The sequence below is a fragment of the Coffea arabica genome, chromosome 2e (genome assembly GCF_036785885.1).
Source record: "Coffea arabica cultivar ET-39 chromosome 2e, Coffea Arabica ET-39 HiFi, whole genome shotgun sequence".
In the NCBI taxonomy this organism is placed as follows: Eukaryota; Viridiplantae; Streptophyta; class Magnoliopsida; order Gentianales; family Rubiaceae; genus Coffea; species Coffea arabica.
Genome location: NC_092313.1, coordinates 41,875,775 through 41,947,863, shown reverse-complemented (window position 1 = coordinate 41,947,863; position 72,089 = coordinate 41,875,775). Strand labels below are relative to the sequence as shown.

General features: G+C 37.2%; 1 protein-coding gene and 3 long non-coding RNA genes across 4 annotated transcripts; all 4 read left to right on the top strand.

Annotated features, from left to right (window-relative positions):
* Positions 1 to 15,135: 15,135 nt before the first annotated feature.
* On the top strand, positions 15,136 to 15,767 carry LOC113729535 (histone H3.2-like). The gene has a single exon (XM_027253822.2). It carries the CDS (start codon positions 15,183 to 15,185, stop codon positions 15,591 to 15,593), a length of 411 nt encoding a protein of 136 aa, XP_027109623.2. The 5' UTR covers positions 15,136 to 15,182; the 3' UTR covers positions 15,594 to 15,767.
* A 20,140-nt stretch (positions 15,768 to 35,907) lies between these two features.
* Positions 35,908 to 38,545, top strand: LOC140037286 (uncharacterized). The gene is made up of 3 exons (XR_011841209.1): positions 35,908 to 36,088; positions 37,633 to 37,692; positions 38,423 to 38,545. It is a non-coding gene; the product is annotated as an uncharacterized lncRNA (long non-coding RNA).
* A 1,691-nt stretch (positions 38,546 to 40,236) lies between these two features.
* LOC140037285 (uncharacterized) lies at positions 40,237 to 42,874 on the top strand. Its single transcript, XR_011841208.1, has 3 exons — positions 40,237 to 40,417; positions 41,962 to 42,021; positions 42,752 to 42,874. It is a non-coding gene; the product is annotated as an uncharacterized lncRNA (long non-coding RNA).
* A 1,691-nt stretch (positions 42,875 to 44,565) lies between these two features.
* LOC140037284 (uncharacterized) lies at positions 44,566 to 47,203 on the top strand. The gene is made up of 3 exons (XR_011841207.1): positions 44,566 to 44,746; positions 46,291 to 46,350; positions 47,081 to 47,203. It is a non-coding gene; the product is annotated as an uncharacterized lncRNA (long non-coding RNA).
* The last annotated feature ends 24,886 nt before the right edge of the window (positions 47,204 to 72,089 follow it).

Below are 72,089 nucleotides of genomic sequence, written 5' to 3'. Positions count from 1 at the left end.
TCACAGAGTACCAATTTAAGTGCATTTAATTTCAAAACAAAATGAGACATCTCCATGATGTACTCTCTGATATTACCTTTACCACTATATATCATTGAAACTAAACGTGTCAACAACATATTAATTTTAGTCTTTTCTTTCTTGACTAACCTTTTTTTCAATTTTCTGACGGAACTCTTTAGCGGTAACTGTCTTTTCTGACATTGTTCCTCTGAATGCTTCTGGAACGACCTTTTTAATGATCATCAGGCATAAACGATTTGATCTCTCCCACATTTCTTTATCCCTCTTTTCATCAGAGGTACTCTGATCTATAAAAGATGAGGGAGGATCATCCGTTAACGTAAGGTCGAGATACATTACTCTAAAAACTTTCAAGAGATTTTCTTTCCAGAACTTGAAATTTGTGCCATTCAGCATAGGAATATTATTGATGTTGGTAGTAATATTTGTAAGATCATTTGCAATTCAACAAAAAATATAAAATAATTAAAACAAACTAACATAGACCAAAATAATAATAAATTCAAATGATGGTAACCCATCTCAAGATACCGATGTTTCATTAATATTTTGTCTTTGGACAAAATATTAACTTCTAAGTGATATCTTGGCACAGTAATAAATACTGACAATAATAACATGTCAAAAAATAAATTTTCCTTTGAACCAATTTATAATTCACATGTAACAAATCGAATAATTATCACGTGTTTATTACCACAAATGCACATGCAATTTTGTTAAACATTGACCTTCCTTTAGGCCAATTAATATTCGCAAAATTACAAGTATCTAACTAGTTATATTCTAAAATAAATTAATTTCCACAATAGAGATCACTTTGGTGGCATATTATTTCAATTAATTTATTTCAAAATATATATAATCATATCAATATTCAAATTTAAAATTACACAAATTACACAAAAATTTTGATCGAAGTTAACTTTGGTCAACTTTGGTCAAAACATAGTCAAATCTGGTCAAACCAATCAAATCTCATCATGATACCAGTCAATTGGATCAAGACTTATTGGACCAAAGTCCATATCCATAATTTGACCCAAATTTATCATTTAAACCCAAAATTTTCTTAAAGTCCATAATGCCTTTTAAGACTATATATTTAATGGACCAATCTTGTGGATTTTATAAGATTTAAATATCTTATTTAATTTTATTAGAGTTCACTTAAATTAGAGAAATCCTAATTTTCTTAACATATTAATAAATTACATATCATGCAGGTCCTACCAAATATTTTGTTAATCAAAACTCTTGAATGAATAAACTAACAAAACAAACTAAGAAAAGGACGAACAACTTTCTGCAACCAGAAATCAAGTTAATTTATACCATGGAAAGTATGTGGGTCCCACATAATTATGACCTGTGCCAACATATCAAGAGTTTCACAAAATTCAACAATCAATCAAGACAAGCACGTGATCTTGGAATCATGTGTATTTGAACCATATGCTAACTAATCGTAACAAACAAAGCAAATATGTGTACTTGATTGTGCATCATGCTTATTGATTTCGGCAAACTCATGGATTCATATATAACCAAAAGCAATGAATTGGATAGTGTAAATTTACCAAAAATATAAGCAAACAAATTACATTAAAATCACAATTCAAGATTGTCAACCGCCGCACAATCAAAATAAAAATAATTCTAGTGAAAAAAAACTTGAAAAACTATGAATTATTTAAAACCAAATTATTTTCTAATAATCAACCATATCCTGCTCTGATACCACTTGTTGGGGTGGTTGTTTCAATTTAACTTTTGGTGAAAACCAACACCTAGTAAATCCAAAATCTTTATGGCGATCATTAAGAAATAAATTAACAATAAAATTGGAGAAGCGTACCTGGATTTATATTGACAAACTAGTACTTGAATCCCTAGAGATTTTGGGGTGGCCTTCCAGGTCAATACGTATTTACTAATTCTTGAGAGAGTCCTTTAATTTCTCTCTGGTATCTTTCTTGACGATGGGATATCAGAAAAAAACTATTTTGTGGTACTAGAAAATACGACAATAAGAACTCGTGTGATTTGGAGATCATAACCTAATTTATAGATAACATTCCTGTTACCTTTTGGATTCCAATTTCAACCCATTATAGAAATAGAAATTACCCTTAAGTTTCTACATAATAAAGGCCCACATCCTATTAGATAAATTAAAATTCAAAACATAATTGATCACTTTAATTGGACTTAACCTTATTTGACAGTTTACAACACATAATTATTCACATATAAGTCCAACGTTATATTAAGGATCCAACAAGCATCACTACCAATTGCTGCTAGCAATTGTCGAGGAAAAGTCCTTTTTTATGTGGCATCCATGAGCCCCAACGATTGGCCTACATGCAGTTAGAAAACTATCCTTCAAAGGTCCTAGACAGCAATAGAATCTGAGAAACCTTAGATTTTCCTCATGTTCAGAAGGAGTAAACTCTATTTCTCCAATTCTAATGCATATTCTCGTTTTATAGCATATTGCTTGTCAAAGGACCCCTGTATCAATTGTGATGCTTTTACCCTAGCTCTATATGCCTTGGACTCGGTAATTTTAGCATGATATTCTTCATCAGTTATTTGCCTCAATGCACCAAGGGGCATCTTTGGGTTACTCTTTATTCTATCCACATACCTGTTAGCCACCCAATCTGCACTCATCCAGTTATTTTTTCATACATGCGCGCAGCAGAATGTTCGAGCTTCATCCTCTTCACAACTAGATCTGTAGAACCCACAGACTTTTGAATAGCAACATATAAAAACCACTTACGCGGATTCCACACTTTGCCCTTAGTTTCTTATGCTCATTTTTGTATAAGCTAATAGGCTTCCGGTGCAAATAGAATAGTTTTTCACTGCAGCTTAAATTCAGGTGCATCTGTAAATCTTTGCCCTTAGTTTCTTATGCTCATTTTTGTATAAGCTAATAGGCTTCCCGGTGCAAATAGAATAGTTTTTCACTGCAGCTTAAATTCAGGTGCATCTGTAAATCTTTGCCCTCACCTTGAGTTCTAGGTCTTTGCATTCATTGTCAGGTTTATAATCTGTATATGTAACATCTACATGTGGATTATTTTCATCATCATCCGAGGAACCAATATTGCTATTCAAGCCCTCACTAATATTATCCTCATCAAACAGACTCAAGAATTCCCCTTCTCCAACATCTCCACCATTTTCACTATCTCCATTCCTTTTCTTTTTCCCCACATTTGTCTCTTGATTATCTAGACTTTCATTTATGGATTGATCTTCCACAAATACATCAAAAAGGTAATCATCATAGCCATATTCACCATAATTAGCAAACGTAGCACCATCATAATTATTGTCACCTGTGCTTGCATTATCTTCTACATTCTTATAACTACCTTTGACCTTGCTCCTTTTGACCAAATTTTCCAACAATTGTTGCCTCCCCATGCAACTCTCTAGTGTTAATCTGTTCATTTTCTCTAACAGTCTCTTTTTTACTTTGTTTGGGATCATTCTTAACCACAACATTATTCTCCCTAACAATTCCTCCAGTCCTGTCCAATAAGTCTATCAAGCATCCATCCTGTTCATGTGATCTATTAGACTCTGAGTTATAGTTTTGTACAACCGGGGAATTAGAATCACAGTAAATTTCCATCAACTTATGTGTCATTACATACTTACAAAACAAGCTCACATCACGGCCCCCCCTCAGTTCTTTCAAACCTGTATTTAAATCCCTTCCGGGTTCTAGATAGTAGTAGAAAAACGTTTCCCTGTGAGCCAAATCCTTAAGCATTTCTCCTATTTCTTCCACTGACATCTTATCAATATCACACTGGTCAACATAATCAATCTTCCCACCTACATAAGCCATTTTTTTTCCACAACGAAAGTGATCACCATGATGCAATTTTATACTAAAATTATCATCCTCAATAACTGCATAAGGAAATAATGCAATATACACATATAAGTTGTCTATAGCAGTAATACAATTTACAAATTGCAATATACATATACCCGTTTACAACTTTCCATATCAACTAGTATTTGGTAACATTAGAAAAAAAAAAACAAAAAAAAACAAGTGGTCCCTTTGTCTTCCCGGTGCAAGACAAACCCCACTAGACTATTAAAAAGTTAAAACACTAAAATCAAATAAAAGATGCATATCAGTTGCATCTACAATTCGTCACAAAATGGTCCTATTGTTTACAAGCAAACAAGATTCTTAATAGGCACATTTCATAGCTCTATTGTCAACCTTTTTTCTTTTCTCTCTAATCACCCAAGACATTTTCCATATTTTGCAGAGATTTAGATGGGAAACTCGATAAAACTCTTTTATGGTTTGAAATTGGGACTTCTAGGTTTGATTATCTGAAGTTTGAAGAGGAATTTAGTGGGAGTCGATTTGAATGAGAAATAAGTTCATCTAATACAAATAAGGGTTTTAGTCTATTGTGGGGATGAGTGAGACGAAATATCTTTTTTGTCCCTATAAAGTACACTTGACTCTCACTTGACTACAATTCTGTCTAACTTAACCAGACAATTTGACAGAATCCAATTGTTTAGTCGGCAGGTTGACGCAAAAAAAAAAAGTTTTATGGTTTCAATGAGAATCTTTAAAAGTTTAGTGGGCTCTAGTGCACTTTACCCTAATATAAATGTATCGGAATCAAGGGCTTAAGATGGAGAAAGGAAATATATCGTGGTCGGAATTTTGTGATCTACTGTTTAAGAGATTTTGCAGAAAAAAGAATCTAGGATGTGGTGGAAGAATTCAACAAATTGCAGTAGAAGAGCAGTTTGGAGTATTATTAGGAGAAATTTGAAGACCTCCAAGCGCTCACACTAATAAGAAATTCTCAACTCATTTTTGTTTCGAGTTTCATTGGTGGTTTAAAGGATGAAATTAAATGTATGCTTAAGAAGTTGCAAATTGAGAAGCTAAACATTTCAGGGTCCAATTACAAGAATAGTCACTCAAAGTATAAAGCAAGAATTTGAAGGGTAACAGTAAAACTCCATAGATAAAAGTTTGGATAATTCAGAAATCAAGGTCCTAGAGCATTCCTATAAGATTCCTATTCCTAAAGCCTTCAAGGATGCGAGCGACGCATCAAAGATGACCAAGAAAATTTTCTCACAAGGAATCCAATTCATAAAAAAAATTATGGCCCATTTTCAAGTGTGGAGAAAAATATGGAATAGGGCACCAGTGTAAAGTAGAAATATCTAAATCTTATGCTTTCTTAAGTAGATGAGGATGCCGAATTCGTGGACACCTTGGGCGAACAAGATGAAAAGACAGGAAATCCTGGCGAGTAGATAGAATTGTCATTACATGCTTTATCTGAGGATTTGAGAAGAAAAACCATCACATTGCAGGAGGACATTGGTGGAATTCCATTTCATATTCTAGTGGACATGGGCAGTTCGGATTCCTGTATCAGTCATCATTTGGTAAGAGGACTTGAACTATCTTATATATGTAATAACTAAATGTATCAAAATGAATGAGTCGGACGAATTTGGGCAAGTCATAATTGAATAATGGATGTAATTGAGTCAACTAATTTACATCTATTTAATAAATATGTCAAAATGAGTCACCCACTATAACCATTTAATAAATGAGTATGGTTATACTCAATTACCTATTTATGACTCATTTAAAATTTTATTATTTATTTATTTTTTTGCATGTTGTTTGATAAGAAATAATGACATTTTATTATTATTAGACTGGTAGAAAATTCAAATTTATCTGCTTAACATCCATTAAAAATTGAGTTTAAATGTATAATTAATTTTAAATTGATATCAATAAGTGAGTCGAATAAAAATTTATTTAGATTCATTCAAAATTCATTGCATACCCAAGTCTACTTATTAGTGGGCAGGTCAATGTAATTGAATTGTGACCGGCACCTCTAGTAGTAACCAACACATTGACTATGATAGATCCAGTGTCACAGGCTATGTTAAATGTCCTAAAATATTATGGTCTACTAATCACTATAGATTTAGCTTTGATATGAGGATTGCGGAGTTGGTCGGTTGGGATGTTATATTGAGTGTGGACTCAATGACTTATTATAGTCCTATCGCTTTTGACTGTCAAACGCTCAATATAATTCTCTACGGTGAATTAAGAAAAATTATATTACAAGGGCTGAGACGAATTTAATAAGAGAATTCATTCAGTACAAAAAAGGTTGTTATGCTATGCAGCAGGAAGAAAAACATCATCAGGAGGATCACCCTGTGGAATTGGTTCCATAAATCAATCAATTTAAAGGATTTTTACCTAAGAATAGTTTGGGGCACGCTATTGCTTTGAAGTCAGAAGCACATTAAACCATACAGGTATCCTCACTCTCAAAAATCAGAAAAAATAATAAAAAAAGAGCAAGTAATAGGGATGCTTGCTAGATGAATTATCAGGTATAGCAACAGTCCTTTTGCATCTCTTGCGTTACAAGTTAAAGAAGAAAGATGGATCGTAGTGCTTTTGTGTGGATTACAGATACTAAATCAATTAACTATCAAAGATGAGTATCCTATTCCAAATAAAAGAAGTACTGAATGAATTATGTGGAGCTAAGTTTTTAATAATGCTGGATTTTAGAACAGGATACCACCAGCCAATAGTCAAGCCTCAAGATATTCATAAAACTACATTTCAAACTCATGAAGGATATTATGATTTTTTGGTTATGCCTTTTAGTTTGACCAATGCTCCAGCCACTTTTCATTCATTAATGAATCAAGTTTTGAGTCTTATCTATGAACATTTGTTTTGATATTCTTTGACGATGTTCTAGTTCTACACTGCAACAACGTCTAGAATATTTGGACATTGTCTGAAAGTTTTACAAGATAATCATTGTATGCAAAGCAAAGTAAGTGCTATTTTGCTCAAACATAAATTAAATATTTGGGACATATTATCTCAGCAAAAGGGGCGAGTATGAATGAGATAAAAATAGAGGATGTTATTAATTGCCCTATACTTCATTCTGTTAAGTCCTTAAAGAGGATTTCTGGGCCTCACAGGCTACTACAGAAGATTCTTAAGCATCATGGATCAATTTGTAAACCATTGACTGATCAGTTACAAAAGAATAGTTTTTTTAAGCTAAAAAGGAGGATAGTTTTATAAGGAATGAAACTGCACAACAGGCCTGTGAGAAAATTAAAGCTTGTCATGTGTACTGCTCTAATTCTGAGGTTGGCTGACTTCAATAAAACATTTGTTGTTGAAAATGATGCTAGCAATAATATAAGGGCAGTGTTGCAACAGGAATCTTAACCTATTGCTTACCTTAGCGTAGGCTTGCCTATCAAGAATCTAGCATTATCCGTGTAAGAGAAGGAATTGCTGGCCGTGGTGTTAGCTGCTACAAAGTGGAGATACTACTTAGTAGGTAACCATTTCCATATTAAGACTAATTACTAGTCTCTGAAATTTTTGCGGGAACAAAAGTTAAACTACTCCCCTGCAACACAATTTGTTGACAAAATTACTGGGCTTGGATTACGAAATACAAGTGGTTAAAAAGAGATATGAGAATAAAGCTACAAATTCTTTGTCCAGAAAAAATGCTAACAGAATCAGAGGAAATGCAAGAAAATTCATTATTTGCAGTCACTTCTATGAAGTTTAGATGGACGAGTTGTATATTCTTCTTTTATTGGAGGATACTCTTGAAATACTCTTCACTTGGAGGTTCCCCAAGTGAGCCGGGGGAATCTGATGGGGACTGAACCACCATCAGACCAGACGGGTGCACCACACACCCATATGGATTTAGAACAAACCTTATATTGAGGCACATTGATGGGAGGCAAGGTTTGAACCCTTGACCCCCCACTCCACAATTAATGTGGTGGCCAACTCCTCTAAAGGAAGTTGGTTACTCTTGAAATACTTTACATAAGCTAAATCAGTATTTCACTCCGAAGGCATGAGACAATCTAGTTATTTACGGTGATACTTGTCAAAGATATAAAGAAGAGCATGTACCATATCCAAGGTTGTTGAAACTAATGCCGGTTCTCGAAAAAGTTTCGGAACATTTGACTATGGATTTCATAGAAAAGTTGCCCTATATGGGTATGTTCCATCCTATTTGCCCTTAGGACCTTATGAGGATTCAATCATACCTACCGCAACTGATATAATGCAGGAGAGAACAAGGATAATACATAGTATTAAAGAGCAGCTCTCAAAAGCTAGACAGAGAACGAAATTCTTTGTTGATAAACATAGGATAGAAAGATCATTTACAATTGGAGATGTGGTGTTTCTCAAAATGTAGCCTTTTTAGCAACAATCAGTATCAATCCGGAAGAATCTAAAGTTGTCAAAAAAGTATTATGGACTTCTTGAAGTTTTGGAGAAAGTAAAGCCAGTGGCATGTAAACTTAAGTTGCATGTAGGAGATTTATTACATCTATCATTTCATGTTTTACTTCCCAAAAAAATGTTGATTTGGGAAAAAATTTTCTGCTACTTCCCCTTAATATGGTACTTAAGATCAATCCATAATGGAACCCAAATCAATTCTTTAAATGACGGTAATCCACCGAGATTCTCAGCTACTGATTAAATATGTCGTAAAATGGTATCACGTTGATGCTAGTAATGCCTCTTGGGAAGACCTTCTTTTACCAGTAACCAGTTTCTCATTTCCAGCCTTGAGGACAATGCTTGTGTTAAGGAAGAGGCAATTGTCTATTCTTGTAGTTGTAATCAGTTAATTGGATGATGTTAGAAAGTAGTTATAGTTAGAAACAGAGACAGTTAGTTTGTTACATAACTGATCAATATCTCATTGTTATATGCAAGAAGCCGATGTACACAATCTTAAGCAAATGAATGAATAACAATTTTGTTTCTCACTTTCTCTCTCAATTTCTTCCATATTTTCTCTCAGTTCCTTCTTCTTATTCTCTGTCACTCTCAGACCAGTTCTCAGTTAACCAATTCTGCACTTATTCTTAATCGAAGAAATGCCATAGTCTTGGATCTTGACAGTTTTATGTGTGAGGGATCAGTGTGAGCTGCAACCTTGAACATTGATTAGGAAGGCTCCGTGGGTTGTTTTGGTGATGATTGAGTCATCAATGGTGGTGATTAGGTTATAGTATTAGTGTATTGTGGCGTGTAGGGCAGTAAAGTCAGTGTCACAAAATATAAAACTCACCAACCTTGTGTGCATGAGAAAGAGAGTACATGTTTGCGCAACGGATCTTCTGTACCAAACCCTGTCTCACATCTTGTCCCACTCCTTAGGATCCCGCCAAGTGTCCCTTAATAAACCAAACCCTCAAACAACCCAACTCGGACCATATTAATCGATTAATCGGACAGAAAACTTAAACCCATTCAATCTTTATAACCAAACCGATTAAAATAAAAACTCTTTAACCAAAATCACAATTTATCAACAAAAAAAACCCTAAAACCCAAACAACCTCTGTCCTCTCTTCATCGTCTTCACCAACTTTCTAGGACCAGTTTCCTCGCACTGATTTGTGTTCCATACCATAAATACCTCCAACAGTCATCATTCAGTTAAATACTATCATTATTTGTTGCAGGGAGATAGGGGGAGAGAGGGGCTATGCGTATTTTTCTTTTTAAATGACGTCCTAATTGAAGAAAAAAGATACAATGGCGAAGCAGTAGCAGCAGCAATGGAATGCCTGTCGTAATGGTAGTGGGGGAGCGATTGATAATAGCAGTTGTATCAGGTTACACAGGAGCAATGGCAATAGCAATAGCAATGGCAATGGCAAGAGTTTCTCCCTTTTCTTCCCCTCCTCATGTCTACCAAATTGGTTCAAATGTATACAGACAACAACAACATAGAGATCGCCCGCCGGTTGTTTGACAAATTGTCTGAACCAAACGTGTTCGCTTGGACTGCTATCATTTCGTTCTACTCGCGAAATGGGACTTTTAACGAGTGCATATTCACTTACAAAGAAATGAAATTCAAGGGCGTGTTGCCTGATAATTCAAGGGCTTTGCCTATTCGGTATTTTCTCAAATGGAATCGAGGGATTTGGTATCATGGAATACAATGATTCGAGCCTTTGGAATACAATATCGCTTGAGTGAATCAAGATCTCAACCTAACAAGCAAAATGATTCCATGAGGGTAACCTAACAATTATGCAATGTAGTTAGATGTAGTGGTATCATTAATTATGTGGTCCTGGCTTTTCTTCAAGGTGCGTAATTGCAAATGTAATCGATAGTTAAGCCCTTCAAAAACCGAAGTTAAAGTCATTGTCTTGTAACATTAGATCATCTTTTACATGAATTTTCACTATTCTACTAAAATTCAACAACGTTCCTCTTTTGTATTTCAATTCAAAAGGAAAATTCAACAGAAAATCTAGGCAACCGTTTATCAGTATATTTAAACACATAAGTTTGCATAGAAATCACACAAAATGTAGAAATACCGAACGAACAGATACTTCAAAAAAGTGTGGAATATGGATGCACAGGAAAATCATAGACCAAACAGATAGTACACATATTGCCTTCAGATTTGCTAAACTATGAAGAGAGCAATAACAATTTCTAACGTTTCCTTTTTGTATGTTTGTTGCAGCCGGAATTATTGATTGGGTTCTTTGCAGAATTTATAAGAAGAAAAATTTTGGAAAAGCCCTTGATATCAAAGCTGAAGATCAAAGTACCGAGACTGGGACAACGGCTGATGCGGCTAGTTGTGAACCACAGCAAATACAGTTGTCGAAATTCCCAAGGATTTGCTCGCTATCTCATCTATGGGATACGGAGTGCATGGGCACAATTTCACAGCTATTCGGAGACAATTCTTATAATGCAGTCTGCGATAATCAAAACATAGTTAACAGCAATGGAAATCATGTTTCAAGACAATTAGGAGAAGTCCTACATCAGTTCCAGGGAAATCATGTTTCAAGACAATTAGGAGAAGTCCCACAACTATTTACGTGTGCTTTCGTGAAACATACTACTAAAGCATAAAAGCCAAAAACTAAAGCATAGAAGCATATTACTCACAATGGGGCAACTTATGGTGGGCGTCAGTTGTAAATTGCGCAACGGATCATCAAGTTATCTGTTTGAATGGTGAAGATGATGAAGAGAGGACAGAGGTTGTTTGGGTTTTAGGATTTTTTTTGTTGATAAATTGTGATTTTGGTTAAAGAGTTTTTATTTTAATTGGTTTGGTTATAGAGATTGAATGGGTTTAAGTTTTCTGTCCGATTAATCGATTAATATGGTCCGAATTGGGTTGTTTAAGGGTTTGGTTTATTAAGGGACACTTGGCGGGATCCTAAGGAGTGGGACAGGATGTGAGACAGGGTTTGGTACAGAAGATCCGTTGCGCTTTTGCTCTCCCCCTTTCCTCTTCTCTCTCCCCCATCTCCCTCCCGCACCACCCACTACTACAAAAATAGTCTTTAGTGACACACCTATTATGACACTTTTAGCAAAATGTCATAATACAATCTTAATATGACATGCAATAGGAATGGTCATTAAAAAGGAAAAGAAGACACCATAACGACATCGTAATGCTAGAAACAGATTGAAAAAAAAAATAGAAAATGCTGAAACAAAATGGCACTCCACTAAGGCGCTTTTTTTTTCCGGAAAATTTGTAAGCCCCTCTCCAGAACTTACCTGACCTCAAGATCTACTCTTTCCTCCCCCAACTTTTTCTCTCCGAACATAACCAATCATCCCAATTGAGCTAGAGAACCAATCATGCATCATCATACACAACATCCATTCTCATGCTTTTGCACCTTGTCTCATCGTACTGTTTTTCACCTCTCTAAGTAACTCTTAGATCCGTGGTTTGATTGCGAAGAGGAATTAGGGCATTCGAACCTAGTGATAATTAGGACATTTGAAGATAGAGGAAGGCAAGATTGTGGTGGCAGACAAACGGTTAGTCTGCATTTGGTTTTTGAAAGTTATTTGCTTTTTGTGCCTAATTTTTCCATCTCTTGATTCAATTTTCTGTTGAGTTTTCCTTGCAAAATTAGGTTAGAAATTTAGGTTTGTAAGGCTAACACCCTGATATTAAGTGGGTTATTCTGTTTTTCATGAGTTTGGACTGATTTCAAGCATTTAGTGTTATATTTTTCTGGCCAAAAACATGAAGTCTAATAATATTTGCTATGTGTTTGCTGTTTTGCCAGAAAGAAACTTTCAAAATATAGCTGCCCCATTTGAATAGTTGTTTAACCAGTTTTAATGCTGCTGGTTGAACTTGAAGATGCTTAAATTATGTGCTCCTAAACAGGGCAACATTGGGTGATACTTAAGTTGTTGGTAATTACCAAGTTCTTGGATTCGGATTCGGATTGTGATAAGAAACCAAATAGAGTTTAAGAAACTTTATTAGTCTAGTTTAAGCATCTTATTTTCAGCTTTGTTCATTCTTCATTTGATGTTTCTTGGAATTTGGTTTATTTGTTCTTCCTTGTAATTGGATTTTGGGGTTTTGTTAGGAAGATAGACAGTTATCAAGAGACTAATAAAGTGCAGTAACATACTTAAGAAAAAGAAAGAATTATTCTGCAAAATTCTGAAAAAAAAAGTTAAAGTTCCTAATGGTTATTCAGCCACAATTTCAAAGTCTGTGCACTTGAAACCTCCTAAACTATCTAGACTTAAGAGCCATGACAATCACATTTTAATTCAACAACTATTACCATAACGCTACAGAAAACTTCTTCCAAAATCGGTGCGGTCTCCCTTGATAAAGTTGTCCAACTACTTTAGAGATTTGTGTTCTAAAACATTTTGTCCTAGAGAACTTGTTCAAATGAAAAGTGAAATTACCATTGTGCTATGCCAGTTGGAGCGTGTATTTCTACCATCTTTATTTGTTGTAATGGTTCATTTGACCATTCATTTAGCAACTGAGGCAAGAATAATTGGTCCAGTATACTATCATTGGATGTATCCAATTGAAAGGTAATTATCATAAGTTTAAAATTTCATCTTTTTTTTTCTTAATGTGATTAGTCTTATTATAACATATTATTTTGTAATTATCTCATGTACCTATGCACCTTGAAGAATTATGTTTGAAATAGAAGTCGGACTGATAGTTAGAATGCAAAAGAGTACCTAATTAATGAGTGTAAATCACTGAAATTTGGGTTGGTTTGTAGTATTATGTAATGAATTTCTGTTTAGGAGTTGCTCTCTTGTGTATGATTTTCAGAAACTTTATAAAATTGATACTTTCAAGGTTGGGGATGAAGTTACAATAAGGAGCATGATTGATCCAAACAGAATTTTGGCTGTTGGAGAGGTTAGAAGTTTGGATCCTACGGCTAAAGTTGGTGACACATCTTTGGGGTCACGTTGGTGTGAAGTTCATGTGAATGTGCCTGTGGAGAGTAATGAGGAGTTGATGAGGCCATACCGTAATTTTCGAAAGATTAGAGATGCAATTGGAGTGGCTATTGTTTGGCCAATAAATCTAGTACTCTTTTGTCATACCTTTACTATTTGTCTAATGTAGTTATTATTTGTTTTCTAATGTTAAAACTGTAAAACAAGACTTGTGTGAATTGTAATTTGTCTTGTTTGGTTTACAACACTTGTAGGTGAGTATTGAAGAAAATTAAAGCAACATTGGGTCAAGTGGCAGTTTTTTGAAGGCATCTTCCTTGCTTGGTAGTTGAGTTGCTGTCCTGTGCGTCCTTTATATGTACACGACTGATTTAAAACCATCTAAATTAGTATGTAATTTGTAGAGACTTTTGGTGTGGATTGTTTAAATGATGTACTTTTGCTCAAGTTTGGATGATTGTATTGCTTCTGTTATATTATTGTACTAGCTATGTTACAATCCTTCAAAATTTAGGATCTGAGATGCTTGTGCAGCAGGATGAAATGTGGTTTCTAACGTTAGATGATATGCAACAGGAAGTTGGAACACTTTAATTTGGATGCTATACTGACAAGTAGAAAATGTCATAAAAGCCTGATCTAGTTACTCTTCAAAAGTGTCATAATATTTCTATCTACTTATACTAAAAAAGCGTCGTGATATGTTATTGTACCCCAGCATTTCTTGTCATTTGAAAGTGTCATAATAGGCATAGATAATGACATTTAATAATGTCATAATAATGATAAATTGGGACACTTAAAACTATCATAAACCTATTGTGACGCTAGAATGGATGGCGCTTTCAGTAGAGCATCATTATAGCCTAAACGTCATGACATAGATCTATAATGACGCTTTTGAATGTCATAAAAGGACATTTTTGTAGTAGTGACCCTTCTTGTCCCCTGTTGCACGATTTGGTAGCATGACTAGATAGTGCGAGGGAGAGGAGGTAGGGAGAAGAGGGGGAGACAGAAAAAACCAAAAAAAAAATGTTGTTGTTGCTGACGTCAATTACTAGCAGAGGTTTTAATGTTGGCGGCAAGTAATTGCCGGCAACTGACGATAGGAAGGGAGTAAGATCAATAGTGAAGTGAGGGAAAAGAAGAGGAGAGGAAAAAAAAGGAAAATGAAAGAAAATGAAAAAAAAAAGAAAAAAGTTTTACATCTTAAATTTTTTTTTTCAAATTTTATGATAAATATATAAAAAAAAATTCATTTGCCGAATGAGCCCTTGCCAAACGGGCCACTTGGAATTTCCAGAGAAACATATGATTACGTCCAATTTTCTAACAAAAAGGGCAAATTGAACTAAGTTCTAAATTCAAAAAAAAAAAAAAAAAAAAGTTCTCCTGAACTCACCACCCGGAGAACCCAAGACCAAAGACCAAAAAGCAAGCCAGAATAATGGATGACGTGTTGACTCGTTATTTGTTGCTTGGTACTTCACTCGGATCGCTATCTATTACCTAACATTCTCTTCAAATCTCACAGTTCATTTCAATTCCAATCTAACGGTCCATATTTTCCCATTTCATTTCCAAAAATTTCAAAACCCACCGCCAAAAAAATTCGCTAGTCTCCCTCTCCAGTCTCCGCCACCATATAAAGCTCCCAAACCCGGTCCTCATTTTCACAACACTAATCTCATTTGTCTTCTTCCAGATCTACGCACACACTCACGGGTAACTAATTTCTATCTGTTTTCCACTCGCATCAATGGCGCGTACCAAGCAGACTGCTAGGAAGTCCACCGGAGGAAAGGCCCCAAGGAAGCAGCTAGCCACCAAGGCGGCAAGGAAATCAGCTCCGGCAACTGGAGGAGTGAAGAAACCCCATTGTTTCCGTCCAGGAACGGTGGCGCTGAGAGAAATCAGGAAGTGCCAGAAGAGTACCGAGCTGTTGATCCGCAAGCTCCCATTTCAGAGGCTGGTGAGGGAAATTGCTCAGGATTTCAAGACTGATCTCAGTTTCCAGAGCAGTGCTGTGGCAGCGTTGCAGGAGGCTGCGGAGGCGTACCTTGTTGAACTGTTTGAGGACACAAATCTGTGCGCCATTCACGCCAAGAGGGTCACAATTATGCCCAAGGATATCCAGCTTGCTAGGAGGATTAGGGGTGAGAGGGCTTAGGGTTTAGAAGTACTACCAAAATTTTTAATGATATTGTGTTTTAGGGTTTGTTGCTAGTTTGGGTAGGGATGGTAGGGTTAGGCGTGTAAATTTGGATGGGTAATCTATGATGGTGGTGTATTCAGTTGTTTCAATTTCAATCAATGAAAGTTTATTTTTCTGTCTCTTTCCTAATTATGGATTTTATTTTCAATAATTTTTGGCTTGTTGTACGAATCACTCCGTAAAATTTTAATTAGATTTCTTTGCTGATGTATTTTGCGTTTAATGAGGTAGAAATGGATTTTGATGAAGAAGCTTACTTCACCCTCCATATTGTTTGCTCTAAATCATTGGCCAAACTTAGAGTTGAATGCAACTATTGTTGTGGATTTATTTTCTAATGCTGTTGGGGCAATTTGATTCAGTTTTTTTTGGTATTAAATATACCGTGTTCAGACATTGTTATCATATAGACTTCCCAATTAACAGAAAGTCGAAGCTCCAGAAGTATCACTACTGTCATCCTATTCTGTTGCTGATCTCTTTAACATGTGTTTTCCCTGCGTAGAATAATGTGGTGTGGGTTAATGGATCTTGAAGGTGAAGCTCCACTACATCCTTTCGGCTTGTGCTCTGTTGCTTATTGTGTTTTCTGGCCATGGTTTCTAGAATCCCTTCTTGTGGTTCTGTATTTGTGTCGTGTGTTCTGCTAAATGTGAGCTATGTGGGTTATGTCCATTAACTATAATTTCACTGCACTAGTTGACACTTCTGTGTTATTGTTAATTGTTGCTAGCTTTTGACTTGTAGATCCCTAGTTCCATGAAGGAATTGCCTGGGATGTTGTTGACGAGTTAACCATTTGATTCGCAGGAGTAGGGAACTTAGATGCATTGGCTTACTGATGCAAGTAATGAGTTGTCTGAAGGAAGGGAAAAATTATATATCCTTGAATTTTTCTTCCATTGCATTGTCTCATCCCAGCAACATAGTGACAAACATACACGAATTCATTCCAGCAAGATAGTGGAAAACGTACATGAAGTAGGAATGCGAAGAGTTATTCCATGGATCTCTTAAACGTTTTCCTAAAATTCATCCTCCAGGTCTCCCTCTCTCCCTTTTTTTGGTTTTTATTAAATTTAAAGGAAAAAAATATTTTGTTGTCATTTTTTCTTTCCAAAGAAACAAATAAAAAAAATTATCAAAAATTTCTAAATTTCACAATAACTTGAACAGAAATTTAGTGTTTATAACCATTTAGTAACTTGTTGTTACCCCTTAAACCTTTTCATTTAATGGTAGTGCTAAAATAAAGGTAGGATTTTCATTGCTAGTGATTTTAGATTAAGGTTTTAAACCCCATACCCAATGATGTTAAATTCACCAAGTCCCTTGACAAGGACTTAATCAACAAATATCCTTAATTGTTGTAGTTTTCATATATAACAAACACAACGTCATTCTTTTAATAAAATTTTTCTAAGTCACTTAAGTCTTAGATTTAACATGTCTAGATTTACCATTACACCTTATTCAAGACTCTAGATATAGTAGTTACAAATTATAAATAAATAGATCAAAGGTGTAGGGTGTGGCCACAAACCCTAAACCACTTTGCCTTTTTACACTTGCAGTAGCCAAGATTTTGATTTCAACAATTAGTATCTTATGATCTCAACATACTCTTGACTGAATTTAGAACAAATGTAACTACTAGCATTTGTAGTACCTAAATTCACTTGAGAGTAATACAAATACATATTTCTCATGCTATTATTTTGACAATTGCCTTACATAGACATGCATAAATATTGAATAATTATCATCAAGGTAATAAAATTTCTATTGCCACATTTGAACAGTTCTTTTCTTAGACTGACTTTTGACATAAAATATCATGACCTGTATTCACATGTCACAAACTGCCATGTCACAAGAAAAAGAAGATTCATTTAATAACCATGTTAAATATGACATAATCTTGCTCAACAGATGCACTATTTTTTGACAATATTAGCTACTCATTGTCTCTTGAACTAGTATTTGTATCTAGCAAATTTCCTTTTCCTTGGACCTTCCAACAAGACTATTGTTGTTGTTTTTCTTCTTCTCCATGTAGTTCATCATAGGATCAGTATTAACCTCCCTTTTAGAGAACTCAAGCATTTTCTTTTATACAAAAATGCTTTAAAACATGATGCAATCCAAGGTTCAAGTCCAAGTTTAGAGATTATTTCTCTTGTTCGTGTCAAGTTGAAGTTGGATTGCTCATGCGACAACGCCTTCATACTTAAGCTATTCAAATGGAAGAAAGTTAAGGAAAGATTGCCGGATGAAGTTTGAAGACAAGCTGGTCATTGGAACCTTAGTTAAACACTAGCTAATATCAGATTGATCCAAGCTCATGAATGCAAGCTCATGAATGCCCTACCAATCAACGAAGATCCATGATCGAGTTTCTTAGTGAGATCCGTGAGCTTAACATAAGTTAGGGTTTGTTCGAATTATTTTAGCTTGTTTATTAGTTAGTTTTTTTAGTTCGTGTGATTAGTTCATGCTGAGCGAGTGTGTCCGAGTAGTGTTAGTTAATGTTTAGTTGTTTCTTAAGTGCATTACTAAGAGTTAATTTGTCACAAATCCTAATATTAGTAGGATTTGCAGAAACAGCTAGCAGTAAGGAAATAAAAGGCTGCCTAGTGTTTTTCCAAGATTCATTCGGTTTTGGTCTTGTAAACATCTATATAAGGACCTTTTGTCTTGCGTTAATAACACCAGTAGAATTTTCCAGAAATTGAGAGAGAGTTTTCTCTAAACTTCCTTGAAGCAACCTTTGAGTATCTTAGAATTTGTTCTAAGTATTTGTTTGGCTTATCAAACAAGAACCACACTTATTTGTCGTGCTTTCTATCATATAACTAAAGTTCTATCTATCGGTTGTTATGGGTTGAGATTTCATCTTAGTTCATATCATAGAGGGTTATAGGGTTTCAATTTTTCCTCAATTTATCAAACTTTGTTATGTTGTCTAGATTCGGGCTTGTGGGATACGAGTTGTGAGACCCCGAAAATTCACTTGTCTTTATAACCCTTATGTGAACTCACTTGCCTATGATTCTTGGTTGCTTTAATGGTTGAATTTGAGCCAAGGAAATGAATTTTGTTAAGAAAAGTTTCATATTCTCAAGTTGTTAGAAAATCTTGAAATTTTCGCAGGAGTATCTGCGCAGTTTTGGGAAATTGGCTATAACTTCGTACAGGAAAGTCGGAATTGTGTTCTGTTTGTTGTATTTAAAACTAGACTCATAGGGCTTCCTACTGTATCAAATTCAGAGTTTGATTCAATCCCTAGAAATTCCAGAAAATTGGTAAAATTGGCTGAAAATTCCATCCTGCACAAGTTACAATAGGAATGTTGTAGTAGCTTATGGCTCAATTTGGACCAACTTATGAACAAAATCTCTTTGAGGTGTCTTCCAAAGATTCTTAGTATTTGAAGTCTAGTTTTTAACAAGCCAAGTTTTACGAATTTTTTATATTTATAACTCAAGTTATGATTTTTCTAAAGGAAGGGCATAAGTTAGGGTTTTTGTGCATACTAGGGTTTTGGTGTGCATTTTGGTAGTGTGATTGTGAGGACTTGTAAAATCCCTCATATTTTCTTAAAAATTTCCTTTTATTTGGAATCCATTATTTTACAATAGCTTTACTACTCATTCACTTCCTCAATAGTTACAAGTAATCATAGAACCAAGGGTTTTCCCTTTACTTTCATCGTTAAGGTAAACTAGGGTTTTTACGTCTTTAGCAGTGTGAGTAATCGGTGCGGGGTATGCACTAGAATTGGTGATTAAGAGTGAGTTTTAGATAAGAAAAAGTGTGTGATTAGAAGTAATAATAATAAGTTAGTGAATTATAAGTTAAAACCCTAGTATGTGCGAAATAAGGAAAAACGGTGTGAACCGAAGTGTACCGTTTGTTACCGAGTGAGTACACCACTTGAACATTTCTTTATTACATTAATCTCCTTGTTATTAATTGACCAAAATGAGACCTAAATATCTTCTTAATGTAGCCGAAATTTTGGACTAAAAACAAGAGAGAAAAGAAAAAAATTGACTTCCAATCAAAAGATGACGCTTGTCTAATTTTGACCCAAATGAATTCCTATCATCTTAATCTTCTTGAAGCTTCATTTCAGCCACCATTTCTGCACATTCCAGCCGTGAGGGTGAGAGAGAAAAGAGGGAAGAAACCATTCAATTTCCATCTTGATTTTTAGCTTGATTTGAGTGAAAATCCAAAATCTAAACCGATTAAACTCTCCCTTTAGTTCTTAAGAAGCTTTGTGTGGTGTAACTTTGGAGGGAAAGGTTGTGATTCTCTCTTGCAAGAAGCTTTCGTGAGGTATTATGGTTTCCCATCCTTTTCTTGCATTTAATCTTGTTAAAGTTTAGTTAGAAGCTCTTAATCTTGCCTTATGACGGTAAATTTGTTAGTTTGGAATGAGATGTTGGAGTATGCAGCTAGGGTTTACATTTTCAGCCTTGATTATGGTTATTTATCTAGTAATGGATGTTATAGAGTTAGTAATTGTTGGTTTTGATGATTGAATGCTTATTGGATATGAAATTCTAGAGGAAAAGTTCAAATTCCAGAAATTGAAACTAACCTGTTTAGCTTCTGACCTATTTAATTCGTCCATGTTAGAGACCTAATTAGGCTTAGATGAAAACATGAAAGTTGTATAAAATGATGTTATATATCTACCTGTAAAATTTCAGCTTAATCGGAGCACTATATCATGTGAAATGATAGAAATACCCCTGACTGCCAAATGCCCTGTTTTGTGGACAGTTTTCTATCTTCTCGGTGATTGCACATTTTGATATTGAAAACGCACAAATTGGTTGTTTATGTCTTCATAAGACTTGTATTTCTCTGTCTTAACTTCGGAACTATTTGTCTTTAAACTTGATTTCCAGTTGCCTTATTACGACTTGTGCTGTAATTGGATTATTTTGAGCCTAGTTGACGGGCTATTGTGGTAGCATTGCCTATGTATGACATTGGGGCTGATTTGAGAAAAATAATGAAGCTATAAATGGCTGGAAAATAGGTAAACACAAGGGGCATGCCGCCAAATTTTCATTAGAGGTATAAACCAGTCTTTGGAGTTTTGGTTCTGTAATCGGTAAATTTGACCTAGATCCATTGAAAACCGGATTGAGTTGTCTTCATGAAAGTTGTAACCCTTTGTCTTAGTTTCGAGACGCTACCTAGTACAACTTGATCCGATAACCACAGTGCTAGTTATGGTCAAAACCGTGTAACCCGTTTTCATACCATTTTCATTTCCGCGCACGCGCACATGCATTTCTTGGCCGTTTTTGCCGTTTTGGCCGTTTTAGTCCTTATATCCATTTGTGATGGTTGTTTGACTGATGGTTGAGTATAATCTTCTGTCACAGGCAGTGACGAACAGGACGGAGTTGGTGGACCCGTATAAAGTGCCTTGATTTACGTGCTAACTATTTTGAGTGAGTAATTGGGTTTATTTATGTGATAAATTGTCAAGGTGACTTGTATATGTTAAATGGGTACTTAGGCGAGGGTGTACTTTATCTCACTCGATCTAAGCTCATCCTTTGTTTTGATTTAATATGTAAGAATACATACCTTGTGTTGAGTATCACCCTTTTGCTGTGTGCTGTTGGGGTGATTACATGACTTGAGTTGAACCCCTTGTACTGTGTGCTGTTGGGGTGAGTACTTTGTTGAGGGATATCATCTATTGAGAGATTGGATATCTCAGGGTTTGGTTCCAACCCGATTCCAAGGGTAGACAGACTATTCGAACCAGCCGGAGCTTGGTCGAAGTTAGTTCTATGCTAATCTTGGGATTTCGTTCTTTGTTAAAGTTTTGTTTAAAGCTAAGTGATTTATTTTGCTCGAGCTGCTCTGTGCTATTGACTGGCCAGCGGGGATTGATAAGGTGAACGGGAAAAGTAAGTGGAGTCAACGGACCACGAGTATTTTGGTTGACAGAGTGTCAACAGGCATTCAAGCTCGGGGAATTGAACTGGCTTTGAAGCCACCCGTATCCTACCATTGTGATGTTACATTTCTGTCTATTGATATGAAATATCTTGGTTTACATGTTTATTTGGATGTGATTTTACGTTTTTAGCCCCCTGATTATTCACTAAGCATATAACTTACCCAATTCCATTTGTTTTCCTTAGCAGGGGGTACGAGCGAGGCGTGAGACTTGTACAGAGTAGTCTAGTACTCGACTAGGGTTGATTGGTCTTGGATTGTAAACACGTTAATGTATTTGGGCGTGTATAAGCCTTGTAACTGGATCTGAGCATCAATGTATATATTAAGTTTGAACTTGTTGTGTTACTTATTTGCTATGAATGTAAGTTATTTTCTCGAGTTTCGAGTGAGTGAGTCCTGGCGAGAGTTGGGCAGGCGATCTGCTAAACCCTTTGGTACGCCCTAGGGGGAGGTAGGGTCGTCACAAATGGTATCAGAGCCACTTCGCGTGGTCTCTGCGCGGAGTGAGTTTGGGCCAAGTGGTGTTATGGACTTGATTTCGTGAATGGGTGTAAAGGATTAAGTACTCTTTTGAGCATAAGTTACGGATCATGAAACGTTTTAGGTTTAAACCTTTATCGTGGTACTTTGGGGACAATAGTTAGGTATGTCAGGTAGGAATCTCTAATATGGGGATTTACTCTTGGGACCGGCCGGCTCGAGTTGTGAATTGTCTTATTATGGATTCTTGTACTTGGGTACCAAATAGTGAAGAGCGCTAGAATAAGGGTCTGTATCTTGATTGCACTTGAGGTGAGTTTTGATGGCAAAGGTTAAGGTGTGGACGATTCTAACATTTGACCTAGTCATTGGACTGATCAAGGGGATTGGATCTCGGAGTGTTATCATGGACGAATCTAGCAATCGTCTGGCTAGGGTTTCTATAGAGGGTGTCCAGGTTGTAGAGTACGTCGAGAAATTTGCACGGAAGATTTGTTTCCTTCTCCTATGACTGTGAGGACTTGATAAGTATTTATTTCCTTGTTAAACTTCCCTAGCATATTAGCGTAACTTTTACGTGGTAAGATTTTCTCTCTAGGTAAACTTGTTGTAGTACTATCAGTAAGAGAAAGTCACCTGAGAGTTGGAGGAAAGTTCTATAGCATCAAGTTTTGTGCGAGCAAAGATTAGAATTTCGAGGACGAAATTATTTTAAGGGGGAGAAAGTGTGAGGCCCCGAAAATTCACTTGTCTTTATAACCCTTATATGAACTCACTTGCCTTTGATTCTTGGTTGCTTTAATGGTTGAATTTGAGCCAAGGAAGAAAATTTTGTTAAGAAAAGTTTCATATTCTCAAGTTGTTAGAAAATCTTGAAATTTTCGCAGGAGGCTCTGCGCAGCTTTGGGAAATTGGCTATAACTTCGTACAGGAAAGTCGGAATTGAGTTCCGTTTGTTGTATTTAAAACTAGACTCATAGGGATTCCTACTGTATCAAATTCAAAGTTTGATTCAATCCCTAGAAATTCCAGAAAATTGGTAAAGTTGGCTGAAAATTCTATCCTGCACAAGTTACAATAGGAATGTTGTAGTAGCTTATGGCTCAATTTGGACCAACTTATGAACTAAATCTCTTTGAGGTGTCTTCGAAAGATTCTTAGTATTTGAAGTCTAGTTTTTAACAAGCCAAGTTGTACGAATTTTTTATATTTATAACTCAAGTTATGATTTTTCTAAAGGAAGGGCATAAGTTAGGGTTTTTGTGCATACTAGGGTTTTGGTGTGTGTTTTTGTGTGCATTTTGGTAGTGTGATTGTGAGGACTTGTAAAATCCCTCATATTTTCTTAAAAATTTCCTTTTATTTGGAATCCATTATTTTACAATAGCTTTACTACTCATTCACTTCCTCAATAGTTACAAGTAATCATAGAACCAAGGGTTTTCCCTTTACTTTCATCGTTAAGGTAAACTAGGGTTTTTACGTCTTTAGCAGTGTGAGTAATCGGTGCGGGGTATGCACTAGAATTGGTGATTAAGAGTGAGTTTTAGATAATAAAAAGTGTGTGATTTGAAGTAATAATAATAAGTTAGTGAATTATAAGTTAAAACCCTAGTATGTGCGAAATAAGGAAAAACGGTGTGAACCGAAGTGTACCGTTTGTTACCGAGTGAGTACACCACTTGAACATTTCTTTATTATATTAATCTCCTTGTTATTAATTGACCAAAATTAGACCTAAATATCTTCTTAATGTAGCCGAAATTTTGGACTAAAAACAAGAGAGAAAAGAAAAAAATTGACTTCCAATCAAAAGGTGACGCTTGTCTAATTTTGACCCAAATGAATTCCTATCATCTTAACCTTCTTGAAGCTTCATTTCAGCCACCATTTCTGCACATTCCAGCCGTGAGGGTGAGAGAGAAAAGAGGGAAGAAACCATTCAATTTCCATCTTGATTTTTAGCTTGATTTGAGTGAAAATCCAAAATCTAAACCGATTAAACTCTCCCTTTAGTTCTTAAGAAGCTTTGTGTGGTGAAACTTTGGAGGGAAAGGTTGTGATTCTCTCTTGCAAGAAGCTTTGGTGAGGTATTATGGTTTCCTATCCTTTTCTTGCATTTAATCTTGTTAAAGTTTAGTTAGAAGCTCTTAATCTTGCCTTATGACGGTAAATTTGTTAGTTTGGAATGAGATGTTGGAGTATGCAGCTAGGGTTTACATTTTCAGCCTTGATTATGGTTATTTATCTAGTAATGGATGTTATAGAGTTAGTAATTGTTGGTTTTGATGATTGAATGCTTATTGGATATGAAATTCTAGAGGAAAAGTTCAAATTCCAGAAATTGAAACTAACCTGTTTAGCTTCTGACCTATTTAATTCGTCCATGTTAGAGACCTAATTAGGCTTAGATGAAAACATGAAAGTTGTAGAAAATGATGTTATATATCTACCTGCAAAATTTCAGCTTAATCGGAGCACTGTACCATGTGAAATGATAGAAATACCCCTGACTGCCAAATGCCCTGTTTTGTGGACAGTTTTCTATCTTCTCGGTGATTGCACATTTTGATATTGAAAACGCACAAATTGGTTGTTTATGTCTTCATAAGACTTGTATTTCTCTGTCTTAACTTCGAAACTATTTGACTTTAAACTTGATTCCCAGTTGCCTTATTACGACTTGTGCTGTAATTGGATTATTTTGAGCCTAGTTGAAGGGCTATTGTGGTAGCATTGCCTATGTATGACATTGGGGCTGATTTGAGAAAAATAATGAAGCTATAAATGGCTGGAAAATAGGTAAACACAAGGGGCATGCCGCCAAATTTTCATTAGAGGTATAAACCAGTCTTTGGAGTTTTGGTTCTGTAATCGGTAAATTTGACCTAGATCCATTGAAAACCGGATTGAGTTGTCTTCATGAAAGTTGTAACCCTTTGTCTGAGCTTCGAGACGCTACCTAGTACAGCTTGATCCGATAACCACAGTGCTAGTTATGGTCAAAACCGTGTAACCCGTTTTCATACCATTTTCATTTCCGCGCACGCGCACATGCATTTCTTGGCCGTTTTTGCCGTTTTGGCCGTTTTATTCCTGATATCCATTTGTGATGGTTGTTTGACTGATGGTTGAGTATAATCTTCTGTCACAGGCAGTGACGAACAGGACGGAGTCGGTGGACCCGTATAAAGTGCCTTGATTTACGTGCTAACTATTTTGAGTGAGTAATTGGGTTTATTTATGTGATAAATTGTCAAGGTGACTTGTATATGTTAAATGGGTACTTAGGCGAGGGTGTACTTTATCTCACTCGATCTAAGCTCATCCTTTGTTTTTGTAAGGCCCAAAGACAACCTAAGAGGGGGGGTGAATTAGGTTGATTAAAATCTTAATCAAATTTATGCAATTTTTCTTTAATAAAAATTTACCTTCTTTTCTAGTAATGATCAACCAAGTAGATTAGAAGAAGAGAGCAATGTTGATTAGAAAAACAAGTATAGATAAGCAATGAGAATTTTATTAAACAAAAAGAATAAGATAGAATATCAAACCGATTGTCTACCAAGCTTTCCTCAAACTTGAAGACCAATCACTAGGTTGAGCAACTTCTCTTTGATGAAAGATGATCAACTAGATGTACAATGGAGGGAGCACTTCCTCCTTGCCCTAAGCCTCACTTAGTCAAGCTAAGAAGTTTTACAATCACTCAGATAACCCTCAACAAAGCTACACTAATAAAACTTTCAACCACAAGAGAAATGCTTACAAGAAATTCACACCACTTGGAGAACAAATCTTGTCTTGGAGACTATTTTCAAGCTAAAATATCTCTTGAGATCTTGTAAACAAAGTGTGCAAAAGTTCCTTCTTGGTTCAGAACAGTTTGTTTTTAAAGGGGACCAAAAATGGGCTTCATTAATGCTTCCAACGGATAGAAGGCAGATGAAGAGTCAGCTAGCCGTTGGGGCTGTCGGACGTCCGACGACCAAATCATCGTCCGAACCTATCGTCCGAAAACAGCCAAGTTGTAGTTCGGACGTCCGATGCGTTTTTATCGTCCGACAGCATCAGCGTCCGATCGTCGTCAGAGAGTTGGCAAGTCTTCTTGGAATTTTTCGGATGTCCGACGCGGTTGATGTGCGTCCGAGGCGTCCGTCCGATCCTTCCGGACGTCCGACGCTTCCTTATGAGCGTCCGACAGAGCTTCCTTCTTGATGTTCTTTATCCTTTCGGACGTCCGACAGATTCCTTCGGACGTCCGACATGAGTGTCCTGTTTTTGCTTCTTCTTTTGGTTGATTTTCATTTCTTGACATATTCGTACCTGATTCTTTGATAGGCAAAAAACACTTATATTTGAAAAGAGTTAGATAAACATTTCAAAGTACTTTGTGATCATCAAAACCAAGAATAACATTCTTCCCCTTTTTGATGATGACAAAACAATGGTTTGAAATGAGATTTGATGATTGCAATATAAGCTCCCCCTTTCTCAATTGACAAAAACTCCCCCTTATTTAGTGGATCATAGAGCAAAAATTTGAAAAACTCCCCCTCACTTGGCTACCCTACCGAATTAATCAATTATCCAAAAACATAACAATTAAGCAGCCAACATCCAACATTTTACCAATTCAATCCATCAAGCCAATTCAATTTCAATTAAATCATCAATCAATCCAATCCAGTCCTCTCCCCCTTTTTGTCATCACAAAAGGCCAATCAATCACATATATCACGGAGAACCAATAACAAAAACATTCATCACATCCACACATTCATCATTCAAAATACTTAAACATCCATCCACATATCCATAACCATTACAGCCATAATCATCCATCAAAAAGTACTAAACGAACACAACATAAACATAAGCATTATATCTACATATCCATTGTTGAACACCACAAACACTAGAAACACATGAAATAGTCAAACAAAATGCAAATGACCCTATGTGATCCTAAATGGTGAACTAGGTGGATCCAGGTGTCCTTCGAAAAAGCTGATATTGGGAGAGGTCCTCCTCTTCAGTTTCTTCATCATCTTCATCAGCTTCTTCAACTGGTGCCTTGCCTTTATCTGATGTGGAAGGGCCATGAGGAGTCACGGGAGTTGATGAGCTCGGGTCTGGAATTGATGAACTTGGATCAGTGGGGCGTGACTCTTTGCCATGGGAAACTTCCTCAACCACAGGTGGGGAAAAAAGAAGGTTCTTTTTGTCTAGGTAGGCTGTTTGTTGCTCAGAGGACATGGTGAGCATTAGACCATGTTCCAGAAGAAGAACATGCTGTTTGAGTTCACGAAGGAGCTCAATCACTTCATCATTGGAGAAGGAAGATGCCTTAGTGGCAGACTTCCTGGGATGAATGGGAGTGAGTGCAACAGATGAAGGAGTGTGTAGTGGATCATGTGCAGCCTTAGACCTAGGTTCACTAGATGATGCCCCCTTATAAGCCCATAGATTATCCTTAAAGACAAGATTTTTCCTTTCAAAATATCCTTTGGTAAAGGTATAAGAAGATGCTTCTTTGGGACAAACACCTAGAATTGGTACTTTGTAAAACTCAAAAATCTTTTGAAGAAATTTTCCATAAGATAATTTTCTGCGAGAATCAGTGGCATAGCGAAGTAAAAACTTGCACATGACAAAACCAAATCAATACGAATCTTTTCTCGAAAACAGTAAAAGAGATACAACTCCATTTTGTTTGCATCTGTTCTATGGCCATCAGTAGGCACAAGCAGGTTTGAAATGATTGAAAAGGTAATTAGATTCACAGGGGCAAGATCATTCAGTTTAGCATCAGCAGGGGCAGAAAAACTTCTTTTAAAATAAGTCAACATCTTAGCCCCATCAAAATGATTATCAGCAGTAGGATGCTCTTCATAGGAAAAGAAATTTGCAATTTTACTCTTGCATCCAGATTCAATAGTAGTTTTTAAAATATCATTCACAATTTCAGAATCAAAGACTAAGTCTACCCCATTAACCCTGGACATAATCTCAGTTTGATCAGTGCATTTCCTAAGATTGGCAAAGAATTGAAACAGCATTTCAGGATAATAGACATTAGGCATAGAAATGAGATGTGACCATTTCTGGAAAGCAAACAGACTCAGAATGGATTCTAAACCTATTTGGCGAAATTCAGAAGAATTTACGGTGCGTTGAGGGATGACACCTTTCTGGGATATCCAGGAGTGTTTGTCTTTTGCAGCATCATCAAAGAATGTAGGGACTGTGGGTGATTTTGGAGGCGGTTGAGATGAGGTTCCCTGTCCAGATTCAGGCTGAGGGGTGGGTTGTGGTGTAGGCTGTGACATTTGACCTTTTACAGCTCCCCTCTTGACGCGTTTGGATGATCGTTTGACCATAGGAACATCATCATCCTCATCCCTGAGTGGATGCTTGCGTCCGGCAGTGACCTTCCCTCCTCTTAGATTCACCATTGTGCGAAATGTGTGGAATGAAGGATGCAAATGATGCACACAGTAGTATGGAAGTGAATCACACAGAAATTTTGGGACAAAAAGGCCTTGAAGAAGATTGGACAGAGCGGTTATGAGAAAATAGGGTTTTGAGGAAAATTTGGGAATTTGTGAAATGTTATGCGATTCAGTGAAATGATCAGGAGAAACGAATCGCAATCGATTAGGAAAAGTTTTGGTTGAGTCAATTTGGGAATGAGAGCTTCAGAATGGTACGAATTTGAGAGTGTGAAACGAGAGAGTTTTCGTCCGAGAGGAAATAGAAGAAGAAGAGTTTGAAGCAAATGAGGAAGAAAGTTACTTTAAAAAGTGAACCGTTGCACTGTCGGACGGCCGAACAAAGTCGTGCGTCCGACAGCTTCGTCCGAACAGGTGTTTTCTGGAAAAATAGCTGAAGAACATTATCGGACGTCCGTTCATCTTCTTTCGGACGTCCGAAGGCTTTGAAAAATTTTAAGATGATTTTTCGATTATCCCTAATTTTGATCTTAGATGAATGAACTGATCTAATGGCAAAGCTTTTGTAAAAATATCAGCAAATTGATCTTTAGAACAAACATAATTTACACATACTTCACCTTTTTTAACAAGATCGCGAATAAAGTGGTGCTTTATATCTATATGCTTTGTTCTAGAATGTTGAATTGGATTTTTGGTCAAATTGATAGCACTAGTATTATCACAGAATATAGGCATGCAGTCATATGACAATCCAAAATCATTCAAGGTATGCTTCATCCATAAAAGTTGAGCACAACATGCACTAGCGGCAATATATTCCGCTTCGGTTGTAGACAAAGAGATTGCATTTTGTTTCTTGCTAAACCAAGAGACTAAGCAATTACCAAGAAAGTGACAAGTTCCACTAGTACTCTTTCTATCCACACGACAACCTCCAAAATCAGCATCCGAATATCCATATAGTGCAAACTCACTAGATCTAGCATACCAAAAACCATAGTCTAATGTACCTTTCAAATACCTAAAAATCCTTTTAACAGCATTCAAATGTGATTCTTTTGGACAAGATTGAAATCTAGCACACAAGCAAACAACAAACATAATATCGGGTCTACTTGCGGTTAAATAAAGTAAGCTTCCAATCATACCTCTATAGTGCTTTTCATCCACATGTTTACCTTCTTCATCTTTGTCAAGTTTTGTTGAAGTGCACATTGGAGTTCCAACTTGCTTTGAGTCCTCCATGCCAAATCTTTTCAGCAATTCCTTAGTGTATTTTGCTTGATTTATGAAAATGCCCTCTATGGCTTGATGTATTTGAAGTCCAAGGAAGAAATTTAATTCTCCCATCATACTCATTTCAAATTCACTTTGCATAATGGTGGAAAAATCCTTGCATAGATACTCATTAGTAGCACCAAAAATAATATCATCTACATATATTTGAATAATAAGGAGTTCATTTAGCACTTGCTTAGTAAACAGTGTGGTGTCCACAACTCCTCTTTTGAAATTATTTTCAATCAAGAAACCACTCAATCTTTCATACCAAGCTCTTGGAGCTTGTTTTAGCCCATACAATGCTTTTGAGAGTTTAAACACATGATTTGGAAATTTTGAATTTTCAAAACCGGGGGGTTGATCCACATATATTTCTTGATCAATAAAATCGTTTAAGAAGGCACTTTTAACATCCATTTGAAACAGTTTAAAACCTTTGAAGCAAGCAAAAGCAAGAAGCATTCTAATTGATTCTAATATAGCTACGGGAGCAAATGTTTCATCAAAATCAATTCCTTCTTCTTGAGCATACCATTTTGCAACTAATCTAGCTTTATTTCTTACAACTACACCTTTATCATCCAGCTTATTTCTAAATACCCACTTAGTGCCAATGATAGGGTGATTTTGAGGTCTATCAACTAGTGTCCAGACCTCATTTCTTTCAAATTGATTGAGTTCCTCTTGCATTGCCAAAATCCAGTTTTCATCCTTTAAGGCATCATTGATATTTTTAGGTTCAAAAAGAGAAACTAAAGCAAAATTGTCTATCAATTTCTTAGATGAGGAACGAGTGTTTACCTTCTCGGATGGATCACCAATTATAAGTTCTTTTGGATGATTTTGGCTAAATTTTCAAGCCTTGGGAAGATCTTTGAATGAATCATCATTTTTGTCCTCATCTTCCCTTTCTTGATCTTCATGAGCTTCATTCTCCATTTCCTTTGCTTCCGGTTTAGAGTTTCCTCCATCTCCAATTTTTAGCTTTTCCATTCCTTCAAGAACACCTACATCATCATCCTCACACGAACTTTTGGAATTATCATCATTAGTTTCATCAAATGTTATGTGTATGGCTTCTTCTATCACAAGAGTCCTTCTATTAAAGACTCTATATCCTCTTTTGTTCTCACAATATCCCAAAAATATTCCTTCATCAGATTTTTTCTCAAACTTACCAAGATGTTCCTTTAAATTTAAAATAAAATATTTACAACCAAAGACTTTGAAATATCCAACTGTAGGTTTCTTATCAAAAATTAGTTCATAAGATGTTTTATTCAAAATGGGTCTCAAAAGGATTCTATTCATCACATAACATGCAGTGTTTAGCGCTTCAGCCCAAAGGTATTTTGGCAATCTACATTCACTTAACATAATTCTAGCAGCCTCTTGTAGTGTCCTATTTTTCCTTTCTACAACACCATTTTGTTATGGAGTTCTTGCAATTGAAAAATCATGTGTTATGCCATTATGATCACAAAATTCTGGAAAATCACAATACTTGAATTCCGTTCCATTATCACTTCTAATCCTAACAATTTTTAAACCAAGCAGATTTTGCACTTTAGCAAACAATGAAGTGAAATTCTTGAAGGCATCATCCTTATGAGCAAGAAATATCACCCAAGTATATCTAGAATAATCATCCACAATCACAAAGCAGTATTTCTTACCTCCCAAGCTAGTGATTTGAGTAGGACCAAATAAGTCAAGATGCAAGAGTTCTAAAGGTTTAGAAGTTGATACACACTTCTTTGGTTTAAAAGAAACTTTTGTTTGCTTTCCAAATTGACATGCATCACAAATTTTATCCTTTTCAAAACTGATTTTTGGCAAGCCTCTAACTAGCTCCTTTTTCGAAATTTCCTTTAGTAAATCCATGTTAAAATGACAAAGTCTCCTATGCCACAACCAAGGATCTTCATTTGAAGCTTTAAGACATTTGAAGCTAGATGAATCAATTTTATCAAGAACCACAATATATATGTCGTTAAACCTCTTACCTTTGAACACAACATTATATTTGGAATCAAGCACAATGCATTCATGCTTTTTAAACAACACATTCAAGTCTTTATCACACAATTGACTAACACTAAGCAAGTTATAACCTAAGTTATCAACTAAGAGCACATTATGAACAAAAGTTTCACCATCCTTACCAACATCACCTATTCCAATTGTCTTAGCTTTCACATCATCACCAAATGTCACCTTTCCACTTGATTTTGATTTTAGCTTTATGAACAAGGAAGGATCACCGGTCATATGCCTTGAACAGCCACTGTCAATGAACCATTTTGACTTGTTTGAGCCTTTTCCCCGAAAAGAGAGAGTGTTTGGTACTCTTTAACTTTTGGGTCCTCAAAAGTTAGCATTGTGCCTAACTACCCACATGCATTTCCCTCCTTTGTTCAGATTTCTTTTAACATAACAATCTCCTTTCAAATGCCCTCTTTGACAACAAAAACTACACAAAATAGAAGAGTCTCTAGCATGTAATGGTTTGTTAAATCTCAATGCACTCCTTCTATATGTTGTGAAACCATATGCATTTTTGTTGTGAACAAATGTTCTTTCATGAGCAGTAAGAAAGGTTGATGACATGTTCTTTTTGAGATAATCTTGCTTTCTAACTCTTAAGATCTCATCCAAATTGTCCATCCTTTTATTCAAATCACCATGTCTTTTCTTTAGCATTTCACAAACATTTGTCTTTCTATCAAGTTCATTTTGAACATCACATCCGGCTCTTACAAGACACTCATTGTCAGTCTTTAGTTGTTTATTTTGGTGAAAAAATTTTGCATTTTCTTGAATGAGAAACACAACTTTCTGTTTTAGCTGCTTGTTTTTATCATAAGATTCCTTTAAGGCATTATGCAATTTTTCAACAAAGGATTCAAGATCATCATCATCTTCTTCATCATCACTATCAGATTGAGAGTGAATGGAAGTTACCTCATTATCTCCAATAGCCATGAAGGCCATTTGAGCTGATTCTTCTTCTTCTTCAACTTCGCCTTCGGAGTTGCATTCATTCCATGTAATCTGGAAGTTGTTGAACCTTGGCTTTCGATCAGCTTTTTCATCTTTCTTTTTCTTTAGAGAGCATTCATTTGCGTAGTGTCCAGGCTGTCCACACTCGTAGCATTTGTCCAATTGTTTCTTGTTGAATTCTTGTTTTCCTTTGTACCTTGCATTTGAAGGCTGATTCTGGAATTGATTGCTAGGTCCTCCCCTTCTAAACTTCCTTTTATTTAAGATTCTCTTGAAGCTTTTTGTGATGAGAGCAAGATCATTGTCATCACCATCCGAGTCTTCATCATTCAACAGAGCTGGATCATCTTCACCTTGAGCTGCCTTTAGAGCAATGTTTCTTTTTGATCTCGCATCCTCTTCCTCCTGCACTTTAGTTTTCAACTTCAACTCATAGGAGGTTAGTGAGTTAATGAGAGATTCAATAGGTACAGAATTCAAATCCTTAGCCTCTTCTATTGCAGTCACTTTACTTTCCCATTCTTTGCCCAATGCATTGAGAATTTTCCTGTTTTTCTCTCCCAAGGTGTATTCTTTGCCCAACACCTCGAGATCTTTGATCAAGTCATTGAACCTGCAATACATTTTGTCAATATCCTCAAGGGGTTCTATTTTAAATGATTCATACTTTGTGACCAAGATAGACTTTTTCTGTTCTCTCACGTTGTCACTACCCTCATGAATTTCTCTTAGCTTATCCCACATTTCTTTGGCAGATTTACATCCTTTGACTCTAATTGACTCATTTGAGTCTAAGGCACTATAAAGAACATTCATGGCTTTGGCATTCAATGTGAGATTGGTTCTATCTTGAGCATTCATCTCAGCTCTTGTTTTTGGCCGAAACAAACCTGTATCTGCATCAAGAATGTTAGCATCATGCGGTCCTTCATTTACAATAAACCATAGCTCAATATCAATGGATTGCAAAAAGATAATCATTCTTTCTTTCCAACTAACATAATTGGAACCAGTAAACATGGGAGGCCTAGTGACCGATTGTCCCTCAACAAACATGGCATGATTGGTTGTCATCTTTACTCCAAGCCGCTTGAGCTTAATCTCTAGGAGACCAAGCTCTGATACCAATTGTAAGGCCCAAAGACAACCTAAGAGGGGGGCGAATTAGGTTGATTAAAATCTTAATCAAATTTATGCAATTTTTCTTTAATAAAAATTTACCTTCTTTTCTAGTAATGATCAACCAAGTAGATTAGAAGAAGAGAGCAATGTTGATTAGAAAAACAAGTATAGATAAGCAATGAGAATTTTATTAAACAAAAAGAATAAGATAGAATATCAAACCGATTGTCTACCAAACTTTCCTCAAACTTGAAGACCAATCACTAGGTTGAGCAACTTCTCTTTGATGAAAGATGATCAACTAGATGTACAATGGAGGGAGCACTTCCTCCTTGCCCTAAGCCTCACTTAGTCAAGCTAAGAAGTTTTACAATCACTCAGATAACCCTCAACAAAGCTACACTAATAAAACTTTCAACCACAAGAGACATGCCCACAAGAAATTCACACCACTTGGTGAACAAATCTTGTCTTGGAGACTATTTTCAAGCTAAAATATCTCTTGAGATCTTGTAAACAAAGTGTGCAAAAGTTCCTTCTTGGTTCAGAACAGTTTGTTTTTAAAGGGGACCAAAAATGGGCTTCATTAATGCTTCCAACGGATAGAAGGCAGATGAAGAGTCAGCTAGCCGTTGGGGCTGTCGGACTTCCGATGACCAAATCATTGTCCGAACCTATCGTCCGAAAATAGCCAAGTTGTAGTTCGGACGTCCGATGCGTTTTTATCGTCCGACAGCATCAGCGTCCGATCGTCGTCAGAGAGTTGGCAAGTCTTCTTGGAATTTTTCGGACGTCCGACGCGGCTGATGTGCGTCCGAGGCATGCGTCCGATCCTTCCGGACGTCCGACGCTTCCTTATGAGCGTCCGACAGAGCTTCCTTCTTGATGTTCTTTATCTTTTCGGACGTCTGACAGATTCCTTCGGACGTCCGACATGAGTGTCCTGTTTTTGCTTCTTCTTGTGGTTGATTTTCATTTCTTGACATATTCGTACCAGATTCTTTGATAGGCAAAAAACACTTATATTTAAAGAGAGTTAGATAAACATTTCCAAGTACTTTGTGATCATCAAAATCAAGAATAACATTTGATTTAATATGTAAGAATACATACCTTGTGTTGAGTATCACCGACGCCCCGAAAATTAGGAGATTGTTTGTAAATAAGATACTAAAGTGTATTTCTTTGGGTTTGATTTAAAACCTTATTTTGTTTTAAAAAGATTAGAAACCCTAAAATTTTAATCAAAAAAAACCCTAGTTTACTTGTGATTAACTGGTTTCCTTCAATATCTCATCTTTTAATAGAAACTCTAAATTCAATTTATGGAATTGGAAAATCCCTCATGTTATTTTAAAAATGTCCCTTTATTTGGAAATTATTATTTTTATTAAGGCTTGCTACCCCATTTATTCCACGATAAGTGTAAATAAACCTAGAAAGTAGGTTTTCACCTTTGGTTTTAAGATCGGAGTAAAATTAGGGTTTTCGCAATTTTTCACCGGATGAATTTTCGGTACAAAGTAAGGATTAAATTTGGAGATTAAAAGTGACTTTTAAGTGAGAAATAATATGTGAGTAGTAGCAATTATATAAGGTTAGTGAATGGGAAGTAAAAACCCTAGTATGTGAGTTTTAAGAAAAACGGCGCCAACCGGCGGGTCCCGCGCACTACCGTTTGAACGCACCACTTGACCACCACTTTCTTACTGTATAAGCTCATTACTAATTGAGCAAAATATCTTCCCCCTCATGATGATAGCTTGACCGAATGTGTGGCTCAAATGCAAGGAAGAAAGAGAAAATTTTGTGGTTGAGATTAAACCAAGTGTTAGCCAAACTTGTGGCTAGAATTAATTCTTATCTTTCCATCTTCTTATAAGACAAACTTAGCTTCATTTCCTTCCATTTCTGCATCATTCCAGCCGACCAAGAGAGAGAGAGAAGTGAGAGCTTGAGCAACCACATTCCTTCTTGATTCACACCAACCAAGTGCTAAGCTAGAAATCTAAACCGATTGATTGCAAGTTTGGAAGCTTGGGAAGCTAAGGAACCAAGAAATTTCAAAGGAAGTGAACTATCACTCATCCAAGCCTTGTTTTTGAGGTATTCAATCTGATCATGGTCCTTGATCTTTTAAATCTTGTGTTAAGATGTTATTTAGCTTAAGTTTTGGCTTGATTTCAAGATGAGCAAGTGATTGTGATGATTATTGGATGAAATAATCAAATCAGGGTTTTGGGGATTTGCTGCCAAACTTGATGTGTGACTCACATATGTTGTAATTAAGGTTATATAAAGGGTTTTGGTAGTGATTAGAACAAGAAATTGAGGAAAGTTACATTAAAAACTGAAAATCCCAGAAATCTGGAAAATTGTTCTTCCATTCTGCCCGTTTTTGTAGCCCTATGTTAGAGGCCTAATTGGCCTTTGGTCAAAACATGAAAGTTGTTCAGAATGGTATTTTATAGGTGCCCACAAAATTTCAGCTCATTTGGAGCATCGTAGCTTGTGAAAAGACGAAAATACCCTCGCTGATCTAGGTCACTTTCCAGAATTCCGCGTGGACAGTTCAGTCCTTTTGATTGAGTTTATTCACTATGATCCGTTTAGATTTAGCCTTTCACCGAAACATGAAAGTTTTATTACCCTGTCTTAGCTTCGTAACGCCTCCAAGAACACCTTAATTGGATCTTGGTAGACTGAGATATGGTCATGTGAGTGAAATGCGGCTGATTAGCCGAATAGTTGAAACCAGGTTACATGAGTTGGGAATTTGATCAGGTTACATTGAAAATTTGACTGAGTGCTCTTCATGAAAGTTGTAGTGTTCTGAAGTAGCTTTAAAATTCCTCTAAGAACACCTGAATTGGATTTTTGTACACTGAGTTATGTTCATTACAGTGTTCTGCGTTTAAACAGCCGACGAATTAGTTTCTGGTTTAGTAATTCGAGAATTTGACCAAGTTACATTAGAAACTGGACTAAGTGACCTTCATGAATATTGTAGCTCTGTATCTTAGCTTCGAAACGGCATAGGTTTCATTTTAATCCGATAAGCGTAGCCTCGGATATGTTATTTCCGCATTTGTACGTCAAATCTGTTTTGAACTAAATTGAATTTCTGCACTTGTACTTAATACGATTCTTGTTATTATGATATTGTGAGCCTATGGAACGGCTCTTGACATGAATTGCTGATATGTATAATGTTGGGTTGTGTTTGAGAAAAACAATGAAGCCTAAAAGGCTGGAAAATTAGGTAAACACAAAGGGCATGCTGCCCGAATTTTTACTCGAGGACTAGAAAACTATATTAGCGACTTGAGTGAAGGTTAAGTATTTATCACTTGAACTAGTAAAGACCTTTGCTACTATGTTTCTTGAGTGTTATATGTTAAGACTTGGTCGAGCTCGTACCTTGAGGAAAAGACTTAATGGCCAATGTAAACTTGTATTTCCATGTACTTTCAACTCAAGTGTTATTTCCAAGTATTTATGCTACAAAACCTTATGATTTGAAAAGCGAGCAAGTGTTTCGCGAGTGTCTTTCAAATGAATTTCAATTGGTCGATTTTTAATGAATGGAATGTTAACGTTTCGAATTCGACTCGTGTTTCAAAGTTCTCAAACTGGAATTTTTATCGCAGATCTGGACTCCAAGCCTGGAGTGTAATTGAACGTGAATAATTGAAGCACTATATCTTTTGGTGAGTGCTTTCAAATACCGAATTGCACTAGATACTTGAACTTGATACGTGACCAATATGAGTACATGTTATATACGTGAATTGTTAGGGCAAGAGTGTACTTTATCGCACTTGCCCTTACGTGATATACTTGTTTATTGTTGCAATTGACTTGATATACTTGTTTATGGTGCGCGCACTTCCTGGAATTCCAGAAACCCTGCGGCAAGTTACTTGAGTCGAGCCGGCAAGGGCTTGGTCGATTGGGTAACGAACCCTGGGTCTCTTGTTTTGTCGAGTGGAGTGATATCTCCTCGGCTAAACGGTATACTCGAGTATTACCACACGTGTTTATTGAGGATTTTGGGCCCAGTAGGGGGTGAACGGTGGACGGAGAGTCGTGTAAGTGGTGTTCTACTGGATTGGTTACCTACTTAAAAGTTGACGGAGTGTCAACTGTTACTTGATCAAGCTCTGGAGATGCAATGGAAATTTGGCTCCTGAGAGCCTTCCGTATCCTTATACTTGAAAGTGATTATTGCTTATTGGATTGCTGTTCCTTTTGAAAATCGAAAAGCACTTTATACGTGCTCATTTGGAAATTTGCTACTTGAAATATTATTGTCCACTCTTATGAGTTTTGATGCCGTTAACTTGCTACATGGATATTCATACTTTTAAAATGGGCAATTTGTTATTTGAAACCTCACTGGGCTTTTAGCTCATTCCACGCTATTTGTTTTCCTTACAGGAATACGAGTGAGGCGTGAGTCGTGAACAGACTAGCGTAGTCTAGTTGCTCTTGAAATTGTTTTGACTTTTGACTTGTACTCGCGCTATTCCTCGAATGGAACATGTTGTACTTGGATTGTATACATTTTGAACTAGTTTGGTGTATTGAGGCTTTGTACCTCGATTTCTATCAATGTAAATTATAAGCTTGAATTGTGAATGTTATTTATGGTTCATGGATGTGTGTACATGACTCGATTGAGATAGTGAGTGAGTCCTGGCGAGAGCTGGGCAGGCGGTCCGCCGAACCCTTTGGTACGCCTTAGGTGGAGGTGGGGTCGTCACAGATGGTATCAGAGCTCCTATTGAGCTCGTGCCGGGAGAAGGTTCTCGGACTGTGGGGATTGACTTGTTAAGTGTGGAATGATTGTCTATTGTTGGAGATTTTAGATATGTATGCTGGGTAGGAATCTCTAATACGGGTGATTTACTCTTGGGACCGGCCGGCTCGAGTTGTGAATTACCTTATTGTGGATTCTTGTCCCCGAATACCAAAGAGTGACACCTTCACGATAAGCTGAGATCTCACGTAATATTGAGATAAATTTGGATTGTGAAAGCAAAGGCACGGGGAATGTGAATAGTATGGACGTGAAATATATTGAAGATATTCATGGGATTTGGGATCCTTCTTATCCACGTGTTACGAGCCTTGATTAAGTGTAGTACCTGAGTGATACGTAAGATTAATGCTCTATAAGTTATGCGACTTGTTTTGATTAAATGTGTTATATTGCCTATGATTTAGAAGGGTCTAAGTCAAGAGTGCCAGCTAGAATGTACTCCCTGGATCAACAGGCTTTACCTGAACCATTGGAGATAGTAGAAGGTACGATTCGTGTTTACTATTGTTTAACCAAATATTGACTATAGTGAAACCTGAGAGCTGGAAATGAATATATAAGGAAAATACCCTACATTATTTCGAGGTGCATGTATGAATTTCGAGGACGAAATTCTTTTAAGGAGGGGAGAGTGTGACGCCCCGAAAATTAGGAGATTGTTTGTAAATAAGATACTAAAGTGTATTTCTTTGGGTTTGATTTAAAACCTTATTTTGTTTTAAAAAGATTAGAAACCCTAAAATTTTAATCAAAAAAAACCCTAGTTTACTTGTGATTAACTGGTTTCCTTCAATATCTCATCTTTTAATAGAAACTCTAAATTCAATTTATGGAATTGGAAAATCCCTCATGTTATTTTAAAAATGTCCCTTTATTTGGAAATTATTATTTTTATTAAGGCTTGCTACCCCATTTATTCCACGATAAGTGTAAATAAACCTAGAAAGTAGGTTTTCACCTTTGGTTTTAAGATCGGAGTAAAATTAGGGTTTTCGCAATTTTTCACCGGATGAATTTTCGGTACAAAGTAAGGATTAAATTTGGAGATTAAAAGTGACTTTTAAGTGAGAAATAATATGTGAGTAGTAGCAATGATATAAGGTTAGTGAATGGGAAGTAAAAACCCTAGTATGTGAGTTTTAAGAAAAACGGCGCCAACCGGCGGGTCCCGCGCACTACCGTTTGAACGCACCACTTGACCACCACTTTCTTACTGTATAAGCTCATTACTAATTGAGCAAAATATCTTCCCCCTCATGATGATAGCTTGACCGAATGTGTGGCTCAAATGCAAGGAAGAAAGAGAAAATTTTGTGGTTGAGATTAAACCAAGTGTTAGCCAAACTTGTGGCTAGAATTAATTCTTATCTTTCCATCTTCTTATAAGACAAACTTAGCTTCATTTCCTTCCATTTCTGCATCATTCCAGCCGACCAAGAGAGAGAGAGAAGTGAGAGCTTGAGCAACCACATTCCTTCTTGATTCACACCAACCAAGTGCTAAGCTAGAAATCTAAACCGATTGATTGCAAGTTTGGAAGCTTGGGAAGCTAAGGAACCAAGAAATTTCAAAGGAAGTGAACTATCACTCATCCAAGCCTTGTTTTTGAGGTATTCAATCTGATCATGGTCCTTGATCTTTTAAATCTTGTGTTAAGATGTTATTTAGCTTAAGTTTTGGCTTGATTTCAAGATGAGCAAGTGATTGTGATGATTATTGGATGAAATAATCAAATCAGGGTTTTGGGGATTTGCTGCCAAACTTGATGTGTGACTCACATATGTTGTAATTAAGGTTATATAAAGGGTTTTGGTAGTGATTAGAACAAGAAATTGAGGAAAGTTACATTAAAAACTGAAAATCCCAGAAATCTGGAAAATTGTTCTTCCATTCTGCCCGTTTTTGTAGCCCTATGTTAGAGGCCTAATTGGCCTTTGGTCAAAACATGAAAGTTGTTCAGAATGGTATTTTATAGGTGCCCACAAAATTTCAGCTCATTTGGAGCATCGTAGCTTGTGAAAAGACGAAAATACCCTCGCTGATCTAGGTCACTTTCCAGAATTCCGCGTGGACAGTTCAGTCCTTTTGATTGAGTTTATTCACTATGATCCGTTTAGATTTAGCCTTTCACCGAAACATGAAAGTTTTATTACCCTGTCTTAGCTTCGTAACGCCTCCAAGAACACCTTAATTGGATCTTGGTAGACTGAGATATGGTCATGTGAGTGAAATGCGGCTGATTAGCCGAATAGTTGAAACCAGGTTACATGAGTTGGGAATTTGATCAGGTTACATTGAAAATTTGACTGAGTGCTCTTCATGAAAGTTGTAGTGTTCTGAAGTAGCTTTAAAATTCCTCTAAGAACACCTGAATTGGATTTTTGTACACTGAGTTATGTTCATTACAGTGTTCTGCGTTTAAACAGCCGACGAATTAGTTTCTGGTTTAGTAATTCGAGAATTTGACCAAGTTACATTAGAAACTGGACTAAGTGACCTTCATGAATATTGTAGCTCTGTATCTTAGCTTCGAAACGGCATAGGTTTCATTTTAATCCGATAAGCGTAGCCTCGGATATGTTATTTCCGCATTTGTACGTCAAATCTGTTTTGAACTAAATTGAATTTCTGCACTTGTACTTAATACGATTCTTGTTATTATGATATTGTGAGCCTATGGAACGGCTCTTGACATGAATTGCTGATATGTATAATGTTGGGTTGTGTTTGAGAAAAACAATGAAGCCTAAAAGGCTGGAAAATTAGGTAAACACAAAGGGCATGCTGCCCGAATTTTTACTCGAGGACTAGAAAACTATATTAGCGACTTGAGTGAAGGTTAAGTATTTATCACTTGAACTAGTAAAGACCTTTGCTACTATGTTTCTTGAGTGTTATATGTTAAGACTTGGTCGAGCTCGTACCTTGAGGAAAAGACTTAATGGCCAATGTAAACTTGTATTTCCATGTACTTTCAACTCAAGTGTTATTTCCAAGTATTTATGCTACAAAACCTTATGATTTGAAAAGCGAGCAAGTGTTTCGCGAGTGTCTTTCAAATGAATTTCAATTGGTCGATTTTTAATGAATGGAATGTTAACGTTTCGAATTCGACTCGTGTTTCAAAGTTCTCAAACTGGAATTTTTATCGCAGATCTGGACTCCAAGCCTGGAGTGTAATTGAACGTGAATAATTGAAGCACTATATCTTTTGGTGAGTGCTTTCAAATACCGAATTGCACTAGATACTTGAACTTGATACGTGACCAATATGAGTACATGTTATATACGTGAATTGTTAGGGCAAGAGTGTACTTTATCGCACTTGCCCTTACGTGATATACTTGTTTATTGTTGCAATTGACTTGATATACTTGTTTATGGTGCGCGCACTTCCTGGAATTCCAGAAACCCTGCGGCAAGTTACTTGAGTCGAGCCGGCAAGGGCTTGGTCGATTGGGTAACGAACCCTGGGTCTCTTGTTTTGTCGAGTGGAGTGATATCTCCTCGGCTAAACGGTATACTCGAGTATTACCACACGTGTTTATTGAGGATTTTGGGCCCAGTAGGGGGTGAACGGTGGACGGAGAGTCGTGTAAGTGGTGTTCTACTGGATTGGTTACCTACTTAAAAGTTGACGGAGTGTCAACTGTTACTTGATCAAGCTCTGGAGATGCAATGGAAATTTGGCTCCTGAGAGCCTTCCGTATCCTTATACTTGAAAGTGATTATTGCTTATTGGATTGCTGTTCCTTTTGAAAATCGAAAAGCACTTTATACGTGCTCATTTGGAAATTTGCTACTTGAAATATTATTGTCCACTCTTATGAGTTTTGATGCCGTTAACTTGCTACATGGATATTCATACTTTTAAAATGGGCAATTTGTTATTTGAAACCTCACTGGGCTTTTAGCTCATTCCACGCTATTTGTTTTCCTTACAGGAATACGAGTGAGGCGTGAGTCGTGAACAGACTAGCGTAGTCTAGTTGCTCTTGAAATTGTTTTGACTTTTGACTTGTACTCGCGCTATTCCTCGAATGGAACATGTTGTACTTGGATTGTATACATTTTGAACTAGTTTGGTGTATTGAGGCTTTGTACCTCGATTTCTATCAATGTAAATTATAAGCTTGAATTGTGAATGTTATTTATGGTTCATGGATGTGTGTACATGACTCGATTGAGATAGTGAGTGAGTCCTGGCGAGAGCTGGGCAGGCGGTCCGCCGAACCCTTTGGTACGCCTTAGGTGGAGGTGGGGTCGTCACAGATGGTATCAGAGCTCCTATTGAGCTCGTGCCGGGAGAAGGTTCTCGGACTGTGGGGATTGACTTGTTAAGTGTGGAATGATTGTCTATTGTTGGAGATTTTAGATATGTATGCTGGGTAGGAATCTCTAATACGGGTGATTTACTCTTGGGACCGGCCGGCTCGAGTTGTGAATTACCTTATTGTGGATTCTTGTCCCCGAATACCAAAGAGTGACACCTTCACGATAAGCTGAGATCTCACGTAATATTGAGATAAATTTGGATTGTGAAAGCAAAGGCACGGGGAATGTGAATAGTATGGACGTGAAATATATTGAAGATATTCATGGGATTTGGGATCCTTCTTATCCACGTGTTACGAGCCTTGATTAAGTGTAGTACCTGAGTGATACGTAAGATTAATGCTCTATAAGTTATGCGACTTGTTTTGATTAAATGTGTTATATTGCCTATGATTTAGAAGGGTCTAAGTCAAGAGTGCCAGCTAGAATGTACTCCCTGGATCAACAGGCTTTACCTGAACCATTGGAGATAGTAGAAGGTACGATTCGTGTTTACTATTGTTTAACCAAATATTGACTATAGTGAAACCTGAGAGCTGGAAATGAATATATAAGGAAAATACCCTACATTATTTCGAGGTGCATGTATGAATTTCGAGGACGAAATTCTTTTAAGGAGGGGAGAGTGTGACGCCCCGAAAATTAGGAGATTGTTTGTAAATAAGATACTAAAGTGTATTTCTTTGGGTTTGATTTAAAACCTTATTTTGTTTTAAAAAGATTAGAAACCCTAAAATTTTAATCAAAAAAAACCCTAGTTTACTTGTGATTAACTGGTTTCCTTCAATATCTCATCTTTTAATAGAAACTCTAAATTCAATTTATGGAATTGGAAAATCCCTCATGTTATTTTAAAAATGTCCCTTTATTTGGAAATTATTATTTTTATTAAGGCTTGCTACCCCATTTATTCCACGATAAGTGTAAATAAACCTAGAAAGTAGGTTTTCACCTTTGGTTTTAAGATCGGAGTAAAATTAGGGTTTTCGCAATTTTTCACCGGATGAATTTTCGGTACAAAGTAAGGATTAAATTTGGAGATTAAAAGTGACTTTTAAGTGAGAAATAATATGTGAGTAGTAGCAATGATATAAGGTTAGTGAATGGGAAGTAAAAACCCTAGTATGTGAGTTTTAAGAAAAACGGCGCCAACCGGCGGGTCCCGCGCACTACCGTTTGAACGCACCACTTGACCACCACTTTCTTACTGTATAAGCTCATTACTAATTGAGCAAAATATCTTCCCCCTCATGATGATAGCTTGACCGAATGTGTGGCTCAAATGCAAGGAAGAAAGAGAAAATTTTGTGGTTGAGATTAAACCAAGTGTTAGCCAAACTTGTGGCTAGAATTAATTCTTATCTTTCCATCTTCTTATAAGACAAACTTAGCTTCATTTCCTTCCATTTCTGCATCATTCCAGCCGACCAAGAGAGAGAGAGAAGTGAGAGCTTGAGCAACCACATTCCTTCTTGATTCACACCAACCAAGTGCTAAGCTAGAAATCTAAACCGATTGATTGCAAGTTTGGAAGCTTGGGAAGCTAAGGAACCAAGAAATTTCAAAGGAAGTGAACTATCACTCATCCAAGCCTTGTTTTTGAGGTATTCAATCTGATCATGGTCCTTGATCTTTTAAATCTTGTGTTAAGATGTTATTTAGCTTAAGTTTTGGCTTGATTTCAAGATGAGCAAGTGATTGTGATGATTATTGGATGAAATAATCAAATCAGGGTTTTGGGGATTTGCTGCCAAACTTGATGTGTGACTCACATATGTTGTAATTAAGGTTATATAAAGGGTTTTGGTAGTGATTAGAACAAGAAATTGAGGAAAGTTACATTAAAAACTGAAAATCCCAGAAATCTGGAAAATTGTTCTTCCATTCTGCCCGTTTTTGTAGCCCTATGTTAGAGGCCTAATTGGCCTTTGGTCAAAACATGAAAGTTGTTCAGAATGGTATTTTATAGGTGCCCACAAAATTTCAGCTCATTTGGAGCATCGTAGCTTGTGAAAAGACGAAAATACCCTCGCTGATCTAGGTCACTTTCCAGAATTCCGCGTGGACAGTTCAGTCCTTTTGATTGAGTTTATTCACTATGATCCGTTTAGATTTAGCCTTTCACCGAAACATGAAAGTTTTATTACCCTGTCTTAGCTTCGTAACGCCTCCAAGAACACCTTAATTGGATCTTGGTAGACTGAGATATGGTCATGTGAGTGAAATGCGGCTGATTAGCCGAATAGTTGAAACCAGGTTACATGAGTTGGGAATTTGATCAGGTTACATTGAAAATTTGACTGAGTGCTCTTCATGAAAGTTGTAGTGTTCTGAAGTAGCTTTAAAATTCCTCTAAGAACACCTGAATTGGATTTTTGTACACTGAGTTATGTTCATTACAGTGTTCTGCGTTTAAACAGCCGACGAATTAGTTTCTGGTTTAGTAATTCGAGAATTTGACCAAGTTACATTAGAAACTGGACTAAGTGACCTTCATGAATATTGTAGCTCTGTATCTTAGCTTCGAAACGGCATAGGTTTCATTTTAATCCGATAAGCGTAGCCTCGGATATGTTATTTCCGCATTTGTACGTCAAATCTGTTTTGAACTAAATTGAATTTCTGCACTTGTACTTAATACGATTCTTGTTATTATGATATTGTGAGCCTATGGAACGGCTCTTGACATGAATTGCTGATATGTATAATGTTGGGTTGTGTTTGAGAAAAACAATGAAGCCTAAAAGGCTGGAAAATTAGGTAAACACAAAGGGCATGCTGCCCGAATTTTTACTCGAGGACTAGAAAACTATATTAGCGACTTGAGTGAAGGTTAAGTATTTATCACTTGAACTAGTAAAGACCTTTGCTACTATGTTTCTTGAGTGTTATATGTTAAGACTTGGTCGAGCTCGTACCTTGAGGAAAAGACTTAATGGCCAATGTAAACTTGTATTTCCATGTACTTTCAACTCAAGTGTTATTTCCAAGTATTTATGCTACAAAACCTTATGATTTGAAAAGCGAGCAAGTGTTTCGCGAGTGTCTTTCAAATGAATTTCAATTGGTCGATTTTTAATGAATGGAATGTTAACGTTTCGAATTCGACTCGTGTTTCAAAGTTCTCAAACTGGAATTTTTATCGCAGATCTGGACTCCAAGCCTGGAGTGTAATTGAACGTGAATAATTGAAGCACTATATCTTTTGGTGAGTGCTTTCAAATACCGAATTGCACTAGATACTTGAACTTGATACGTGACCAATATGAGTACATGTTATATACGTGAATTGTTAGGGCAAGAGTGTACTTTATCGCACTTGCCCTTACGTGATATACTTGTTTATTGTTGCAATTGACTTGATATACTTGTTTATGGTGCGCGCACTTCCTGGAATTCCAGAAACCCTGCGGCAAGTTACTTGAGTCGAGCCGGCAAGGGCTTGGTCGATTGGGTAACGAACCCTGGGTCTCTTGTTTTGTCGAGTGGAGTGATATCTCCTCGGCTAAACGGTATACTCGAGTATTACCACACGTGTTTATTGAGGATTTTGGGCCCAGTAGGGGGTGAACGGTGGACGGAGAGTCGTGTAAGTGGTGTTCTACTGGATTGGTTACCTACTTAAAAGTTGACGGAGTGTCAACTGTTACTTGATCAAGCTCTGGAGATGCAATGGAAATTTGGCTCCTGAGAGCCTTCCGTATCCTTATACTTGAAAGTGATTATTGCTTATTGGATTGCTGTTCCTTTTGAAAATCGAAAAGCACTTTATACGTGCTCATTTGGAAATTTGCTACTTGAAATATTATTGTCCACTCTTATGAGTTTTGATGCCGTTAACTTGCTACATGGATATTCATACTTTTAAAATGGGCAATTTGTTATTTGAAACCTCACTGGGCTTTTAGCTCATTCCACGCTATTTGTTTTCCTTACAGGAATACGAGTGAGGCGTGAGTCGTGAACAGACTAGCGTAGTCTAGTTGCTCTTGAAATTGTTTTGACTTTTGACTTGTACTCGCGCTATTCCTCGAATGGAACATGTTGTACTTGGATTGTATACATTTTGAACTAGTTTGGTGTATTGAGGCTTTGTACCTCGATTTCTATCAATGTAAATTATAAGCTTGAATTGTGAATGTTATTTATGGTTCATGGATGTGTGTACATGACTCGATTGAGATAGTGAGTGAGTCCTGGCGAGAGCTGGGCAGGCGGTCCGCCGAACCCTTTGGTACGCCTTAGGTGGAGGTGGGGTCGTCACACCCAGTTGCCTTATTACGACTTGTGCTGTAATTGGATTATTTTGAGCCTAGTTGAAGGGCTATTGTGGTAGCATTGCCTATGTATGACATTGGGGCTGATTTGAGAAAAATAATGAAGCTATAAATGGCTGGAAAATAGGTAAACACAAGGGGCATGCCGCCAAATTATCATTAGAGGTATAAACCAGTCTTTGGAGTTTTGGTTCTGTAATCGGTAAATTTGACCTAGATCCATTGAAAACCGGATTGAGTTGTCTTCATGAAAGTTGTAACCCTTTGTCTTAGCTTCGAGACGCTACCTAGTACAGCTTGATCCGATAACCACAGTGCTAGTTATGGTCAAAACCGTGTAACCCGTTTTCATACCATTTTCATTTCCGCGCACGCGCACATGCATTTCTTGGCCGTTTTTGCCGTTTTGGCCGTTTTAGTCCTTATATCCATTTGTGATGGTTGTTTGACTGATGGTTGAGTATAATCTTCTGTCACAGGCAGTGACGAATAGGACGGAGTCGGTGGACCCGTATAAAGTGCCTTGATTTACGTGCTAACTATTTTGAGTGAGTAATTGGGTTTATTTATGTGATAAATTGTCAAGGTGACTTGTATATGTTAAATGGGTACTTAGGCGAGGGTGTACTTTATCTCACTCGATCTAAGCTCATCCTTTGTTTTGATTTAATATGTAAGAATACATACCTTGTGTTGAGTATCACCCTTTTACTGTGTGCTGTTGGGGTGATTACATGACTTGAGTTGAACCCCTTGTACTGTGTGCTGTTGGGGTGAGTACTTTGTTGAGGGATATCATCTATTGAGAGATTGGATATCTCAGGGTTTGGTTCCAACCCGATTCCAAGGGTAGACAGACTATTCGAACCAGCCGGAGCTTGGTCGAAGTTAGTTCTATGCTAACCTTGGGATTTCGTTCTTTGTTAAAGTTTTGTTTAAAGCTAAGTGATTTATTTTGCTCGAGCTGCTGTGTGCTGTTGACTGGCCAGCGGGGGTTGATAAGGTGAACGGGAAAAGTAAGTGGAGTCAACGGACCACGAGTATTTTGGTTGACAGAGTGTCAACAGGCATTCAAGCTCGGGGAATTGAACTGGCTTTGAAGCCACCCGTATCCTACCATTGTGATGTTACATTTCTGTCTATTGATGTGAAATATCTTGGTTTACATGTTTATTTGGATGTGATTTTACGTTTTTAGCCCCCTGATTATTCACTAAGCATATAACTTACCCAATTCCATTTGTTTTCCTTAGCAGGGGGTACGAGCGAGGCGTGAGACTTGTACAGAGTAGTCTAGTTTTGAAATTTTGAATGGTACTCGGTCTAGCACTCGACTAGGGTTGATTGGACTTGGATTGTAAACACATTAATGTATTTGGGCGTGTATAAGCCTTGTAACTGGATCTGAGCATCAATGTATATATTAAGTTTGAACTTGTTGTGTTACTTATTTGCTATGAATGTAAGTTATTTTCTCGAGTTTCGAGTGAGTGAGTCCTGGCGAGAGTTGGGCAGGCGATCTGCTAAACCCTTTGGTACGCCCTAGGGGGAGGTAGGGTCGTCACAAATGGTATCAGAGCCACTTCGCGTGGTCTCTGCGCGGAGTGAGTTTGGGCCAAGTGGTGTTATGGACTTGATTTCGTGAATGGGTGTAAAGGATTAAGTACTCTTTTGAGCATAAGTTACGAATCATGAAACGTTTTAGGTTTAAACCTTTATCGTGGTACTTTGGGGACAATAGTTAGGTATGTCAGGTAGGAATCTCTAATATGGGTGATTTACTCTTGGGACCGGCCGGCTCGAGTTGTGAATTGTCTTATTATGGATTCTCGTACTTGGGTACCAAATAGTGAAGAGCGCTAGAATAAGGGTCTGTATCTTGATTGCACTTGAGGTGAGTTTTGATGGCAAAGGTTAAGGTGTGGACGATTCTAACATTTGACCTAGTCATTGGACTGATCAAGGGGATTGGATCTCGGAGTGTTATCATGGACGAATCTAGCAATCGTCTGGCTAGGGTTTCCATAGAGGGTGTCCAGGTTGTAGAGTACGTCGAGAAATTTGCACGGAAGATTTGTTTCCTTCTCCTATGACTGTGAGGACTTGATAAGTATTTATTTCTTTGTTAAACTTCCCTAGCATATTAGCGTAACTTTTACGTGGTAAGATTTTCTCTCTAGGTAAACTTGTTGTAGTACTATCAGTAAGAGAAAGTCACCTGAGAGTTGGAGGAAAGTTCTATAGCATCAAGTTTTGTGCGAGCAAAGATTAGAATTTCGAGGACGAAATTATTTTAAGGGGGAGAGAGTGTGAGACCCCGAAAATTCACTTGTCTTTATAACCCTTATATGAACTCACTTGCCTTTGATTCTTGGTTGCTTTAATGGTTGAATTTGAGCCAAGGAAGTGAATTTTGTCAAGAAAAGTTTCATATTCTCAAGTTGTTAGAAAATCTTGAAATTTTCGCAGGAGGCTCTGCGCAGCTTTGGGAAATTGGCTATAACTTCGTACAGGAAAGTCGGAATTGTGTTCCGTTTGTTGTATTTAAAACTAGACTCATAGGGATTCCTACTGTATCAAATTCAGAGTTTGATTCAATCCCCAGAAATTCCAAAAAATTGGTAAAGTTGGCTGAAAATTCTATCCTGCACAAGTTACAATAGGAATGTTGTAGTAGCTTATGGTTCAATTTGGACCAACTTATGAACTAAATCTCTTTGAAGTGTCTTCCAAAGACTCTTAGTATTTGAAGTCTAGTTTTTAACAAGCCAAGTTGTACGAATTTTTTATATTTATAACTCAAGTTATGATTTTTGTAAAGGAAGGGCATAAGTTAGGGTTTTTGTGCATACTAGGGTTTGGTGTGTGTTTTTATGTGCATTTTGGTAGTGTGATTGTGAGGACTTGTAAAATCCCTCATATTTTCTTAAAAATTCCCTTTTATTTGGAATCCATTATTTTACAATAGCTTTACTACTCATTCACTTCCTCAATAGTTACAATTAATCATAGAACCAAGGGTTTTCCCTTTACTTTCATCGTTAAGGTAAACTAGGGTTTTTACGTCTTTAGCAGCGTGAGTAATCGGCGCGGGGTATGCACTAGAATTGGTGATTAAGAGTGAGTTTTAGATAAGAAAAAGTGTGTGATTAGAAGTAATAATAATAAGTTAGTGAATTATAAGTTAAAACCCTAGTATGTGCGAAATAAGGAAAAACGGTGTGAACCGAAGTGTACCGTTTGTTACCGAGTGAGTACACCACTTGAACATTTCTTTATTACATTAATCTCCTTGTTATTAATTGACCAAAATCAGACCTAAATATCTTCTTAATGTAGCCGAAATTTTGGACTAAAAACAAGAGAGAAAAGAAAAAAATTGACTTCCAATCAAAAGGTGACGCTTGTCTAATTTTGACCCAAATGAATTCCTATCATCTTAACCTTCTTGAAGCTTCATTTCAGCCACCATTTCTGGACATTCCAGCCGTGAGGGTGAGAGAGAAAAGAGGGAAGAAACCATTCAATTTCCATCTTGATTTTTAGCTTGATTTGAGTGAAAATCCAAAATCTAAACCGATTAAACTCTCCCTTTAGTTCTTAAGAAGCTTTGTGTGGTGTAACTTTGGAGGGAAAGGTTGTGATTCTCTCTTGCAAGAAGCTTTGGTGAGGTATTATGGTTTCCCATCCTTTTCTTGCATTTAATCTTGTTAAAGTTTAGTTAGAAGCTCTTAATCTTGCCTTATGACGGTAAATTTGTTAGTTTGGAATGAGATGTTGGAGTATGCAGCTAGGGTTTACATTTTCAGCCTTGATTATGGTTATTTATCTAGTAATGGATTTTATAGAGTTAGTAATTGTTGGTTTTGATGATTGAATGCTTATTGGATATGAAATTCTAGAGGAAAAGTTCAAATTCCAGAAATTGAAACTAACCTGTTTAGCTTCTGACCTATTTAATTCGTCCATGCTAGAGACCTAATTAAGCTTAGATCAAAACATGAAAGTTGTAGAAAATGATGTTATATATCTACCTGAAAAATTTCAGCTGAATCGGAGCACTGTATCATGTGAAATGATAGAAATACCCCTGACTGCCAAATGCCCTGTTTTGTGGACAGTTTTCTATCTTCTCGGTGATTGCACATTTTGATATTGAAAACGCACAAATTGGTTGTTTATGTCTTCATAAGACTTGTATTTCTCTGTCTTAACTTCGAAACTATTTGCCTTTAAACTTGATTCCCAGTTGCCTTATTACGACTTGTGCTGTAATTGGATTATTTTGAGCCTAGTTGAAGGGCTATTGTGGTAGCATTGCCTATGTATGACATTGGGGCTGATTTGAGAAAAATAATGAAGCTATAAATGGCTGGAAAATAGGTAAACACAAGGGGCATGCCGCCAAATTTTCATTAGAGGTATAAACCAGTCTTTGGAGTTTTGGTTCTGTAATCGGTAAATTTGACCTAGATCCATTGAAAACCGGATTGAGTTGTCTTCATGAAAGTTGTAACCCTTTGTCTTAGCTTCGAGACGCTACCTAGTACAGCTTGATCCGATAACCACAGTGCTAGTTATGGTCAAAACCGTGTAACCCGTTTTCATACCATTTTCATTTCCGCGCACGCGCACATGCATTTCTTGGCCGTTTTTGCCGTTTTGGCCGTTTTAGTCCTTATATCCATTTGTGATGGTTGTTTGACTGATGGTTGAGTATAATCTTCTGTCACAGGCAGTGACGAACAGGACGGAGTCGGTGGACCCGTATAAAGTGCCTTGATTTACGTGCTAACTATTTTGAGTGAGTAATTGGGTTTATTTATGTGATAAATTGTCAAGGTGACTTGTATATGTTAAATGGGTACTTAGGCGAGGATGTACTTTATCTCACTCGATCTAAGCTCATCCTTTGTTTTGATTTAATATGTAAGAATACATACCTTGTGTTGAGTATCACCCTTTTGCTGTGTGCTGTTGGGGTGATTACATGACTTGAGTTGAACCCCTTGTACTGTGTGCTGTTGGGGTGAGTACTTTGTTGAGGGATATCATCTATTGAGAGATTGGATATCTCAGGGTTTGGTTCCAACCCGATTCCAAGGGTAGACAGACTATTCGAACCAGCCGGAGCTTGGTCGAAGTTAGTTCTATGCTAACCTTGGGATTTCGTTCTTTGTTAAAGTTTTGTTTAAAGCTAAGTGATTTATTTTGCTCGAGCTGCTGTGTGCTGTTGACTGGCCAGCGGGGGTTGATAAGGTGAACGGGAAAAGTAAGTGGAGTCAACGGACCACGAGTATTTTGGTTGACAGAGTGTCAACAGGCATTCAAGCTCGGGGAATTGAACTGGCTTTGAAGCCACCCGTATCCTACCATTGTGATGTTACATTTCTGTCTATTGATGTGAAATATCTTGGTTTACATGTTTATTTGGATGTGATTTTACGTTTTTAGCCCCCTGATTATTCACTAAGCATATAACTTACCCAATTCCATTTGTTTTCCTTAGCAGGGGGTACGAGCGAGGCGTGAGACTTGTACAGAGTAGTCTAGTTTTGAAATTTTGAATGGTACTCGGTCTAGCACTCGACTAGGGTTGATTGGACTTGGATTGTAAACACATTAATGTATTTGGGCGTGTATAAGCCTTGTAACTGGATCTGAGCATCAATGTATATATTAAGTTTGAACTTGTTGTGTTACTTATTTGCTATGAATGTAAGTTATTTTCTCGAGTTTCGAGTGAGTGAGTCCTGGCGAGAGTTGGGCAGGCGATCTGCTAAACCCTTTGGTACGCCCTAGGGGGAGGTAGGGTCGTCACAAATGGTATCAGAGCCACTTCGCGTGGTCTCTGCGCGGAGTGAGTTTGGGCCAAGTGGTGTTATGGACTTGATTTCGTGAATGGGTGTAAAGGATTAAGTACTCTTTTGAGCATAAGTTACGAATCATGAAACGTTTTAGGTTTAAACCTTTATCGTGGTACTTTGGGGACAATAGTTAGGTATGTCAGGTAGGAATCTCTAATATGGGTGATTTACTCTTGGGACCGGCCGGCTCGAGTTGTGAATTGTCTTATTATGGATTCTCGTACTTGGGTACCAAATAGTGAAGAGCGCTAGAATAAGGGTCTGTATCTTGATTGCACTTGAGGTGAGTTTTGATGGCAAAGGTTAAGGTGTGGACGATTCTAACATTTGACCTAGTCATTGGACTGATCAAGGGGATTGGATCTCGGAGTGTTATCATGGACGAATCTAGCAATCGTCTGGCTAGGGTTTCCATAGAGGGTGTCCAGGTTGTAGAGTACGTCGAGAAATTTGCACGGAAGATTTGTTTCCTTCTCCTATGACTGTGAGGACTTGATAAGTATTTATTTCTTTGTTAAACTTCCCTAGCATATTAGCGTAACTTTTACGTGGTAAGATTTTCTCTCTAGGTAAACTTGTTGTAGTACTATCAGTAAGAGAAAGTCACCTGAGAGTTGGAGGAAAGTTCTATAGCATCAAGTTTTGTGCGAGCAAAGATTAGAATTTCGAGGACGAAATTATTTTAAGGGGGAGAGAGTGTGAGACCCCGAAAATTCACTTGTCTTTATAACCCTTATATGAACTCACTTGCCTTTGATTCTTGGTTGCTTTAATGGTTGAATTTGAGCCAAGGAAGTGAATTTTGTTAAGAAAAGTTTCATATTCTCAAGTTGTTAGAAAATCTTGAAATTTTCGCAGGAGGCTCTGCGCAGCTTTGGGAAATTGGCTATAACTTCGTACAGGAAAGTCGGAATTGTGTTCCGTTTGTTGTATTTAAAACTAGACTCATAGGGATTCCTACTGTATCAAATTCAGAGTTTGATTCAATCCCCAGAAATTCCAAAAAATTGGTAAAGTTGGCTGAAAATTCTATCCTGCACAAGTTACAATAGGAATGTTGTAGTAGCTTATGGTTCAATTTGGACCAACTTATGAACTAAATCTCTTTGAAGTGTCTTCCAAAGACTCTTAGTATTTGAAGTCTAGTTTTTAACAAGCCAAGTTGTACGAATTTTTTATATTTATAACTCAAGTTATGATTTTTGTAAAGGAAGGGCATAAGTTAGGGTTTTTGTGCATACTAGGGTTTGGTGTGTGTTTTTATGTGCATTTTGGTAGTGTGATTGTGAGGACTTGTAAAATCCCTCATATTTTCTTAAAAATTCCCTTTTATTTGGAATCCATTATTTTACAATAGCTTTACTACTCATTCACTTCCTCAATAGTTACAATTAATCATAGAACCAAGGGTTTTCCCTTTACTTTCATCGTTAAGGTAAACTAGGGTTTTTACGTCTTTAGCAGCGTGAGTAATCGGCGCGGGGTATGCACTAGAATTGGTGATTAAGAGTGAGTTTTAGATAAGAAAAAGTGTGTGATTAGAAGTAATAATAATAAGTTAGTGAATTATAAGTTAAAACCCTAGTATGTGCGAAATAAGGAAAAACGGTGTGAACCGAAGTGTACCGTTTGTTACCGAGTGAGTACACCACTTGAACATTTCTTTATTACATTAATCTCCTTGTTATTAATTGACCAAAATCAGACCTAAATATCTTCTTAATGTAGCCGAAATTTTGGACTAAAAACAAGAGAGAAAAGAAAAAAATTGACTTCCAATCAAAAGGTGACGCTTGTCTAATTTTGACCCAAATGAATTCCTATCATCTTAACCTTCTTGAAGCTTCATTTCAGCCACCATTTCTGGACATTCCAGCCGTGAGGGTGAGAGAGAAAAGAGGGAAGAAACCATTCAATTTCCATCTTGATTTTTAGCTTGATTTGAGTGAAAATCCAAAATCTAAACCGATTAAACTCTCCCTTTAGTTCTTAAGAAGCTTTGTGTGGTGTAACTTTGGAGGGAAAGGTTGTGATTCTCTCTTGCAAGAAGCTTTGGTGAGGTATTATGGTTTCCCATCCTTTTCTTGCATTTAATCTTGTTAAAGTTTAGTTAGAAGCTCTTAATCTTGCCTTATGACGGTAAATTTGTTAGTTTGGAATGAGATGTTGGAGTATGCAGCTAGGGTTTACATTTTCAGCCTTGATTATGGTTATTTATCTAGTAATGGATTTTATAGAGTTAGTAATTGTTGGTTTTGATGATTGAATGCTTATTGGATATGAAATTCTAGAGGAAAAGTTCAAATTCCAGAAATTGAAACTAACCTGTTTAGCTTCTGACCTATTTAATTCGTCCATGCTAGAGACCTAATTAAGCTTAGATCAAAACATGAAAGTTGTAGAAAATGATGTTATATATCTACCTGAAAAATTTCAGCTGAATCGGAGCACTGTATCATGTGAAATGATAGAAATACCCCTGACTGCCAAATGCCCTGTTTTGTGGACAGTTTTCTATCTTCTCGGTGATTGCACATTTTGATATTGAAAACGCACAAATTGGTTGTTTATGTCTTCATAAGACTTGTATTTCTCTGTCTTAACTTCGAAACTATTTGCCTTTAAACTTGATTCCCAGTTGCCTTATTACGACTTGTGCTGTAATTGGATTATTTTGAGCCTAGTTGAAGGGCTATTGTGGTAGCATTGCCTATGTATGACATTGGGGCTGATTTGAGAAAAATAATGAAGCTATAAATGGCTGGAAAATAGGTAAACACAAGGGGCATGCCGCCAAATTTTCATTAGAGGTATAAACCAGTCTTTGGAGTTTTGGTTCTGTAATCGGTAAATTTGACCTAGATCCATTGAAAACCGGATTGAGTTGTCTTCATGAAAGTTGTAACCCTTTGTCTTAGCTTCGAGACGCTACCTAGTACAGCTTGATCCGATAACCACAGTGCTAGTTATGGTCAAAACCGTGTAACCCGTTTTCATACCATTTTCATTTCCGCGCACGCGCACATGCATTTCTTGGCCGTTTTTGCCGTTTTGGCCGTTTTAGTCCTTATATCCATTTGTGATGGTTGTTTGACTGATGGTTGAGTATAATCTTCTGTCACAGGCAGTGACGAACAGGACGGAGTCGGTGGACCCGTATAAAGTGCCTTGATTTACGTGCTAACTATTTTGAGTGAGTAATTGGGTTTATTTATGTGATAAATTGTCAAGGTGACTTGTATATGTTAAATGGGTACTTAGGCGAGGATGTACTTTATCTCACTCGATCTAAGCTCATCCTTTGTTTTGATTTAATATGTAAGAATACATACCTTGTGTTGAGTATCACCCTTTTGCTGTGTGCTGTTGGGGTGATTACATGACTTGAGTTGAACCCCTTGTACTGTGTGCTGTTGGGGTGAGTACTTTGTTGAGGGATATCATCTATTGAGAGATTGGATATCTCAGGGTTTGGTTCCAACCCGATTCCAAGGGTAGACAGACTATTCGAACCAGCCGGAGCTTGGTCGAAGTTAGTTCTATGCTAACCTTGGGATTTCGTTCTTTGTTAAAGTTTTGTTTAAAGCTAAGTGATTTATTTTGCTCGAGCTGCTGTGTGCTGTTGACTGGCCAGCGGGGGTTGATAAGGTGAACGGGAAAAGTAAGTGGAGTCAACGGACCACGAGTATTTTGGTTGACAGAGTGTCAACAGGCATTCAAGCTCGGGGAATTGAACTGGCTTTGAAGCCACCCGTATCCTACCATTGTGATGTTACATTTCTGTCTATTGATGTGAAATATCTTGGTTTACATGTTTATTTGGATGTGATTTTACGTTTTTAGCCCCCTGATTATTCACTAAGCATATAACTTACCCAATTCCATTTGTTTTCCTTAGCAGGGGGTACGAGCGAGGCGTGAGACTTGTACAGAGTAGTCTAGTTTTGAAATTTTGAATGGTACTCGGTCTAGCACTCGACTAGGGTTGATTGGACTTGGATTGTAAACACATTAATGTATTTGGGCGTGTATAAGCCTTGTAACTGGATCTGAGCATCAATGTATATATTAAGTTTGAACTTGTTGTGTTACTTATTTGCTATGAATGTAAGTTATTTTCTCGAGTTTCGAGTGAGTGAGTCCTGGCGAGAGTTGGGCAGGCGATCTGCTAAACCCTTTGGTACGCCCTAGGGGGAGGTAGGGTCGTCACAAATGGTATCAGAGCCACTTCGCGTGGTCTCTGCGCGGAGTGAGTTTGGGCCAAGTGGTGTTATGGACTTGATTTCGTGAATGGGTGTAAAGGATTAAGTACTCTTTTGAGCATAAGTTACGAATCATGAAACGTTTTAGGTTTAAACCTTTATCGTGGTACTTTGGGGACAATAGTTAGGTATGTCAGGTAGGAATCTCTAATATGGGTGATTTACTCTTGGGACCGGCCGGCTCGAGTTGTGAATTGTCTTATTATGGATTCTCGTACTTGGGTACCAAATAGTGAAGAGCGCTAGAATAAGGGTCTGTATCTTGATTGCACTTGAGGTGAGTTTTGATGGCAAAGGTTAAGGTGTGGACGATTCTAACATTTGACCTAGTCATTGGACTGATCAAGGGGATTGGATCTCGGAGTGTTATCATGGACGAATCTAGCAATCGTCTGGCTAGGGTTTCCATAGAGGGTGTCCAGGTTGTAGAGTACGTCGAGAAATTTGCACGGAAGATTTGTTTCCTTCTCCTATGACTGTGAGGACTTGATAAGTATTTATTTCTTTGTTAAACTTCCCTAGCATATTAGCGTAACTTTTACGTGGTAAGATTTTCTCTCTAGGTAAACTTGTTGTAGTACTATCAGTAAGAGAAAGTCACCTGAGAGTTGGAGGAAAGTTCTATAGCATCAAGTTTTGTGCGAGCAAAGATTAGAATTTCGAGGACGAAATTATTTTAAGGGGGAGAGAGTGTGAGACCCCGAAAATTCACTTGTCTTTATAACCCTTATATGAACTCACTTGCCTTTGATTCTTGGTTGCTTTAATGGTTGAATTTGAGCCAAGGAAGTGAATTTTGTTAAGAAAAGTTTCATATTCTCAAGTTGTTAGAAAATCTTGAAATTTTCGCAGGAGGCTCTGCGCAGCTTTGGGAAATTGGCTATAACTTCGTACAGGAAAGTCGGAATTGTGTTCCGTTTGTTGTATTTAAAACTAGACTCATAGGGATTCCTACTGTATCAAATTCAGAGTTTGATTCAATCCCCAGAAATTCCAAAAAATTGGTAAAGTTGGCTGAAAATTCTATCCTGCACAAGTTACAATAGGAATGTTGTAGTAGCTTATGGTTCAATTTGGACCAACTTATGAACTAAATCTCTTTGAAGTGTCTTCCAAAGACTCTTAGTATTTGAAGTCTAGTTTTTAACAAGCCAAGTTGTACGAATTTTTTATATTTATAACTCAAGTTATGATTTTTCTAAAGGAAGGGCATAAGTTAGGGTTTTTGTGCATACTAGGGTTTGGTGTGTGTTTTTATGTGCATTTTGGTAGTGTGATTGTGAGGACTTGTAAAATCCCTCATATTTTCTTAAAAATTCCCTTTTATTTGGAATCCATTATTTTACAATAGCTTTACTACTCATTCACTTCCTCAATAGTTACAATTAATCATAGAACCAAGGGTTTTCCCTTTACTTTCATCGTTAAGGTAAACTAGGGTTTTTACGTCTTTAGCAGCGTGAGTAATCGGCGCGGGGTATGCACTAGAATTGGTGATTAAGAGTGAGTTTTAGATAAGAAAAAGTGTGTGATTAGAAGTAATAATAATAAGTTAGTGAATTATAAGTTAAAACCCTAGTATGTGCGAAATAAGGAAAAACGGTGTGAACCGAAGTGTACCGTTTGTTACCGAGTGAGTACACCACTTGAACATTTCTTTATTACATTAATCTCCTTGTTATTAATTGACCAAAATCAGACCTAAATATCTTCTTAATGTAGCCGAAATTTTGGACTAAAAACAAGAGAGAAAAGAAAAAAATTGACTTCCAATCAAAAGGTGACGCTTGTCTAATTTTGACCCAAATGAATTCCTATCATCTTAACCTTCTTGAAGCTTCATTTCAGCCACCATTTCTGGACATTCCAGCCGTGAGGGTGAGAGAGAAAAGAGGGAAGAAACCATTCAATTTCCATCTTGATTTTTAGCTTGATTTGAGTGAAAATCCAAAATCTAAACCGATTAAACTCTCCCTTTAGTTCTTAAGAAGCTTTGTGTGGTGTAACTTTGGAGGGAAAGGTTGTGATTCTCTCTTGCAAGAAGCTTTGGTGAGGTATTATGGTTTCCCATCCTTTTCTTGCATTTAATCTTGTTAAAGTTTAGTTAGAAGCTCTTAATCTTGCCTTATGACGGTAAATTTGTTAGTTTGGAATGAGATGTTGGAGTATGCAGCTAGGGTTTACATTTTCAGCCTTGATTATGGTTATTTATCTAGTAATGGATTTTATAGAGTTAGTAATTGTTGGTTTTGATGATTGAATGCTTATTGGATATGAAATTCTAGAGGAAAAGTTCAAATTCCAGAAATTGAAACTAACCTGTTTAGCTTCTGACCTATTTAATTCGTCCATGCTAGAGACCTAATTAGGCTTAGATCAAAACATGAAAGTTGTAGAAAATGATGTTATATATCTACCTGAAAAATTTCAGCTGAATCGGAGCACTGTATCATGTGAAATGATAGAAATACCCCTGACTGCCAAATGCCCTGTTTTGTGGACAGTTTTCTATCTTCTCGGTGATTGCACATTTTGATATTGAAAACGCACAAATTGGTTGTTTATGTCTTCATAAGACTTGTATTTCTCTGTCTTAACTTCGAAACTATTTGCCTTTAAACTTGATTCCCAGTTGCCTTATTACGACTTGTGCTGTAATTGGATTATTTTGAGCCTAGTTGAAGGGCTATTGTGGTAGCATTGCCTATGTATGACATTGGGGCTGATTTGAGAAAAATAATGAAGCTATAAATGGCTGGAAAATAGGTAAACACAAGGGGCATGCCGCCAAATTTTCATTAGAGGTATAAACCAGTCTTTGGAGTTTTGGTTCTGTAATCGGTAAATTTGACCTAGATCCATTGAAAACCGGATTGAGTTGTCTTCATGAAAGTTGTAACCCTTTGTCTTAGCTTCGAGACGCTACCTAGTACAGCTTGATCCGATAACCACAGTGCTAGTTATGGTCAAAACCGTGTAACCCGTTTTCATACCATTTTCATTTCCGCGCACGCGCACATGCATTTCTTGGCCGTTTTTGCCGTTTTGGCCGTTTTAGTCCTTATATCCATTTGTGATGGTTGTTTGACTGATGGTTGAGTATAATCTTCTGTCACAGGCAGTGACGAACAGGACGGAGTCGGTGGACCCGTATAAAGTGCCTTGATTTACGTGCTAACTATTTTGAGTGAGTAATTGGGTTTATTTATGTGATAAATTGTCAAGGTGACTTGTATATGTTAAATGGGTACTTAGGCGAGGATGTACTTTATCTCACTCGATCTAAGCTCATCCTTTGTTTTGATTTAATATGTAAGAATACATACCTTGTGTTGAGTATCACCCTTTTGCTGTGTGCTGTTGGGGTGATTACATGACTTGAGTTGAACCCCTTGTACTGTGTGCTGTTGGGGTGAGTACTTTGTTGAGGGATATCATCTATTGAGAGATTGGATATCTCAGGGTTTGGTTCCAACCCGATTCCAAGGGTAGACAGACTATTCGAACCAGCCGGAGCTTGGTCGAAGTTAGTTCTATGCTAACCTTGGGATTTCGTTCTTTGTTAAAGTTTTGTTTAAAGCTAAGTGATTTATTTTGCTCGAGCTGCTGTGTTCTGTTGACTGGCCAGCGGGGGTTGATAAGGTGAACGGGAAAAGTAAGTGGAGTCAACGGACCACGAGTATTTTGGTTGACAGAGTGTCAACAGGCATTCAAGCTGGGGGAATTGAACTGGCTTTGAAGCCACCCGTATCCTACCATTGTGATGTTACATTTCTGTCTATTGATGTGAAATATCTTGGTTTACATGTTTATTTGGATGTGATTTTACGTTTTTAGCCCCCTGATTATTCACTAAGCATATAACTTACCCAATTCCATTTGTTTTCCTTAGCAGGGAATACGAGCGAGGCGTGAGACTTGTACAGAGTAGTCTAGTTTTGAAATTTTGAATGGTACTCGGTCTAGCACTCGACTAGGGTTGATTGGACTTGGATTGTAAACACATTAATGTATTTGGGCGTGTATAAGCCTTGTAACTGGATCTGAGCATCAATGTATATATTAAGTTTGAACTTGTTGTGTTACTTATTTGCTATGAATGTAAGTTGTTTTCTCGAATTTCGAGTGAGTGAGTCCTGGCGAGAGTTGGGCAGGCGATCTGCTAAACCCTTTGGTACGCCCTAGGGGGAGGTAGGGTCGTCACAAATGGTATCAGAGCCACTTCGCGTGGTCTCTGCGCGGAGTGAGTTTGGGCCAAGTGGTGTTATGGACTTGATTTCGTGAATGGGTGTAAAGGATTAAGTACTCTTTTGAGCATAAGTTACGAATCATGAAACGTTTTAGGTTTAAACCTTTATCGTGGTACTTTGGGGACAATAGTTAGGTATGTCAGGTAGGAATCTCTAATATGGGTGATTTACTCTTGGGACCGGCCGGCTCGAGTTGTGAATTGTCTTATTATGGATTCTCGTACTTGGGTACCAAATAGTGAAGAGCGCTAGAATAAGGGTCTGTATCTTGATTGCACTTGAGGTGAGTTTTGATGGCAAAGGTTAAGGTGTGGACGATTCTAACATTTGACCTAGTCATTGGACTGATCAAGGGGATTGGATCTCGGAGTGTTATCATGGACGAATCTAGCAATCGTCTGGCTAGGGTTTCCATAGAGGGTGTCCAGGTTGTAGAGTACGTCGAGAAATTTGCACGGAAGATTTGTTTCCTTCTCCTATGACTGTGAGGACTTGATAAGTATTTATTTCTTTGTTAAACTTCCCTAGCATATTAGCGTAACTTTTACGTGGTAAGATTTTCTCTCTAGGTAAACTTGTTGTAGTACTATCAGTAAGAGAAAGTCACCTGAGAGTTGGAGGAAAGTTCTATAGCATCAAGTTTTGTGCGAGCAAAGATTAGAATTTCGAGGACGAAATTATTTTAAGGGGGAGAGAGTGTGAGACCCCGAAAATTCACTTGTCTTTATAACCCTTATATGAACTCACTTGCCTTTGATTCTTGGTTGCTTTAATGGTTGAATTTGAGCCAAGGAAGTGAATTTTGTTAAGAAAAGTTTCATATTCTCAAGTTGTTAGAAAATCTTGAAATTTTCGCAGGAGGCTCTGCGCAGCTTTGGGAAATTGGCTATAACTTCGTACAGGAAAGTCGGAATTGTGTTCCGTTTGTTGTATTTAAAACTAGACTCATAGGGATTCCTACTGTATCAAATTCAGAGTTTGATTCAATCCCCAGAAATTCCAAAAAATTGGTAAAGTTGGCTGAAAATTCTATCCTGCACAAGTTACAATAGGAATGTTGTAGTAGCTTATGGTTCAATTTGGACCAACTTATGAACTAAATCTCTTTGAAGTGTCTTCCAAAGACTCTTAGTATTTGAAGTCTAGTTTTTAACAAGCCAAGTTGTACGAATTTTTTATATTTATAACTCAAGTTATGATTTTTGTAAAGGAAGGGCATAAGTTAGGGTTTTTGTGCATACTAGGGTTTGGTGTGTGTTTTTATGTGCATTTTGGTAGTGTGATTGTGAGGACTTGTAAAATCCCTCATATTTTCTTAAAAATTCCCTTTTATTTGGAATCCATTATTTTACAATAGCTTTACTACTCATTCACTTCCTCAATAGTTACAATTAATCATAGAACCAAGGGTTTTCCCTTTACTTTCATCGTTAAGGTAAACTAGGGTTTTTACGTCTTTAGCAGCGTGAGTAATCGGCGCGGGGTATGCACTAGAATTGGTGATTAAGAGTGAGTTTTAGATAAGAAAAAGTGTGTGATTAGAAGTAATAATAATAAGTTAGTGAATTATAAGTTAAAACCCTAGTATGTGCGAAATAAGGAAAAACGGTGTGAACCGAAGTGTACCGTTTGTTACCGAGTGAGTACACCACTTGAACATTTCTTTATTACATTAATCTCCTTGTTATTAATTGACCAAAATCAGACCTAAATATCTTCTTAATGTAGCCGAAATTTTGGACTAAAAACAAGAGAGAAAAGAAAAAAATTGACTTCCAATCAAAAGGTGACGCTTGTCTAATTTTGACCCAAATGAATTCCTATCATCTTAACCTTCTTGAAGCTTCATTTCAGCCACCATTTCTGGACATTCCAGCCGTGAGGGTGAGAGAGAAAAGAGGGAAGAAACCATTCAATTTCCATCTTGATTTTTAGCTTGATTTGAGTGAAAATCCAAAATCTAAACCGATTAAACTCTCCCTTTAGTTCTTAAGAAGCTTTGTGTGGTGTAACTTTGGAGGGAAAGGTTGTGATTCTCTCTTGCAAGAAGCTTTGGTGAGGTATTATGGTTTCCCATCCTTTTCTTGCATTTAATCTTGTTAAAGTTTAGTTAGAAGCTCTTAATCTTGCCTTATGACGGTAAATTTGTTAGTTTGGAATGAGATGTTGGAGTATGCAGCTAGGGTTTACATTTTCAGCCTTGATTATGGTTATTTATCTAGTAATGGATTTTATAGAGTTAGTAATTGTTGGTTTTGATGATTGAATGCTTATTGGATATGAAATTCTAGAGGAAAAGTTCAAATTCCAGAAATTGAAACTAACCTGTTTAGCTTCTGACCTATTTAATTCGTCCATGCTAGAGACCTAATTAGGCTTAGATCAAAACATGAAAGTTGTAGAAAATGATGTTATATATCTACCTGAAAAATTTCAGCTGAATCGGAGCACTGTATCATGTGAAATGATAGAAATACCCCTGACTGCCAAATGCCCTGTTTTGTGGACAGTTTTCTATCTTCTCGGTGATTGCACATTTTGATATTGAAAACGCACAAATTGGTTGTTTATGTCTTCATAAGACTTGTATTTCTCTGTCTTAACTTCGAAACTATTTGCCTTTAAACTTGATTCCCAGTTGCCTTATTACGACTTGTGCTGTAATTGGATTATTTTGAGCCTAGTTGAAGGGCTATTGTGGTAGCATTGCCTATGTATGACATTGGGGCTGATTTGAGAAAAATAATGAAGCTATAAATGGCTGGAAAATAGGTAAACACAAGGGGCATGCCGCCAAATTTTCATTAGAGGTATAAACCAGTCTTTGGAGTTTTGGTTCTGTAATCGGTAAATTTGACCTAGATCCATTGAAAACCGGATTGAGTTGTCTTCATGAAAGTTGTAACCCTTTGTCTTAGCTTCGAGACGCTACCTAGTACAGCTTGATCCGATAACCACAGTGCTAGTTATGGTCAAAACCGTGTAACCCGTTTTCATACCATTTTCATTTCCGCGCACGCGCACATGCATTTCTTGGCCGTTTTTGCCGTTTTGGCCGTTTTAGTCCTTATATCCATTTGTGATGGTTGTTTGACTGATGGTTGAGTATAATCTTCTGTCACAGGCAGTGACGAACAGGACGGAGTCGGTGGACCCGTATAAAGTGCCTTGATTTACGTGCTAACTATTTTGAGTGAGTAATTGGGTTTATTTATGTGATAAATTGTCAAGGTGACTTGTATATGTTAAATGGGTACTTAGGCGAGGATGTACTTTATCTCACTCGATCTAAGCTCATCCTTTGTTTTGATTTAATATGTAAGAATACATACCTTGTGTTGAGTATCACCCTTTTGCTGTGTGCTGTTGGGGTGATTACATGACTTGAGTTGAACCCCTTGTACTGTGTGCTGTTGGGGTGAGTACTTTGTTGAGGGATATCATCTATTGAGAGATTGGATATCTCAGGGTTTGGTTCCAACCCGATTCCAAGGGTAGACAGACTATTCGAACCAGCCGGAGCTTGGTCGAAGTTAGTTCTATGCTAACCTTGGGATTTCGTTCTTTGTTAAAGTTTTGTTTAAAGCTAAGTGATTTATTTTGCTCGAGCTGCTGTGTTCTGTTGACTGGCCAGCGGGGGTTGATAAGGTGAACGGGAAAAGTAAGTGGAGTCAACGGACCACGAGTATTTTGGTTGACAGAGTGTCAACAGGCATTCAAGCTGGGGGAATTGAACTGGCTTTGAAGCCACCCGTATCCTACCATTGTGATGTTACATTTCTGTCTATTGATGTGAAATATCTTGGTTTACATGTTTATTTGGATGTGATTTTACGTTTTTAGCCCCCTGATTATTCACTAAGCATATAACTTACCCAATTCCATTTGTTTTCCTTAGCAGGGAATACGAGCGAGGCGTGAGACTTGTACAGAGTAGTCTAGTTTTGAAATTTTGAATGGTACTCGGTCTAGCACTCGACTAGGGTTGATTGGACTTGGATTGTAAACACATTAATGTATTTGGGCGTGTATAAGCCTTGTAACTGGATCTGAGCATCAATGTATATATTAAGTTTGAACTTGTTGTGTTACTTATTTGCTATGAATGTAAGTTGTTTTCTCGAATTTCGAGTGAGTGAGTCCTGGCGAGAGTTGGGCAGGCGATCTGCTAAACCCTTTGGTACGCCCTAGGGGGAGGTAGGGTCGTCACAAATGGTATCAGAGCCACTTCGCGTGGTCTCTGCGCGGAGTGAGTTTGGGCCAAGTGGTGTTATGGACTTGATTTCGTGAATGGGTGTAAAGGATTAAGTACTCTTTTGAGCATAAGTTACGAATCATGAAACGTTTTAGGTTTAAACCTTTATCGTGGTACTTTGGGGACAATAGTTAGGTATGTCAGGTAGGAATCTCTAATATGGGTGATTTACTCTTGGGACCGGCCGGCTCGAGTTGTGAATTGTCTTATTATGGATTCTTGTACTTGGGTACCAAATAGTGAAGAGCGCTAGAATAAGGGTCTGTATCTTGATTGCACTTGAGGTGAGTTTTGATGGCAAAGGTTAAGGTGTGGACGATTCTAACATTTGACCTAGTCATTGGACTGATCAAGGGGATTGGATCTCGGAGTGTTATCATGGACGAATCTAGCAATCGTCTGGCTAGGGTTTCCATAGAGGGTGTCCAGGTTGTAGAGTACGTCGAGAAATTTGCACGGAAGATTTGTTTCCTTCTCCTATGACTGTGAGGACTTGATAAGTATTTATTTCTTTGTTAAACTTCCCTAGCATATTAGCGTAACTTTTACGTGGTAAGATTTTCTCTCTAGGTAAACTTGTTGTAGTACTATCAGTAAGAGAAAGTCACCTGAGAGTTGGAGGAAAGTTCTATAGCATCAAGTTTTGTGCGAGCAAAGATTAGAATTTCGAGGACGAAATTATTTTAAGGGGGAGAGAGTGTGAGACCCCGAAAATTCACTTGTCTTTATAACCCTTATATGAACTCACTTGCCTTTGATTCTTGGTTGCTTTAATGGTTGAATTTGAGCCAAGGAAGTGAATTTTGTTAAGAAAAGTTTCATATTCTCAAGTTGTTAGAAAATCTTGAAATTTTCGCAGGAGGCTCTGCGCAGCTTTGGGAAATTGGCTATAACTTCGTACAGGAAAGTCGGAATTGTGTTCCGTTTGTTGTATTTAAAACTAGACTCATAGGGATTCCTACTGTATCAAATTCAGAGTTTGATTCAATCCCCAGAAATTCCAAAAATTGGTAAAGTTGGCTGAAAATTCTATCCTGCACAAGTTACAATAGGAATGTTGTAGTAGCTTATGGTTCAATTTGGACCAACTTATGAACTAAATCTCTTTGAAGTGTCTTCCAAAGACTCTTAGTATTTGAAGTCTAGTTTTTAACAAGCCAAGTTGTACGAATTTTTTATATTTATAACTCAAGTTATGATTTTTCTAAAGGAAGGGCATAAGTTAGGGTTTTTGTGCATACTAGGGTTTGGTGTGTGTTTTTATGTGCATTTTGGTAGTGTGATTGTGAGGACTTGTAAAATCCCTCATATTTTCTTAAAAATTCCCTTTTATTTGGAATCCATTATTTTACAATAGCTTTACTACTCATTCACTTCCTCAATAGTTACAATTAATCATAGAACCAAGGGTTTTCCCTTTACTTTCATCGTTAAGGTAAACTAGGGTTTTTACGTCTTTAGCAGCGTGAGTAATCGGCGCGGGGTATGCACTAGAATTGGTGATTAAGAGTGAGTTTTAGATAAGAAAAAGTGTGTGATTAGAAGTAATAATAATAAGTTAGTGAATTATAAGTTAAAACCCTAGTATGTGCGAAATAAGGAAAAACGGTGTGAACCGAAGTGTACCGTTTGTTACCGAGTGAGTACACCACTTGAACATTTCTTTATTACATTAATCTCCTTGTTATTAATTGACCAAAATCAGACCTAAATATCTTCTTAATGTAGCCGAAATTTTGGACTAAAAACAAGAGAGAAAAGAAAAAAATTGACTTCCAATCAAAAGGTGACGCTTGTCTAATTTTGACCCAAATGAATTCCTATCATCTTAACCTTCTTGAAGCTTCATTTCAGCCACCATTTCTGGACATTCCAGCCGTGAGGGTGAGAGAGAAAAGAGGGAAGAAACCATTCAATTTCCATCTTGATTTTTAGCTTGATTTGAGTGAAAATCCAAAATCTAAACCGATTAAACTCTCCCTTTAGTTCTTAAGAAGCTTTGTGTGGTGTAACTTTGGAGGGAAAGGTTGTGATTCTCTCTTGCAAGAAGCTTTGGTGAGGTATTATGGTTTCCCATCCTTTTCTTGCATTTAATCTTGTTAAAGTTTAGTTAGAAGCTCTTAATCTTGCCTTATGACGGTAAATTTGTTAGTTTGGAATGAGATGTTGGAGTATGCAGCTAGGGTTTACATTTTCAGCCTTGATTATGGTTATTTATCTAGTAATGGATTTTATAGAGTTAGTAATTGTTGGTTTTGATGATTGAATGCTTATTGGATATGAAATTCTAGAGGAAAAGTTCAAATTCCAGAAATTGAAACTAACCTGTTTAGCTTCTGACCTATTTAATTCGTCCATGCTAGAGACCTAATTGGGCTTAGATCAAAACATGAAAGTTGTAGAAAATGATGTTATATATCTACCTGAAAAATTTCAGCTGAATCAGAGCACTGTATCATGTGAAATGATAGAAATACCCCTGACTGCCAAATGCCCTGTTTTGTGGACAGTTTTCTATCTTCTCGGTGATTGCACATTTTGATATTGAAAACGCACAAATTGGTTGTTTATGTCTTCATAAGACTTGTATTTCTCTGTCTTAACTTCGAAACTATTTGCCTTTAAACTTGATTCCCAGTTGCCTTATTACGACTTGTGCTGTAATTGGATTATTTTGAGCCTAGTTGAAGGGCTATTGTGGTAGCATTGCCTATGTATGACATTGGGGCTGATTTGAGAAAAATAATGAAGCTATAAATGGCTGGAAAATAGGTAAACACAAGGGGCATGCCGCCAAATTTTCATTAGAGGTATAAACCAGTCTTTGGAGTTTTGGTTCTGTAATCGGTAAATTTGACCTAGATCCATTGAAAACCGGATTGAGTTGTCTTCATGAAAGTTGTAACCCTTTGTCTTAGCTTCGAGACGCTACCTAGTACAGCTTGATCCGATAACCACAGTGCTAGTTATGGTCAAAACCGTGTAACCCGTTTTCATACCATTTTCATTTCCGCGCACGCGCACATGCATTTCTTGGCCGTTTTTGCCGTTTTGGCCGTTTTAGTCCTTATATCCATTTGTGATGGTTGTTTGACTGATGGTTGAGTATAATCTTCTGTCACAGGCAGTGACGAACAGGACGGAGTCGGTGGACCCGTATAAAGTGCCTTGATTTACGTGCTAACTATTTTGAGTGAGTAATTGGGTTTATTTATGTGATAAATTGTCAAGGTGACTTGTATATGTTAAATGGGTACTTAGGCGAGGATGTACTTTATCTCACTCGATCTAAGCTCATCCTTTGTTTTGATTTAATATGTAAGAATACATACCTTGTGTTGAGTATCACCCTTTTGCTGTGTGCTGTTGGGGTGATTACATGACTTGAGTTGAACCCCTTGTACTGTGTGCTGTTGGGGTGAGTACTTTGTTGAGGGATATCATCTATTGAGAGATTGGATATCTCAGGGTTTGGTTCCAACCCGATTCCAAGGGTAGACAGACTATTCGAACCAGCCGGAGCTTGGTCGAAGTTAGTTCTATGCTAACCTTGGGATTTCGTTCTTTGTTAAAGTTTTGTTAAAGCTAAGTGATTTATTTTGCTCGAGCTGCTGTGTTCTGTTGACTGGCCAGCGGGGGTTGATAAGGTGAACGGGAAAAGTAAGTGGAGTCAACGGACCACGAGTATTTTGGTTGACAGAGTGTCAACAGGCATTCAAGCTGGGGGAATTGAACTGGCTTTGAAGCCACCCGTATCCTACCATTGTGATGTTACATTTCTGTCTATTGATGTGAAATATCTTGGTTTACATGTTTATTTGGATGTGATTTTACGTTTTTAGCCCCCTGATTATTCACTAAGCATATAACTTACCCAATTCCATTTGTTTTCCTTAGCAGGGAATACGAGCGAGGCGTGAGACTTGTACAGAGTAGTCTAGTTTTGAAATTTTGAATGGTACTCGGTCTAGCACTCGACTAGGGTTGATTGGACTTGGATTGTAAACACATTAATGTATTTGGGCGTGTATAAGCCTTGTAACTGGATCTGAGCATCAATGTATATATTAAGTTTGAACTTGTTGTGTTACTTATTTGCTATGAATGTAAGTTGTTTTCTCGAATTTCGAGTGAGTGAGTCCTGGCGAGAGTTGGGCAGGCGATCTGCTAAACCCTTTGGTACGCCCTAGGGGGAGGTAGGGTCGTCACAAATGGTATCAGAGCCACTTCGCGTGGTCTCTGCGCGGAGTGAGTTTGGGCCAAGTGGTGTTATGGACTTGATTTCGTGAATGGGTGTAAAGGATTAAGTACTCTTTTGAGCATAAGTTACGAATCATGAAACGTTTTAGGTTTAAACCTTTATCGTGGTACTTTGGGGACAATAGTTAGGTATGTCAGGTAGGAATCTCTAATATGGGTGATTTACTCTTGGGACCGGCCGGCTCGAGTTGTGAATTGTCTTATTATGGATTCTCGTACTTGGGTACCAAATAGTGAAGAGCGCTAGAATAAGGGTCTGTATCTTGATTGCACTTGAGGTGAGTTTTGATGGCAAAGGTTAAGGTGTGGACGATTCTAACATTTGACCTAGTCATTGGACTGATCAAGGGGATTGGATCTCGGAGTGTTATCATGGACGAATCTAGCAATCGTCTGGCTAGGGTTTCCATAGAGGGTGTCCAGGTTGTAGAGTACGTCGAGAAATTTGCACGGAAGATTTGTTTCCTTCTCCTATGACTGTGAGGACTTGATAAGTATTTATTTCTTTGTTAAACTTCCCTAGCATATTAGCGTAACTTTTACGTGGTAAGATTTTCTCTCTAGGTAAACTTGTTGTAGTACTATCAGTAAGAGAAAGTCACCTGAGAGTTGGAGGAAAGTTCTATAGCATCAAGTTTTGTGCGAGCAAAGATTAGAATTTCGAGGACGAAATTATTTTAAGGGGGAGAGAGTGTGAGACCCCGAAAATTCACTTGTCTTTATAACCCTTATATGAACTCACTTGCCTTTGATTCTTGGTTGCTTTAATGGTTGAATTTGAGCCAAGGAAGTGAATTTTGTTAAGAAAAGTTTCATATTCTCAAGTTGTTAGAAAATCTTGAAATTTTCGCAGGAGGCTCTGCGCAGCTTTGGGAAATTGGCTATAACTTCGTACAGGAAAGTCGGAATTGTGTTCCGTTTGTTGTATTTAAAACTAGACTCATAGGGATTCCTACTGTATCAAATTCAGAGTTTGATTCAATCCCCAGAAATTCCAAAAAATTGGTAAAGTTGGCTGAAAATTCTATCCTGCACAAGTTACAATAGGAATGTTGTAGTAGCTTATGGTTCAATTTGGACCAACTTATGAACTAAATCTCTTTGAAGTGTCTTCCAAAGACTCTTAGTATTTGAAGTCTAGTTTTTAACAAGCCAAGTTGTACGAATTTTTTATATTTATAACTCAAGTTATGATTTTTCTAAAGGAAGGGCATAAGTTAGGGTTTTTGTGCATACTAGGGTTTGGTGTGTGTTTTTATGTGCATTTTGGTAGTGTGATTGTGAGGACTTGTAAAATCCCTCATATTTTCTTAAAAATTCCCTTTTATTTGGAATCCATTATTTTACAATAGCTTTACTACTCATTCACTTCCTCAATAGTTACAATTAATCATAGAACCAAGGGTTTTCCCTTTACTTTCATCGTTAAGGTAAACTAGGGTTTTTACGTCTTTAGCAGCGTGAGTAATCGGCGTGGGGTATGCACTAGAATTGGTGATTAAGAGTGAGTTTTAGATAAGAAAAAGTGTGTGATTAGAAGTAATAATAATAAGTTAGTGAATTATAAGTTAAAACCCTAGTATGTGCGAAATAAGGAAAAACGGTGTGAACCGAAGTGTACCGTTTGTTACCGAGTGAGTACACCACTTGAACATTTCTTTATTACATTAATCTCCTTGTTATTAATTGACCAAAATCAGACCTAAATATCTTCTTAATGTAGCCGAAATTTTGGACTAAAAACAAGAGAGAAAAGAAAAAAATTGACTTCCAATC

Excerpts from the sequence above, each read along its gene's own strand:
- LOC113729535 (XM_027253822.2), top strand. The coding sequence starts at position 15,183 with ATGGCGCGTACCAAGCAGACTGCTAGGAAGTCCACCGGAGGAAAGGCC.